At 42.2% G+C, this 72,089-nt stretch overlaps 2 long non-coding RNA genes across 2 annotated transcripts; one reads left to right on the top strand and one right to left on the bottom strand.

The window, feature by feature from the left end:
* Positions 1 to 27,587: 27,587 nt before the first annotated feature.
* LOC129644571 (uncharacterized) lies at positions 27,588 to 41,716 on the top strand. The gene is made up of 3 exons (XR_008710831.1): positions 27,588 to 28,009; positions 32,264 to 32,482; positions 40,229 to 41,716. It is a non-coding gene; the product is annotated as an uncharacterized LOC129644571 (long non-coding RNA).
* A 7,572-nt stretch (positions 41,717 to 49,288) lies between these two features.
* LOC129644570 (uncharacterized) lies at positions 49,289 to 52,076 on the bottom strand. Its single transcript, XR_008710830.1, has 3 exons — positions 51,971 to 52,076; positions 50,050 to 50,076; positions 49,289 to 49,765 (listed from the first exon to the last, which is right to left on the bottom strand). It is a non-coding gene; the product is annotated as an uncharacterized LOC129644570 (long non-coding RNA).
* Between the last annotated feature and the right edge of the window lie 20,013 nt (positions 52,077 to 72,089).

Raw genomic sequence — 72,089 nt, 5'->3', positions numbered from 1 at the left:
AGTGGATCCACTCCAGTTCAAAGCCATGTTATCCAAGGGTCAACTTGTACACACACCCACACACGCCGCATCTTCTTTATCCACTCATATGTGCACACCTAAGATGCTTCCATGTCTCACTTATCATGAATAACGATGCAGTGAACACAGGAGTGTAGATGTTTGTTTGAAACGCTGATTTCATTTCCTCTGGATCTACGCCCGGAAGTGAAATTGCTGGATCGTAGGATTGTTGTTGTTTAGTCACTGTGTCATGTTCAACTCCTTTAACCCCATGGACTGTAGCCCTCCAGGCTCCTCTGTCCTTGGGATTTCCCAGGCAAGAATGCTGAGGTGGGTTGCCATTTCCTTCTCCAGGGGATCTTCCTGACTCAGGGATTGAGCCTCAGTCTCCTGCACTACATGTGGATTCTTTACCACTGACACCTGGGAAGCCCAGATCATAGAGTCGATGATGGAGACGATGATGGAGACCCGACCTCCATGGAGGCCTGACCTCCATGGAGGCCCATTATAATCAAATCATTAAGAGTTAAAGAGACAATTTTGAAAGCAGCAAAATAACTTGTTACATACAAGGTTCAGCAGAAACCTTGAAGGCAAGAACGGTGTGAGATGATATATTCAAAATGCTTAAAGGGAAAAAAACACTGCCAGCCAAGCCAGTAAACCTGGAAAGAGTAGCCTTTAAAAATGGAGAGGAGACAAAGGTCTCAGACAAATAAAAGCTGAGGGAGCTCATCACCTCTAGACTTGCCTGACATGAAATGCTAAATATAGCTCTTCAAGTTGGAGCAAAGGATGCTAACTCAGCAAGACAAGAGCATAAGCAAGTATGAAACTCATCACATATAGGCAAAGCCAGGTTACACTCTACTACCTTAATAGGGGTGGGTAATCATTTTTAATCCTCATTTAAAGGTTGGAAGACAAAAGTGTAAAAAATAACTGTAGCTAAATATTGTTAGTGAATGCACAACATAAACCGATGTAAACTTCAAATGCCTCTTTCCCCTCAGTGCTCCCAGAGGTTTGGCTTTAGACCCCAGGGGATAAACCTTTCCAAGAGGCTCCATGTTCAGTCAGGTTGTCTCCCGAGGGACCAGCCCCAGATCACTTCGCACATGATCACATTAGTGCTGTTTAGAGGAAGCCTACTCTAGTTCTACTTATTTACATTTTATTCTGGATGCCCCACTTAGCATATTAAATATATTTTAACAACTAATATGTGGGTTCAGAACAAGCTTAGTAAGTCATATCTTCACTGCAGTCCCTATCCCTCTGTAATTAAATGCGTTATCAGATTAAATGGGTTGGTGGCTTGAAGGAAGACATTAACAATATTTATATTTTACTTAATAATCAATGTTGAATACTACAAGGTTTGTCTTCTATGGGAAGATTTCTTATTCAGAACGTAGAGAGAAGAGAATTGGAGAGAATTCTCTTCAAAGAGAATTCATTGTTGACTTAAGAAAAAAATCCTTTGCCCAATTCATACTTCCAGGGAGGCTATTCCAAGAATCTACCACTTAATTTCTGTAAGTAAAATCTGGCATGAACATACTCTTTTTTACTGAGTAATATTTATGTAAATAAAGCAATAAAACTAAGTATGCATATGTGTGTCTATAATATACATACTCAAACACAAATAAGTAACAATTACTATATAGCTTGGAGACGTGTGTAAGGCCCTGTTTGAACTTGTAAGGAAAGATAGAAATATGGCTGTTTTATAAGGAGGATATTCATAAACTAAGACTTATTTTGCTGTTTATACTCTTTCCAGTTCCTTCTAATTATTTATGGCATTATTTTGTTTACTTTGCCTGTTCAATAAGCTTCTGGAAAGAAGGAAATGAGATGTTGTAGGTGGAAGTATTCCAATAATATAGGCTTCCCTGGTAGCTCAGACAGTAAAGAATCTGTCTGCAGTGCAAGAGACCTGGGATGAACCCCTGAGTGGGGAAGATCTCCTAGAGAAGGGAATGGCAACCCACTCCAGTATTTGTGCCTGGAGCATTCCATGGACAGAGGAGTTTGGTGAGCTACAGTCCATGAGGTCTCAAAGAGTTGGACACAACTGAGCAACTTTCACTTTTTCACTTTCATTCGAATAATCTCTTTTTCATCCAAAGATGTGAATTTTAATTCACATTTTTTTTCCTCCAAAGTGACTCTGAATTATTTGAACTTAAGGGCTCCAAGAATTTAATAGGAATTTAATTCCATATTAAACCTAGACTAAAATTCGACGGGATACACTGTGAGGATGTGAGATTTCTGGAACGTTTCTTACATACAGATTACCTGACACTGCTGTGCTTTGCTCTGATACCATCAAAACCAAAAGCTATAAGACTTAGGGACAGGAAGAGGAGAAGTGGGGCAAGTAAGCTGTTTTTTATATGTGTCCTTAGATGGGAGGAGAAAGTGGGCAGTGGTCACTGTGAGGAGGAGAGGGACACAGACAGAACCCTAGAACTGGCCAGTAAAAGGTGTAAAAAAGGGTGAAGAATTTGCCTGCATCTGTGATCCCAGCTCAAGTGGCCAAATTGACAGATACTTGTATTTGGGGGCTCTCAGTGCGTCCAGTTAGAGTCACCTGACTTGGGTGAAGTGTGGTTCTTTGCAGCCTCCCCCAAAGTTCTTGAACCAGAAATACTGAGGGTAGCCAAGGAATCTGTGTCTTAAAGACTTCTTTAGGTGCTTCTGTTACAGGCTGTTTGAGAATCACTGCCCCGTGTAATACATATCATCTCAGAAGCAATAGTTTTAAAATTCAATAGTAATGTATGTCGTGTATTTAGTACAAACGGGCAGTAAATTTTCAGTGTGGCTGAAATGAAATTAAGCTGTGGCTATAATGATGGTTAATTCTTGTTAAACACTATAATCTGCTGGGAGAAAAGTCCAGGTTGGGAAACTAACATGTATAATCATAGATTTTAGTGTTTATAGTGTCCTTAGAAAAATGGCCCAGGGACCCCCTCAGGTGACCTGTTCACAGATCTCATGGGAAGTGAGAAGGGCTTGTGTGTGTGTGTGATCAAGTCCTGTCCAACTATTTGCGACCCCATGGACTGTAGCCCACCAGGCTTCTCTGTCCATGGGATTCTCCAGGGAATACTGGAGTGGGTTGCCATTTTCTTCTCTAGGGGATCATCCTGACCCAGGAATAAAATCAGTGTCTCCTGCATTGGCAGGGGGATTCTTTACCATCGAGCCACTAGGGAAGCCCTTGAAGGGTCTGAGTTTCAAAAATTAAAATCAGCACTTAGGTAGTGATGTTGCAATTGGTCCTGTGACCACAGTGTGAATAGCAAAGATCTGGCCCACGGCCCCTTTTACTTATACTTGGCAGTCCTGTGCAGCCCCTGAAGCCATCTGAAACAGGAGTTTGAGTGTTTGTGGAAAAGCCAAAGACAGAAAGTAGGAGCAAGTTGGGGCTATCTGAGTTCATGGTTTCGCCTCCCTTGAATTGTGGGATTTGTCCATCTGTCTTTAGGAAGCCATTCAATGCTTCTCAGAGAATTTGGAAAGCAACCATACATTGCTAAAATTTTTATGGTCACTTTCTATTAATTTCACACCTTCAGAGGGAGACAAATATAACTTTAGATTAGATAAAAGGAAGACCATTGCACAGGACAAGCCATGCATAACTCCTACCACGTAGATTGTACTGTGCAGGGCCATCCAGAAGAGTCCACACTCCTGCTCTGCTTAGTAAAGCTTTCACTTTAGTTTTATTTTGAACATTAAAGCACTTTCTTTTTTGAAACTAAATTTAGTTTTAATCACTGACTCATATACATGGATCTTGGTGTATAACTACAGGATGCTACCAAGGGAGATTTTTCGGTAACCTCCATTGTTTCACTGGGCTTCCCAGGTGGTGCTAGTGGTAAGGAGCCTGCCTGCTCGTACAGGAGACATAAGAGATGCAGGTTTGATCCCTGTGTTGGGAAGATCCCCTAGAGAAGGGAACAGCTACACACTTTAGTATTCTCCCCGGAGAATCTCATGGACAGAGGAGCCTGGAGGGCTATATAGTCCATAGGGTCACAGAGTCAGACGTGACTGAAGCAACTTAGCATGCACACATCCTTCTGCAGTTTGGAGAGTTTTCCAATAAATGATTGAAAATATGGTCTCCACTTTAATAAAGGAAGCTGGGTGGTGTTGAGTAAGTGGTTCTGTCCTTTAAGCAACACAGTTAAGGGCTTAAATACGCGGTGTGATGGAGCAGTAATAGTGCGACTTGTTTAAGTGGAGCCCATTTAAACGGAAGGCTTTTTACTGCATCTGACTCAGCTCTTTTAGGGCTGGTGAACTTGTCCTTAATTGGATTTGATCCCTCCATCATGCATGGCTGAAGACAAATTTAAAAAGCACACATTTTAACTCAGTAGAGTTTCCTTGAATTATGCAGTTTTATATTAAGGTCGTTAGACAAATTTTACACAACTTGAATTCTATGCCTGCACCTCAGTCTAAAACGTTATTGAATCAAAAGAATAAGCTATAGTAAAGCTATATTTTTATGATTAACAGTCCTAAAAACAGTAATTGCAGAGATGAAATATTTACCCTGTGTTGGCCTCAGAAACCTTGTTTTAAATACCCATTCCTGGAGTCAGCTTCTTCTGAGTTGAAGCTGGCATTGCCTACAGCTCTGGGCTTCCATTTTCCCAATCCTAAGCTCAGTAAAAGAGAACACCTCTTTTTTAGTTACTACAGAAGAAAGCCTCACTTCTCACCGAATTCTATGGTAAATGCAGGGAAAGTGGGTAGGAGGTTTTAGAGTCAGCCCTGACTCTCTTATGGAGGAAGAAATATTTTCTGGATGGAGGTACATGGAAAATAGCAAAGTCCTTCTAAGGTATTACAGAAATTTCAAAGGTAATAAATATTAACCAAGTTCTTGTATAGACCAAGAATGAAATCTTTTTTTTTTCCAAAAATTTTCTATGGAAAATCACATAATCTTTGCGAACGCAAAAAGGGCACTTTGGCCTGTAATAGATTTTAAAAGTGCTTCTAAGAAAAATTGGGTCATAGCTTCAGTTTTATATATTTACCTTGTGGGCAGGATTTGACTGATTATTGGGGTTTCAAAATAATTTGAACTTACTCTAAGAAAATTTTTGAACTTGGAAACATTTTATTGCCTGTTGTTGTTTTATGAGTTTGTATCTTAATATTTAGCACTTAAAGTGATTTTTTTAGTTATTAACAAACACTTTACTGGTGGATAGACTTGGTTTTCAATTTCATATTATTCTTTAAAAAAGAAAACATTATTTTATCAAGATCTATTTCATCTTTGAAAATTCCATCCAAAGCTGTTTTTTTTTTAATATTTAATTGGGGGACAGTCGCTTTACAATGTTGTTTTGGTTCTGCCATTTGTGTTACAGCAGCAGGAATCAGCACAGGCATCATATTTCCCCTCTCCCCTGAGCCTCCGTCTCACCCACCCACCCCGCCAGGGTGTCACAGAGCACAGGTTGAGCTCTTCGGTCATAAAGCAAATGCCCAGGTGGCACTAGTGGTAAAGAATCTGCCTGCCAATGCAGGAGAGGCAAGAGATATGGGTTCGATCCCTGGAGGAGGAAAAAGGCAACCCACTCCAGTATTCTTGCCTGAAAATTTCCACGGACAAAAGGAGCCTAGCAGGCTACAGTCCATGGGATCACAAATGGCTGGACACAACTGAGTGCACGTGTGCATATGCACGTGGACACACACACAGACACACACAGACACACACACAGACACACACAGATACACACAGACACACAGACATGCACACAGACACACACAGACACACACAGACATGCACACAGACACACACACACACACACACACAGACACACACCCACAGACACACACACACACAGACACACACAGACACCCACAGACACCCACAGACACACACACACAAACACACACAGACACCCACAGACACACACAGACACGCACACACACAGACACACACACACACACAGACACACACAGACACACACACACACACAGACACAGACACACAGAGACACACACATGCACATAGACACACGGACACAGACACACATGGATACACACAGAGACACACGTGCACACAGACACACAGACATGCACACACAGACACACACAAACACACACACAGACACACACAAACACACAGACACACACAGACACATACACAGACACACGGACACAGACACACACGGATACACACAGATACACACACATGCACACAGACACACAGACATGCACACATAGACACACACAAACACACACACAGACACACACACAAACACACACAGACACACACACACAGACACACACACACAGACACACACAGACATGCACACATACACACGGACACAGACACACACGTGCACACAGACACACAGACATGCACACACACACACACATCTGTTTTACGTATGGTCATGTATATATTTGCATGCTACTTTCTCGCTTCCTCCCACCCTCTCCTTCCCCCACTGTGTCAGCAAGTCTATTCTCTATGTCTGCCTCTCTGTAGTTGTACTGAAAATAGGCTTATCAGTATCATTTTTCTAGATTTCATAAATATGCATTAATGGACAGCTATGTGTAAAAGAATGAAATTAGAGCACTTCCTAATACCAAACACAAAAATAAACTAAAAAATAAACTAAAAACTTAAAGACCTAAATGTAAGGCCAGAAACTATGTATATATACAATTCTTAGAGAAAATCATAGACAGAACACTCTTTGACATAAATTGCAGCAAGATCCTCTATGACCCACCTCTTAGAGTAATGGAAATGAAAAAAAAAAATAAATGGGACCAATTAAACTTAAAAGCTTTTGCACAGCAAATGAAACCATAAACAAGATGAAAAGACAACCCTCAGAAAGGGAGAAAATAATTACAAATGAATCAACTGACAAAGGATTAATCCCCCAAATATACAAGCAGCTTGTGCAGCTCAATATCAGAAAAGCAAACAACCCAATCAAAAAATGAACAGAAGACCTAGACATTTCTCCAAAGAAGCCATTGTGGTTGTTGTTCAGTTGGCCAGATGTGTTCGGCTCTTTGCAAACCCACGGACTGCAGCACGCCAGGCCTCCCTGTCTCTCACCATCTCCTGAAGTTTGCCCAAGTTCATGTCCATCACATCGGTGATGCCGTCCAGCCATCTCATCATCTGACACCCTCTTCTCCTTCTGCCCTCAATCTTTCCCAGCATCAGGGACTTTTCCAATGAGTCAGTTCTTCACATCCGATGACCAAAATACTGGACTTCCTGCTTCAGCATCAGTGCTTCCAATGAGTATTCAGGGTTAATTTCCCTTAAGATTATCTGGTTTGATCTCCTTGCTATCCAAGACACTCTCAGGAGTCTTCTCCAGCACCACAGTTTGAAGACATCAGTTCTTTGGCGCTCTGCCTTCTTTACGGTCCAGCATGCACAACCAGAACGTGACGACTGTTAAGACCACACCCTTGACTATATGGGCCTCTGTCAGCAGAGAAGTGTCTCTGCTTCTCAACACACTGCTAGGTTTGTCATAGCTTTCCTGCTAAAAGGCAAACATCTTCTGATTTCACGGCTGCCGTCACCATCTGCAGTGATTCTGAGCCCAAGGAGAGAAGCTCTTTCACTGCTTCCACCTCTTCCTCTTCTATTGCCATGAAGTGATGGGGCCGATGCCATGATCTTCTTTTTTTTTTTAATATTTAGTTTGAAGTTGGCTCTTTCACTCTCCTCCTTCACCCTCATCAAGAGGCTCTTTAGTTCCTCTTTGCTTTCTGTCATTAGAGTGGTATCACCCTCATATCTGAGGTTGTTGATGTTTCTCCTGCCTATCTTGGTTCTGGCTTGTAACTCACCCAGCCCGGCATTTCTCATGATGTGCTTAGTGTATAAATTAAACAGACAGGGTGACAGCAGACAGCCCTGTCATACTCCTTTATCTATCCTGCACCAGTCAGTTGTCGCATACAGGGTTCTAATTGTTTCTTGCCTTGCATACAGGTTTTTCTGGAGGCAGGTAAGATGCTCTGGTATTCCCATCTCTCTAAGAGGTTTTCACAATTTGTCATGATCCACACACTAAAAGGCTTTGCCATAGTCAATGAAACAGAGATAGATGTTTTTTTGAAATTCCCTAGCTTTCTCTATGACCCAGTGAATGTTGGCAATTTGATCTCTGGTTCCTCTTCCTTATCTAAATCCAGCTTGGACATCTGGAAGTTCTTGATTTGCATAATGCTGAAGCCTAGCATGCAAGATTTTAAGCATGACCTTTCTAGCATGGGAGATGAGTGCAATTATCCCATGTTCAGCACATTCTTTAGTACTACCCTGCTTGGGAATTGGGATGAGGATTGACCTTTCCTAGTCCTGTGGCCACTGCTGGGTCTTCCAGATTTGCTGACATATCAAATGCAACACTTTTATGGCATCATCCTTTAGGGTTTTGAATAGTTCTACTGGAATTCCATCACATTCAGTAGCTTTATTCACAGCAGTACTTCCTAAGGCCCACTTGACTTTGCACTCCAGAATGTTTGGTTCTGTGTGGCCCCCCATCATAGTCATCTGGCTCATCTGGATCTTTTTTATGCAGTTCTTCTGTGTATTCTTTCCATCTGTTCTTGATCTCTTCTACGTCTACTAGGTCTCTCGTGTTTATATCCTTTATTGTGCCCATCTTTGGGCAATATGTTCCCTTGATATCTCCAATTTTCCTGAAGAGATCTCTAGTCTTTCCCCTTCTATTGTTTTCTTCTAGTTGTATACACTGCTCATTAAAGAAGACCTTATTGTCTCTGCATGCTGTTTTTGGAAATCTGCATTTAGTTGGATATACATTTCCCTTGACACACAGACGACCAATAAACACAGGAAAAAATGCTCAACATCACTCATTATTAGAAAAATGAAAATTAAACCTACAACGAGATGTCACCTCATACCAGTCCGAATGGATATCATCAAAAAATCTACAAACAATAAATCCTGGAGAGGGTGTGGAGAAGAGAGAACCCTCTTGCAGGGTTTGTGGGAATGTGAACTGACCCAGCCACTATGGAGAACAACATGGAGATAAAAAAAAAAACAAAACTAGATATAAAACTACCATACAATCCAGCACACCCACGATGGGGCATAGACCCTGAGAAAATCAGAATTGAAAAAGACACATGTACCCCGGTGTTCATTGCAGGACTATTTACAGTAGCTAGGACATGGAAGCAACCTAGATGTTCATCAACAGAAGAATGGATAAAGAAGCTGTGATACAAAGGAACGGATTGGAGTCAGTTCTAATGAGGTAGATGAACCTGTTATACAGAGTTAAGTGAGTCAGAAAGAGAAAAATAAAACTTTTGTTCAGAGTACTTGAAAAACAAATTTGTTTGCTATTATTAATAGTATAAAACACTTTACTCTCAATAACAGCATTTTTATTTGCCTTGTTATCAACCTGAGTTTCTCTTAGAATGGGAGCTTTTAAAAACCATGTATTTTAAGATACTGTTAATTTTATGATCTATCCTAACAGTGGCATGGTAGCATTTTAAAGAAGGTCTGTGTGTTCAGCTGCTCATTTGCTTCTGACTCCCGGGGACCCCGTGGACTATAGCCTGCCAGTCTCGTCTGTCCATGGAATTACCCAGGCAAGAAAACTGGAGTGGGTTGCCTTTTCCTTCTCCAGGGGGATCTTCCCAGCTCAGGGACTGAACATGTGTCTCTTGAGTCTCTTGCACTGGCTGGCAGATTTTTTTTTTTTACCACTGTGCCACCTGGGAAGCCCAATGTAAAATGTAATTACATATAAAAAATAATTTTTTAAAGACTTGGGAATGTGTATACCAAATAAAGTCACATTTCCCACGAGAGCAATCATTTTCTTTTTATTAACACAGAAACACACACATACACACAAAACACAAACACATACATAGCCTCTGTTGACTCTGGGGAGAGGAGGAAGGAGGGACATTTATGTAGTAGCCTGCTTCCACCGCAGCGTGCTTCTCATTGTTCTTAATATGGTTCTGTGTTATCAGAAATTTTAGTGGCAAATGTCAAAAAAAAAACCCTCAAACTGACAACTTAAAAATTGAGTTTCTTGACTCACTAATGAAAAGTTGTGAGTGGAGGTCAGAGAGGAGACTATGCCTAGGCTGAAGCCTGGCCTCTGCCGTCGGGCTGTCCTGGTTCCACTGCTCACTAACTCCATGCAGTTTTGCTCACTTAGTGCTGAATATTGTGAGAAGTATTTAGCAACAAGTATTGCTAAGTAAGCAATACTTATTCAGCCTCCATCTCACTCTGTGAAGTGTGCCAAGTGTTGTATGAGCAGAATGAGACGTGACACCTAGACAGCCCACAGCATTACCATACACTTTTCTTTTCTAAGTCCTTTCTCTGCCCTTTAACCAACATTTCACCGTTTCCCCCAAATCCCAGCTGCTGGCAAACGTCACTCGACTCTCTGTTTCTGTGAATGACTTTTTTAGGTTCTGCATGTAAGTGAGATAACACATACAGTGTTTGTCTATCTCTGACTTATTTCACTTGGCAGAATGCCTTCCCTGTCCACTCATACTTTCACAAAAGGCAGAGTTCCCTTCCTTTTATGACTGAATAATATTCCACTGGGTATAAATACAGTTGATCCTTGAACAGCATAGGAGTCAGGTGTGCCAATCTTCCATGTGATTGAAAATCCATAATTTCTTATAGATTGTAATTAATTGAGTCAATTTTTCAATCTGTTCTGATACTCTGTCTTTATTGGTTTGTTTCAGCTATTTACACTTAATGAAATTATTGCTATGTTAGCACTGAAAAATTTATCATTGGATTCAGTTCAGTTCAGTCGCTCAGTCGTGTCTGACTCTTTGCGACCCCATGAATCGCAGCATGCCAGGCCTCCCTGTCCATCACCATCTCCCGGAGTTCACTCAGACTCACGTTCATCGAGTCAGTGATGCCATCCAGCCATCTCATCCTCTGTCGTCCCCTTCTCCTCCTGCCCCCAATCCCTCCCAGCATCAGAGTCTTTTCCAATGAGTCAACTCTTCGCATGAAGTGGCCAAAGTACTGGAGTTTCAGCTTTAGCATCATTCCTTCCAAAGAAATCCCAGGGCTGATATCCTTTAGAATGGACTGGTTGGATCTCCTTGCAGTCCAAGACACTCTCAAGAGTCTTCTCCAACACCACAGTTCAAAAGCATCAATTCTTAAGCGCTCAGCTTTCTTCACAGTCCAACTCTCACATCCATACATGACCACAGGAAAAACCATAGCCTCAATATGCCAGCAAATTTGGAAAACTCAACAGTGGCCACAGGACTGGAAAGGTCAGTTTTCATTCCGATCCCAAAGAAAGGCAATGCCAAAGAATGCTCAAACTACTGCACAATTGCACTCATCTCACATGCTAGTAAAGTAACGCTCAAAATTCTCCAAGCCAGGCTTCAGCAATATGTGAACCATGAACTTCCTGATGTTCAAGCTGGTTTTAGAAAAGGCAGAGGAACCAGAGATCAAATTGCGAAGATCCACTGGATCATGGAAAAAGCAAGAGAGTTCCAGAAAAACATCTATTTATGCTTTATTGACTATGCCAAAGCCTTTGACTGTGTGGATCACAATAAACTGTGGGAAATTCTGAAAGAGATGGGAATAGCAGACCACCTGACCTGCCTCTTGAGAAATCTGTATGCAGGTCAGGAAGCAACAGTTAGAACTGGACATGGAACAATGGACTGGTTCCAAATAGGAAAAGGAGTACGTCAAGGCTGTATATTGTCACCCTGCTTATTTAACTTATATGCACAGTACATCATGAGAAACTCTGGACTGGAAGAAACACAAGCTGGAATCGATTGCTGGGAGAAATATCAATAACCTCAGATATGCAGATGACACCACCCTTATGGCAGAAAGTGAAGAGGAACTCAAAAGCCTCTTTTTTTTTATTTTATTTTATTTTTAAATTTTACATAATTGTATTAGTTTTGCCAAACATCAAAATGAATCCACCACAGGTATACATGTGTTCCCCATCCTGAACCCTCCTCCCCCCTCCCTCCCCATACCATCCCTCTGGGTCGTCCCAGTGCACCAGCCCCAAGCATCCAGTATCATGCATCGAACCTGGACTGGCAACTCGTTTCATACATGATATTTTACATGTTTCAATGCCATTCTCCCAAATCTTCCCACCCTCTCCCTCTCCCACAGAGTCCATAAGACTGTTCTATACATCAGTGTCTCTTTTGCTGTCTCGTACACAGGGTTATTGTTACCATCTTTCTAAATTCCATATATATGCGTTAGTATACTGTATTGGTGTTTTTCTTTCTGGCTTACTTCACTCTGTATGATAGGCTCCAGTTTCATCCACCTCATTAGAACTGATTCAAATGTATTCTTTTTAATGGCTGAGTAATACTCCATTGTGTATATGTACCATAGCTTTCTTATCCATTCATCTGCTGATGGGCATCTAGGTTGCTTCCATGTCCTGGCTATTATAAACAGTGCTGCGATGAACATTGGGGTACACGTGTCTCTTTCCCTTCTGGTTTCCTCAGTGTGTATGCCCAGCAGTGGGATTGCTGGATCATAAGGCAGTTCTATTTCCAGTTTTTTAAGGAATCTCCATACTGTTCTCCATAGTGGCTGTACTAGTTTGCATTCCCACCAACAGTGTAAGAGGGTTCCCTTTTCTCCACACCCTCTCCAGCATTTATTACTTGTAGACTTTTGGATCACAGCCATTCTGACTGGTGTGAAATGGTACCTCATAGTGGTTTTGATTTGATTTCTCTGATAATGAGTGATGTTGAGCATCTTTTCATGTGTTTGTTAGCCATCTGTATGTCTTCTTTGGAGAAATGTCTATTTAGTTCTTTGGCCCACTTTTTGATTGGGTCATTTTCAAAAGCCTCTTGATGAAAGTGAAAGTGGAGAGTGAAAAAATTGGCTTAAAGCTCAACATTCAGAAAACGAAGATCATGGCATCCAGTCCCATCACTTTATGGGAAATAGATGGGGAAACAGTGGAAACAGTGTCAGACTTTATTTTGGGGGGCTCCAAAATCACTGTAGATGGTGATTGCAGCCATGAAATTAAAAGACGCTTACTCCTTGGAAGGAAAGTTATGACCAACCTAGATAGCATATTCAAAAGCAGAGACATTACTTTGCCAACGAAGGTTCGTCTAGTCAAGGCTATGGTTTTTTCCTGTGGTCATGTATGGATGTGAGAGTTGGACTGTGAAGAAGGCTGAGCGCTGAAGAATTGATCATTGGATTACATGTTTTCTATTTGTTCTCTCTGATTTTTCTTTCAATGTTTTCCCTGTCCTGCTTTCCTATAGATTATTGAATGTTCTGTTCATTTTCTTGTATGGGTCACTCATGGGTCTGCTCAGAAGTTTATACCCAGAGTGAGGAATCCTTTCCACCAGCAGTTTCATCTCACATCCTCCTCCTTTTATTCTGCAGTTGGATGGGGAGAGTTGCTTTTTGCTCTCCTTTATTTACTTCATGGTTGTGGTGAGGTTGATCACTTACTCTCCACCCCACCATCTCTGCAGCCAAGAATGCTGACTCGGCAGCGTTACTGAAAGGTAGGGAGGGCCACAAGGACCTTTCATTGAGTACTGAGGTCTCCAACCAGCCTGCCTTCTTTTCTCCTTCAGTCTTCTGATGCTTGCTCTATATCTTTCATCAGGGGTTTTACTTGTACTTAGCAGAAGCAATGGGGTAAAATGTGCCTCTTCTTGCCTCAAACTGGAAATGTGATCTGTAGCAAATTTCTTAATCATTTGTATTATTTTAATATGGCCATTGTACTGTGCATAAAATAAAATCACACCATTTGGGGATTGTTGTTTTGTATACAACCTTCCCTTCTCTTTCTCTCTCTCTCTTTCTGTACACACACACACACACACACATACACACAGCCTGTGGTGAGTATTCAGCTTCACAGTCTGGTTGAACTGCTTTCGTAAATCTCTGTCTCCATGTTATCGAGTAGGATATTAAGGAAACTTTATTTGTGGGGATGAAGAAAAGACGATGTGGATGATATGAATTATGTCCCAAAGCCAAAATACTATTTAAAAATACCAACCTTTGTTTATTCCTGCCAGGAAAGGAGTATTTGAGGGCTTTTTATTTTTTAAAATGATGTATGTAAAACTAGCTAGTGTTTTATTAAAAGAGATGAGCTAACTGCACTTTCAGCTAATAAGCCATTTAGGAGGTTTTATAAAAATTTAGAATTTTATTCCTTGCAGGGACAGTGGTGGTTTTCTACTCTACTTCTTCATTTTAAAAAGGAATAATTTAAGACAACTTCACAGTATTTACACAGTCTGAATCTATTGTGTTATATTTTGGTAAGATAACAGAATTTTCAGGGAATGACTTGGACTAGTTAATCTCTTCTTTATGTGTTGAAATATTTTTAATATTTTATACAAAGTACATTTTCTGGAATTACAGAGTAGGAAGAAATCACTACTAATATACTATTTTACTGACTTTTAGATCAGTTACTGTTAAAGACCTATGGCTACAGTATTGTATTTTTTAGGTATTAATATTTCCAGGGTGCTCAATCCTTAGGCAATAAGTTTCTGCAATGTCAATAAGTCAAAGACCATTCATTCCACTCCTGTTCAGTGATGTCTCTGCAACTCAACGGCAGAAATGCATTGTTTTGTTTGTTTGTTTTTTAATTTTTAAAATTCCCTTGTCTGTGCCCCTCAGCATGCAGGGCGCTTAGTTCCCTGACTAGGGACCAGAGATTCAACCAGGACCCCCTTCAGTGGCCGCCTGGAGTCCTAACCACTGGACCGGCAGTACCACAGACCTGTTTTTACAGCATGTGTTTGATTGGACACTGGCTGCATGCATATTGAGGTGCATTTTGAAATACCTTTGGGTTAAACAACCTCTTGCATTGATCTACCATCTACCCAGTGAAGCTTTCCTTCTCTTGTTCTTAGTTCTTTCCTTGTCTAGCTTAAATCACAGTATTCCCTTTACTGTCACCCCCTTGCATGTTCCCTGGAGCATGCCCCCGGTGCCCCTCCCCCACCCCTGCTCCCCCTCCTACCCCCACCTTCCCCTTTCTGCTGCAGCCCTGCACCCAGGCAGGTGAGTACCCCAGACACAGAGACCCGGGCTGGCTTGCTTCCTGCTGAAGTCAGCATTGTTGACTTGCCGTGAGCTCTGCAAGCTGCCAGGAGTCCAACAGTGTTGCCCTGGTGTATTTCTTCTCTCCATCCACTCGATGATTCTCATACTTCCCCTCACTCCCCAGACCTGCCCAGTTTTCTCCCCGTTTGGTTCTCCGTCCATGAACTCGCTTCCTCTTTCGCTGTGAAAACAGAAGCCACCTGCTGGGGCCCCCACGAGCTCCCCTCCTTCCCCCTTCTCTGGACAAACATCCTCTCTCTTGTCCCCTCCATCCCCCGCCCCGCTCATGCCGTAGGTCCTATTTTTCCTGGTCCGGGTCCATCCTGCAGTGGTTTACCCCAGTGTCTCCTGACATGACCTTTTTCCTTCTCAGCTGGATGTTCCGCATCACGATCCCAACATCCCATTTTTCTTTCATCTTAAAATTCTTCTTGTCACCTCATTTTCCCCTCTACCTTACACCCCTCTTCCCCTTTGTAGAAACCTCCTTGGAAGAGCTGTGTGCGTTAGCGACCTCCAATTTCTCTCCCACTTTTTTCTTTCCTTCACCTTGTCCCTAAACTGTGCTCTTGGAGGTCGCCAGCGACGCCATGCTGGTGGACAGGTCAGCTCAGCCCTCGTCCCATCTGACAGACTGGGGTCAGACCACTCCCTTCTAGCAAGGGGTGACCAGCACTAGGCCTCTGCTCCTCTGCTTCTTCTCCCACCTTCCTGGACACTCTGCTCTGCCTGTCTGCCGGCTCCTCTCCTCCCTGACCTCGGGATGTCAGAGGACCTATCGTTGTAACCATTTTATTTCCTTGGTGATTTCATCCAGTGTCCTGACTTTAGGTTTTCTCTAAACATTGGTAACTCCCAACTTGTATTTCGTCGCCTGGGTTTCTCTCCTAAGCTCGCATCGCTGTGTGAGACCCGTCGGGATGATTGCTGCTTAATGCCTGTGTCAGCATGTGATCAGCCCGCCCATCCGTCAGCCTCCCACTCGGAGCGTGGCCAGACAAGCCCCTGTCGTTCCCCTTGAAGATCTGCTCCCCTCAGCTTCACAGCAGTTTGCTGCTAGCTTTTATCCTCACTATCCTCCTCTTCTATCTTGTCTCATCCCATCATAGCCATTTGATACCATTCTAATAATTCTCAGCAGTCTACCCTCAACCAATCAGGCGGAGGCTTGCTATCCAAACAATTCAGATCGTGTTCCTCCTCTGCTCAGAATCCTCCAGTGTCTTTTAGTTGGGCTTGGGATAAAAGCAAAGTCCATATGGGGACCTTCAACATCCGTCTAACCTGACGCCCTCTTTCTTACGCGTCTCTTGTTCATTTCCCTTTGGTTACAGCGCAGCACCTGCTTCTCTGTCTGATCGCAGACTAAGCTGGATTTCACCCCAGGGTCTTTGGACTCCCTGTTCCCTATGTCTGAACTACTCTTACCTGGAAGAGCGCATGACTCACATCCTTCCCAAATTAGCTCTTTACTGAAACGTGCTCATTTCACGGGACCTTTCTTCACGCTTTCTGGGTCCACATTGTGACACCTCCATACACAAACCTTCGTTTCCCTTCCCTCCATGTGACCTATTATTCAAAAAAGCATGGATTGTACTTGTTGATTTTATCTGTTTTCTATCTTCCCCACTTGAACCTAAGTTCCATGAAAGCAAGGGATTTTCTCAGTGTAGTTTACTGTTGTAACTTCAATACCTAGAAAAGACTCTGGCCTATACTGGATACTCAAGAATGTTTATAGAATGGTTAGAGTGAATGAGAATGTTTATAGAATGGTTAGAGTGAATGAGAATGTTTATAGAATGGTTAGAATGAATTAATTTTTCAGGCTGGAAAAGAATCCATGTAATATAATTGTTATGACTTTATTTGAGAGAATATTGTTTGGGAAATGAGATATACAACTAGTTACTCCATAAAATCCAGAATCAATCATTGTAGAAAAAAATATTTCTCTAGGGTAACAATCAAGTCCTGTAAGTCTTTAGGAATTATGTTTTGCAGGTCATTGATCTCTTCTTTCTTTATAAGTGCAGGTCACACCATTCAACAACTTTCTCTAAGTTTTTAAGTCCGTGGACAGGTTGAACAGAGGTGTCAGTGGCTGGCTCTGCATCTGTGCACTGGAAACCCTCTGTGCATCATTCACGCACCTCCTCTTATCAGGCGGGCTCACCAGCTCAAAGCATTTTCCTTTCTCATCTGAGCAGGTTCCCATTTTAAGATTCGTTAATCAATACCTTTTTCCATTTACATCGTATTAAGAAGCAATTTAAAAGTTTAATCAAAGACTTCAGCAATTGGGGCTGATTATGCATGCTGAATTAAATCTGGGGGCTGCAGACTGCAGATTGATTCATGGATGAGGTCCTCAGCGCTGGGAAGTGAAGGGAAGCAGGGCTTCTCTCTGTGCTGTGAACGCGGCGGGTGGGGGAGTATTGATCTATTTCCCTTTGTGCTTCAGTGCTCCTCTGGTCAATTATTTACAGATCACCCAGACGGGGATTCTCAGGAGCCTCTGAAAGAGGCAGGGTGATTTCCTGTGCTTAGAGGCTGGCGTTAATGATGAGGTTATAATATGAAAGCACGTGGTTGAAAAGAAACAGATTCGACCCAGTGGGTGATGACCAGGGGGCTTAATCAGGGTTTCTCTATTTTATTTGTAATTAATTTTTATTGGAGTGTAGTTGATTTACAATGGCGTGTTAGTTTCTGCTACACAGCAAAGTGAATCAGGTATGCATATACATATATCCACTCTTAGATTCTTTTCCCTTATAGGTCATTACAGCCTACTGAGTAGAATTCCCTGCGCTATGCAGTAGACCCCTGTTAGCTATCTATTATATATATAGTGGTATGTATATGTCAATCCCAATCTCCCAAATTATCTCTCCCCCACCCCATACCCGTGGTCACCATAAGTTTGTTTTCTACGTCTGTAGTCGACTCTACCTCTGTTTTATAAATAAGTTCGTTTGTATCATTTTTTTAGGTTCCACATATGAGTGATATTATATGGGATTTGTTCCTCTCTGTCATGACTTATTTCACTCAATATGACAGTCTCTAGTTTCATCCAATTTTTAATTTATTTTATATAGTTCCCTGTGATATACAAAAAAGGTCACTTTAAATAAAAACTATTGATATAAAGCAGCTCTGCATCTCTATGTTCTGAGTGGCCTTCCAAATGTTGAACATGGCCCCATCAGAAGGAAAACACAAAGCTGGTGATTCATTTTGCTGTATGGGTGTAAAAATAGATGGTCACAAAGCTCCCTGCTACTTTTAAGACTCAGTGCTGCTAATATGGCACTCATTTTGTAATAAATATTTTTCAAGAGCCTGTTTGTTTCAAGTCCTATGTAATGTCCTGGGAATATAAAAAGTGAATAAGAAAGCATTTTAAAACTTCTTTTTCTAAGGAATTAATTATGAGTATTTTATGAGATAAATAATAGTGCTGTGAACTAGATTATATTAATATTCACAAAATGTAGATGAAGAAGTTGACAGTTTAGCTTTCCTTTGAATGATGTATGCAGTATCACACTGCTGGAAAGCTGTGGAAATAGAATTCAAGCTATGCTGGCCTGCATTCAGAAACAGAACACCTGTGAGCTGTGCTATACTAGGAACCGGGACGTAGCCCACCGAATCCATTTGCTGACACCCTACCCCACCAGTGTGACTGTATGTGGAGACTTGGCCTGTAAAGAGGTGATTGAGGTTAAACGAGGTCATTGCAGGGCAGGGCCCTCACCTAGCATGACCGATGCCTTTATAAGAGAAGGAAGAGACAGCAGAGACATGGCACACGAAGCCAAGGCCGTCTGAGGGCACGGTGAGGACGCGGCTGCCTGCCACGGAGGAGCCAGCCCTCTTCTTGGACGTCCAGCCTCCAGACCTGGGAGAAATGCTGTTGAAGTCAAGCCGTCTGTGATCATTAGCTACAGCAGCCCGAGTGACTAAGGTGTCATACCTTGTCCCAGGGGTCCGAAGTCTCTTTTGAAACTTGCCACAGGACTCTGTGTACAAGTAGATTAGATGTGGAATAAATATTGACTAATACAGACCCATCAAAGACACCCTAAACCAATTCAGCAGAGATCCCAGCCAATCCTGTGACAGCAAACCCACTGGACTGATGGTAAGCAGCCTATTGTCGAATCTACTGCGGCAAGAGAAGCCCCATCACCCAGACCTGCTTGGTGGCTGAAGGACTTCTAAGAGGTCTCTGGAAGCAGAGCGAATGACTGGAAGCTGTTGAAGGAGAAGCAGTGGCTCAAAGGTGAGAAACGACTCTGTGTATATAGAAGATAGGGAGCCTGCTGTGGAAGCAGAACTCTTTTTAAAACAAGAGAGAGATCGGTAAAATGTGATGAATACAAAATTTTTGAGTGTGTACATTCACAAGCATACTCCACACCCCTGAATAATTTCTAAATGAGACATATTTCCCGGCTCCCCTGGTGGCTCAGTGGGTAAGAATCTGCCTGCCAATTCAGGAGACACAGGTTCGATCCCTGGTCTGGGAAGATCCCACGTGCCGCGGAGCAACCAAGCCGGAGCCCCGCAACGCCCGAGCCTGCGCTTTAGAACCTGGGACCCACGGCTCCGGAGCCCGCCTGCTCTAGAGCCTGCGCTCTGCCCCAGGAGAAGCCTGCGCAGAGAGAAGCCTGCACACGGCATCTAGAGTAGCCCCTGCCCCTCACCACGACTGGAGAAAGCCCACAATCGGCGATAAGTAAATAAATGAAAATTTAAAAATATTAAAGAAAAATGTTTTCAGATGAAAATGGAGGTCAGCTACTCTAGGATAAGCTCCAGTTCAGATGCCAGGAAGTATGATTTTTAGTGCAGATTTATTCAAACTGGTGAAAGGCCAGTGCCTTCATTTTCTGTTTGTTTAGTATTTTCCCTGACAGTTTTACAGCAATGAAGATGTTGACTTGCTTCCGTAATCCATGTTGAGTAGCTGACTAGGTATTTATCTTATATTTCATTCCAACCAAATCCTTTCTGAAGGCAGAGCCAGTGGCAGCCTTCATCTGACAGGTGGTGTTCTTGGCAGCCCACATGGACAGCTCATTGGTGGGCTCTGAGGCGCCTCTAGAACAGTTAATCTGGACTTGATTCTTCTCTTATATAAGAGAATTAATGTTCCAGGTTTTTTTTAGAATTAGATTATCTGTGAAGAAGTAATGCAAATAACAGGTGACAGTTTCCTGTACACGATGAGCAACTAAAAGCATTTTCCATTTGCTTGATGGTGTTGTAAGACTTAAACTGTCCAGAAACTTTTATCCAAAGAACAGCAGTGGAAAGTGCACGTGGAATGCTCATATTTCTCCGTTTGGAATGAACCAAGAAACTGTGTTAAGAGAGTGCTTACAGCATGTTCTTAGGCCTGTGAAATTCTAAACCGGGAACTGCTCCTATTAGCTGAGAATGTGCTAAGTCAGGTCAAGGATCTCAGGCTTCAGAGATACTCTACCTGTCGGATCTTTGCTTGCCCTAACAGTCAGAGGCTGCACTTCTACTCCAGTACCTATGAATGTTTTACCCTCCCAATGACATCCTTGGAAACAATGTTTCATTTGTTAATTCAAAATACCAGAAGCTCCAATGGCATCATTTACATGTGTGCTGTCATTTAGGAAAACGTTATGTGTAAGACACCGTTTGGAGATGCACACTCTGCAACCTGTGCAACTGTATGCAGCCACCTTCCCCTCCTCCCTCCACCTTCGTAGCCACAGTCCTTTACTCTGAGCACCACATTTGTATTTCTTCTTGTATTTCCTTTTCCTAAGATTTGTTACCTCTTGATCCACAAAGGAATTTATCAGTTATAGCAAAACAATTTATTATTTGGAGGGATTACCTACCTGAGGTCCTTTGCTCTCTGCTAGTCGTTTGAGATTACTAAACTCAGGGAAAGAATAGCATACTTTAGAATTATAGTTTAAAAACCATAGTTCATAATACCATAGGTAAAGTGTACCACATTTATTTTGCTTTAAAATGATTGAAAGTGTGTGTCTACATCTCTGGTGACATTTACTATAAATTTAATATTCATGAAGAAAACAACATTGCTTTTAATTTCATGGCGGTACTGTTACTTGTCACAGCCCTCATTTAAACAAAATTCTTTTTCAGTTCAGTTCAGTCGCTCAGTCATGTCCGACTCTTGCGACCCCATGGACTGCAGCATGCCAGGCCTCCCTGTCCATCACAGGCTTCATTTAAGCAAAATTCATTTTGCTGATCTTTATAAGGTGGTGTATTTATTCTTCATGCTATTTATGTAATATCCATGAGAGGGCAGTAGAGGACCTGGTTCTGATGGTAAGAAATTGTGCCACATGAAATTTATTTTTAAAAAGTGCCAGCCTTTGAGTTACTATTTAGATTGTACTAATGCAGCTGCCACCATTGTCAGCTGCTATGGGGAAAGGTGAAGCTTTTTTAAATGTATTCTTTTATTGGCAGTAGTAGACATCATTTCAGGTAAATTTTATTCATTAATAATACTCGATGGTTTTATTACTATGTTGATCAAGTTAGAGGTTTGTGGCCATTAAATTCATTTATGAATAAATATCTAAACTATTCAATTTGGGTCTTTTTTTTTTAATTGAGAAAGCATCAAGCGTTTGTAGAAAAAAAAAAACAATTGGATAAATTAGTGTGAATTCAGATGACTGTTCTATTTGCTCTGGTACTCTGTTTGATACGAATTTTGGATGCGTGAGAAGCCTGTGCCTGCTGCCTTCCTCCTGAAGCCAGCAAGATAAGCATTTTATTAATTTCAGAATCATCATTTGTATAACCATCCCCCACATTTAAGTTGGCTCGTAGCTAATATTCCCACATATCAAGTTAACTTTGTCACAAGAAACCCCTTCTGCAAGCTGCTTATCTTGGCAGGACCATTATGAAGCCGTATGACTCAAAGGATGGGTTATGAATGGTAACAGAGTTCCTGTTTAATCTCCGGGAGAGCACAGACCTCATGGCATCAGAAGCATGTTTCTACTTCTAATAATTAAGCCATTATAAGCTCCGTATGGTAGAGTTTTCTGTTCATAACTGCTTAGATATCATGACGTTGGACCTAGCCAATGGGAGTGCCTAAAGCATCACAGACCCTGGGTTTGGAGTCATCAGCTTGGATTTTGTCCATGCCAGAGATGGAGAGGGCTTCCCTGGTGGCTCAGACGGTAAAGAACCTGTCCACAATGCGGGAGACCTGGGTTTGATCCCTGGATTGGGAAGATCCCCTGGAGGAGGGCATGGCAACGCACTCCAGTGTTCTTGCTTGGAGAGTCCCCCTGGACAGAGGAGCCTGGAGGGCTGCAGTCCATGGAGTCACAGAGTCAGATAGGACTGAGTCATGGAGAAGTGATTTGGGGCAATTTATGTCACTTTCCTGAGACATTTTCCTGAACTGTTTAAAAAGAATAATAATTTTGCCTATTATATAGGGATGGGTATGATGGGTAATGGAGAAGGCAATGGCACCCCATTCCAGTACTGTTGCTTGGAAAATCCCATGGACGGAGGAGCCTATTAGGCTGCAATCCATGGGGTCGCTAAGAGTCGGACACGACTGAGCGAATTCTCTTTCACTTTTCACTTTCATGCATTGGAGAAGGAAATGGCAACCCACTCCAGTGTTCTTGCCTGGAGAATCCCAGGGACGGGGAAGCCCGGTGGGCTGCCGTCTATGGGGTCGCACAGAGTCGGACACGACTGAAGTGACTTAGCATAGCATGATGGGTAAATGGCCTAGCACTTAGTAATGTGACCAGCACTTAGGAACAACTCAGTAAATGCTTATATTTATTAGTTTTAGTATTTCATATAGTTTATGTAAAAAGGCTATTAGAAATAGCTTTATTTTTGAAGGCAATAGTCACTATGTTACGAGGCCCCATGGAAGGAATGTGTTTCTAATTTTAGCACTATCATGCCTTATGTTATACTGACAATTAATTGGCTTTACCAATGATCACTTTGAACCTACTTGCTGTCATGGTTTTGACTTTGCATTAGTTGTTAGAAAGCTTACATTCAAAAAATTGCCTTGTTTCTAGCAAATTTGATTTTATACTCCTACTTTTTTTATATCTATTCCTTTCTATACATTTCCCCCTATTTTCTGTTTTCTTAATACACTTTTATTACTTTTTATTATGAATATTTTTTTGCAAGAGGCTTTAAATTTCTTCTTGGACTAGTTTTGAAGTGCAATCATCCATGCAGACAAATGAACAAAATGGATTTGAGTGGTTCTTGAGGATAAAGAGGTCCTTGAGGAGGTCCATCTAGTCAAAGCAGTGGTTTTTCTAGTAGTCATGTATGGATGTGAGAGTTGGACCATAAAGAAAGCTGAGCACTGAAAGATTGATGCTTTTGAACTGTGGTGCTAGACAAGATTCTTGAGAGTCCCTTGGACTGCAAGGAGATAGGAAATAAGCCCCTAATATTCATTGGAAGGACTGATGCTGAAACTCCAATACTTTGGCCACCTGATGTGGAGAGCTGACTCATTTGAAAAGACCCTGATGCTGGGAAAGATTGAGGGCAGGAGGAGAAGGGGACGACAGAGGATGAAATGGTTGGATGGCATCACCGACTCGATAGACATGAGTTTGAGTAAACTCCGGGAGTTGGTGATAGACAGGGAGGTCTGGCGTGCTGCAGTCCATGAGATCTCAAAGAGTCAGAAACAACTAAGCAACTGAACTGACTGACTGAGGAGCAAACTATAATTTATTGAAAGGAAGGTGGTGTGCATCAGTGCTAATCATTAGATATTTCACTTCATGGGTTCTACTAACTTTGACCTCAATAAAAGTATTATTTGACATTAAACACCAAACGTAGATATGAAAGAAGCCTATGTGTATATAACTCATGGAGGAGAAAACGCAAAGGAAAGTTTATAATTTGAGAGAGTGATGCTCCCAGCTCTCTCACTCTGAGTATGTATTTATGATACAAACTCACTAGTTCACAAGGATCATCATTCTATCCTGGTGTGGTTGAAATCATATTTATGTGTAGTTGCTAAATTCTTAATGCCCATCCTCTATATGGACACAGGAAAATACAGAAATTAATCCTGCTTCTGAGATGGGAAAGTTTACCCCAAAGAGACTCTTTTTTTTCCCCCGGTGTTAGTCTGGAAGCGGTCAGGACTACAACCTTGGAAAGCTTTAGGCACAGACATCAGCTTGCTTTTCAGTGCTGTGAAGATTATATGTTGTCAAACCTCTGAGTTTTATAATTAGAAAAATAAATAAATATTAAGTTTTCTTGTCTAAGCCAGTCTATAAAAGTATGTGTGGTCTATAGGATTTTAATTATATTTTAAACATATAGAAATAGCACCAATAAAACAAATACCAACAGTGGGGGAAAAAAGACTCTATGTTGTGAAGATCATTTTATTTTGAAAAAACTAAAGCCTTTTGCCTTCGGAGATTGTATCCCTGCCCCTGATGGTTTTTGCTTATAATCACTCAAATCACTCGAGTGCTTCACAGGTGGTATGACTCACGCTGCAGAGCACCTGTTTTCCCTTCGATTAGGAAACCTGTGACCAGAGTACACTCCAGGCTTTGCAGCAAAGCTAATTAAGCTCTCCCAGTTCTCACTGTGGTTCACTGGGAGCTTATGTTTCCAGAACGGGCCGAAGCTCCTTAACATTCTTGGAAGTTGTTGGCAACCAACCCTCCATTCTCTTTGTCCTTGTTAATGTGGCTGCCGTGGAGCGGCGGCGTCTCGTCCTTTGAAATACGTTGGCCATGGTTATTCTTCCTCCATTCATAGTAGAGTGAAAGATGAGAGGCAGCAACCATGTGATACAGAATATCGTGGGCTCAGGTGTCAGAGAGGATGTTTCAGGACATCTGAGGACACCTAGGCTCTGCTTTTGCTCTGTGCAGAAACATTTCTTCTTCGTTTTTTACTACATTGTAAATCACTTGGTTTCCAAGTTTACCCATTTTACTAGACGCTCCATGAGGGTGGAGTCTGTGCTTCCCTTTCATCTCTGCAGTGTTTAGCGTTCTCCCCTAGATGTTACAAATATCGCTGATGCCCTGAACAGACCCGTGAGTTCTCACCTTCCACCAGTGACTTCCTGATAGTGGCTTGTCTGATGGATTCCTCTGGCCGTGGGAGAATACACCCTAAGCGGTCTAGAGGGGCCAGCGAGTTAACACCCCCGGGTAACTGATGGGCATTGGTAGGAAAATACCCCAGGTTCTCAGCCCTGAGCTGGGAGAACTCAGATACGTTCTGCACACTGACTTCAGGGCCCCCGGGGACTGAGCCCGGTGTCCTCACATGGGTGATCCACTCACATATGCACCTTCTGGGGGCTTCCTTTCTTTACTTCTTCTCTTCCCCAGCCTCCTAGAGTTCCCTTACATCAAATAAATCACTTGCACTCAAGGCTCTCTTTCAGAATCTGTGTTTGGGGAAACTCAAAGTAACACATTGTGTATGCCAGGATCACCATATGTACCTGGTGAATGATGGTTGGATGGGTTGGTGCTTGGAGAAGGGTGAACGGATGCCTGGGTGGGTGGGTAGATGTGCATAGCTTTTGCCTTTGTTTTGGTTATCAAGTATTCTTACCTTAAAGAAAAATTTAGCTAGGTAGTAGCCAATTAGCTAAGGTACCAATCTAAAGGTTTTCTCTCTCTTTCCTCAAAGTTATCTGTTTGTTTCATATGATATCAGCATAAGATAACTTGATAGGTAGGTAAAATGTCGTCACAGTAACTGAGGTCAAACAAGCATTGTCCTCCATATGTAGTCAAGCCGATGTTGCTATTTTGCACGGATGTCTGTTGAGAACTGATACTGAACTTTGAGTTGAATTCAGTGCAAAGTATCAATCCGTCAAGATGTCAGGTTCAGCTTTAAGCATAAAACCTGCAATGTAATTGCTGTAGTGAGCAGGTATTGATGAAGAAAAGAAGGTGTCACTGTTATTTCCATTCATACTGTGTTTTATTTTTAAACTTGAATGGCATTATTTCTGCAAGTGTTTTCTAATGAAAAATTGCAGTGTCATTATATTGCAGACTTATTATATAAGTCATATGCTCTGTGATCTATGAATCTTGGAAAGTACTACTATTACTGAGTTAACGTTTTCAGAAAACCCTATACAATAATTTTATATGTGGAAAAACTCCAATTGTTATATGTCACCATGAGTAAAAATGAAACATAACATTTCAGTGTAAAGTATACAATGCATGGCTTGTTATACGTTAAAATAACTTTTAGCATTAAATTCTTGATCACCCTAGCTGCTGAAAGGACTTGAACTTCAAAAACAACAATATAAAATTGAAAAATGTGAGTTATTTTTCAGTGTTATAACAATACTAGCTGTATTTCTAGATGAGCTTATCACAAAACATTTTTTGCAGAAACTCTTTCTTAGTCTCTCCAATACTATGTCATAACTAGAATATAGCCTTGCAACTTGATTCCAGAAATGTTATAACTTTTATGATTTTATATTACTTAACAATAGTGAAAGTGAAGTTGTTCAGTCATGTCCGTCTCTTTGCAACCCCATGGACTGTAGCCCACCAGGCTCCTCTGTCCATGGGATTTTCCAGGCAAGAATACTGGACTGGGTTGCCATTTCCTTCTCCAGGGGATCTTCCCGACCCGGGGACTGAACCCGGGTCTTTGCATTGCGGGCGGACGCTTTACTGTCTGAGCCACTCTAACTATTCTGAGAGTTACTACTGAAGTTTTTATTTCCTTAGATAGTTTTTTAATTCCCTTATGCTTTCATTTCTCTTTTTCACTTGTTATTGGAGGGTAACTGCTTTACAATGTTGTATTCGTCTCTGCTGTACAGCAGAGTGAACCAGCCACGCGTGTGCAGGTGTCCCTCCCTCGTGGGCCCCGCCCTCCCCTCCAGGCCCCCCATCCCCCCCAGGCCCCTCCCTCCTCTCCAGGCCCCGCCCTCCCCTCCAGGCCCCTCCCTCCCTTCCAGGCCCCTCCCCTCCAGGCCCCTCCCTCCCCTCCAGGCCCCGCCCTCCCATCCAGGCCCCTCCCCTACAGGCCCCTCCCTCCCATCCAGGCCCCTCCCCTCCAGGCCCCGCCCTCCCCTCCAGGCCCCTCCCTCCCCTCCAGGCCCCTCCCTCCCCTCCAGGCCCCTCCCTCCCTTCCAGGCCCCTCCCCTCCAGGCCCCTCCCTCCCCTCCAGGCCCCTCCCTCCCTTCCAGGCCCCTCCCTCCCCTCCAGGCCATCTCAGAGCCCGAGCTGGGCTCCTTGTGCTAAACAGCAGCTTCACACGTGCTGTCTGTTTCACACATGCAGGATATACATGTCAGTGTTACTGGTAGTGACGTGGATGAAACTAGAGTCTGTCATACAGAATGAAGCATTCCTTCGTATTTTTTACACTTTCTCAACTGACCATTTTTCACTCCTCCTGGATCCAAGCATTAAAATATAATTTGAAAAATTGAAAATGTTTTTTCAGTCATGGTTATCCTGTACCTTAGTGCACAGAATGGGAATGTCAGACACATGACGTGTTCACACGGCGCTGCTCTTCCTGCTATTGATATGTCTATTATTGATGGCAGACGTCAATAACCAATCAGGAGTGTTCATTCCTGCTAAGAGAACATTCTTCAAATCCTTCTCAGTTTATACCTCCTGAAAGCAGCTACAAGGAGACCAGTTCACAAAACAGGTTAGTTATATTTGCTCTTTCAAATACACAGAGAATATAATTTATTACAACTCCATATTTATATGCAACTTTGGAAATTGGATATTCACATACATGCACATACATACATATATGGCCTGTGTACCACATACAACTACTGGCATTTTATATTTGCAAATACTCATTTGAATTCATAAATATTTGTATTTCTATCACTATAAGTATTTAATGTATATAAATTTTTATCTATGGATAATGTTTTCTAGGGAGAAATAAATATGCAGCACACAGTTACTCACTTGGCCTTTAGCCGGAATTTGAAATTTACACCATTTACTTTCACTCAATTGCTAGCGAATTTAATTTTAAATGCTTGTAAAGAATGCGAGTCCTGTTTTCTCACTTCCCTTATTACATATGTATTAATACTGTTAATGATTACAACAGTGATATCATCATATTTATCACTTCTCAGTTGGAGCCTATGAAAGGCACATGAACCGACTAACCAATGCCTTGCCTAGGATTGGTCACTCTTGATGTGAGGCGTGGACTCTAGTACTTCCATTTAATTCTTTTGACCTAGATTAGTTGAGTGGAACTACGCACGTTAATCCTGGGTAGTAGATATGATCTCTGTGGATATACTCGTTCTTGATTAGCAGCCCGTTTTTTTACCTTGTGTTAGTGGGCTGCTGCCTATGGGGTCGCACAGAGTCGGACACAACTGAAGCAACTTAGCAGCAGCAGCAGCAGAGCAGACTCCGGGTGACCCTGCAGCAACAGGCACCCTTCCCTTTGTCTCTGGCATCACGCACTCAGCCTCTGTCATCCACATCCCTGGCCTGGAGACTCACGCCTCATATCTGGCAGTAAGAGCAGACCTCTGAGCCCCTGGTTCTTGGGTTGCTCACTGTCTAAGTCTCCCCACCCTTACTGACAGTAACGTCCCACACATTAGACCCCTTTTTCTTTTTTTCTTTTTTCACTTATATAGACATTTATCATAGACTTCATTTTCTCCAAGGTCTTCTATCATCATAAGTTAGCTATGTCCATCAATTTATTTGAACCAAGGTGTTAATACAATAAGTCCCCTACCTAAGAAACTCCAAGTTGAAAACTTTCAAAGACGTGAAAACGTGTCACGAGTCCAGCCATGTAAGTTTGTTCACGCGTCTGGGGTACATGGTCACGTGCATGCATCCTCTGTAAGCTGGCTGTGCTTCTGTGTGCTTTACCTATGGCACTGTACATAGCACAGCAGTGTTCTTTATTTCAAGCCCAGGATGTCCAGAAGCAAGTGTAAAAGCCGCAGTGATGCAGCTACTACTGCGTTTTTTAAGGCACTGTACTGTAAGATGAGAAATGTTATCTTTTTCGTTGTATTTGTTTTCATATATTGTTTGCCTGGCATTTTGGAAAGTATTATAAAACCATCATGGTGCGATAAACGCCGTTGTCTTAGTTGGGCACCTAGGCTAACTTTGTGGAACTTATGAACAATTTGGACTTAGAAACATGCTCTCAGAATGGAACTCGTTTGTATGTAGGGGACTTTCTGTATTTCACTCTAAATAGCTGCCTTCCTCACCTTAACCCAAGAGATCAACAACCAGGGAAATTTGACCAGCTGCATATAAAGGAATGCAAGTGAAAGTGATATTTTAAAACAGGGGTCCCCAACCCAGGACGTGGTCACGCTGCAGGAGGTGAGTCGCAGGCCAGCGAGTAAGGTGTCCTCTGACTTGCAGCTGCTCCCCGTCACTCGCATCCCCTTGGTCTGTGGAAAAGCTGTCTTCCACGAAACCTGTCCCTGGTGCCAAAACAGTTGGGGACTGCTGTTCTAAAATACTAGGACCTTCCCTAAAGTCTGTCAAAAGATTGGCTGCTTTCCTCTGTGCTACAGCATTATCACTGATCTCGATGCTGAATTATAAATTCAGAGGTTTAGAAATAGAAATCACGCAGGGATAAACCGATTAGGCAGTAGCAAATAGGCAGCACCGGTAATGCCAAAAGCCTGCCCCCACCCCCTTCTTCCTTGCTGAGCGGTGACGGAGGCTCGCCGTCTGTTTAAGTTCAGAGCACCACGTGGCCTCCTCCAGCCCAGTGTTACTGGCACTGATGACTTGTCACTCTGGCCCTAATGCTCCCGCATTCTTATATGAGACAGAAATTAATGGGGCTGGCCGAGCCCACACTGTGGCTTAGTTGAAGAAGAGAATGTAATTCCGCACTTCCTGGGCATCTTCTCTCACTGCCGAGGGTGCTGGAGCCCTCCATCAGTGATTCATCTCTGGATGCACTCAGAAGGACCTGAACTTGGTAGAAAATTGCTTCTATATGTTTTCCCCATGGGAAAAGTGACAGTCCAGCCCCTGAGTGAAACAAAGCCTTAACCCAGAATGGAGCCTACATTTCTTAATATTGCATCAAAGCTGTTGCCCTTTTTTGACAATGGAATTCATATCTCTTGATTCTCTCTGCCTAGCTTTCTCAAAATACCACCTAGGTTCATTGTTCCAAACTGCATCTATGGAATATCCAACACTCGTTATAAAGAGTGAAAATAAAGCTAAATCTGAAAGCACAGTGTATTAATAAAGTAAAATATATTCATAGATGATTTATGTAAACTGATAACATTGAAAAATATAGTTTTTTATCAGCAGGAAATAAAGAAATGAGTATTACAGCCAGTCCTCAGTCACCACTGTCATTCTATTCGTGCTCTGTAAAACTTGTGTGCTCTATAATGTTTTTTTGCATTATTTCTTCTGGTTCCTGATGGTTAGAGGAATGTGATCGGTCTAACATTATTAATTGCTGAAAAGATTTCTTATGGCTATCCATTAATTATTTTAATTTCCCAGACAATACAATTCAGAAATCATTCTTATAACTCTGGAGAAGGCAATGGCACCCACTCCAGTACTCTTGCCTGGAAAATCCCATGGACGGAGGAGACTGGTGGGCTGCAGTCCACGGGGTCGCTAAGAGTCAGACACGACTGAGCGACTTCACTTTCACTTTTCACTTTCATGCATTGGAGAAGGAAATGGCACCCTACTCCAGTGTTCTTGCCTGGAGAATCCCAGGGACAGGGGAGCCTGGTGGGCTGCCGTCTATGGGGTTGCACAGAGTTGGACACGACTGAAGTGACTTAGCAGCAGCAGCAGCTTCTTATAACTTATACAAAAAGAGAGACTTCATTTTGTAGCTGAAGCTAATCCGATGCATGGGTAATAAATAATACCCTATGAAGCGACTTAGCAGCAGCAGCAGCAGCAGCAAACACTACTAACCCTTGTTCTTGTTTTCTTGTTGTTAGTCACTCAGTGGTGTCTAACTCTGTGCGACCCCATGGATGGTAGCCCACCAGGCTCCTCTGTACATGGAATTCTCCAGACAATACTGGAGTGGGTAGCCATTCCCTTCTCCAAGGGACCTTTTCAACCTAGGCAGGGATTGAACTCAGGTCTCCCACATTACAGGCAGATTCTTAACTGTCTGAGTCACCAGGGAAAACCTAATAATACCCTATCATTACGGTGTAATAAATAATATGCTTCCCAGTGGCACAGTGGTAAAGATTCCGCCTACAATGCAGAAGGCATGGCAGGAGCTGTGGGTTCGATCCCTGGGTGGAGAAGGTCCCCTGGAGAAGGAAATGGCAACCTACCCCAGTATTCTTGCCTGGAGAATTCCATGGACAGAGGAGCCTAGTGGGCTGCAGTCCATGGGGTCACAAAAGAGTTGGTCGTGACTGAGTGATGAGCACGCTTGCAAATAAGGCAGAAGGTCCTCACACGCAGCCCGCCCAGGTCCTCCCTGATGGGCTGGGCTGAGCCTGGGATGTGCAGGCGTTCATTCCCTGCAGCTGCACCCTGGACCAGGTCTCAGTTTCCTTGTCTGTCAAGTGGGAACAATGATCGCCCCTACCTCACACGAGTGTTGTGTGCAAGACATAATGTGCTGAGTGCTGGGTTTGTTATTTGGAAAACTTGGTTCCTTTTGATGATTAGTTCCCTAATAAGCCAATGCTTTTACCAGTGGTTTTCAACTCAGATAGCAAGGGAGACTAGCTCATGGAGTATTTTGTAGCTGCAAAGACCTGGATCTTATTCCAGTCCTATTAAATTAGGATTTCTTGGAACAAAATATGAGGATCTTTAATTTCCATAGAACTCCAGGGGTAGTTTATCCTGTAAAGAACAACTAAGCATATGATAGAGACACTGTTTCATTTGCTAAAATTTATTTGATTATTAGACTGCAAGGATATCAAACCAGTCAATCCTAAAAGAAATCAATGCTGAATACTCATTGGAACGGCTGAAGCTGAAGCTCCAATACCTTGGCCACCTGATGCAAAGAGCCGACTCATTAGAAAAGGCCCTGATGCTGGCAAAGATTGAAGGCAGGAGGAGAAGGGGATACAGAGGATGAGATGGTTGGATGGCATCACCAACTCAATGGACATGAGTTTGAGTAAGCTCTGGGAAATGGTGAAGGACAGGGAGGCCTGGTGTGCTGCAGTCCATGGGGTTGCAAAGAGTTGGACATGAGTGAGCAACTGACCAACAAATTTGATTATGTACAGTAGCACAGACATTATTGATGATTACTTGAAGCAACATAATAGCAACAGATTCATGTTGTTAGATTCAGTTCTCATGTTTAGAACTGAAATAACTACTAGTCTCTGAGGAAACAAAAGAAGTAATACATAGTAATCACTGAGTTTGATCATTTAATATGTGCTAAAATGCACTGTTTGGTCCTAGTATTCACAACAGAAAGAGCGTTGTTCTAATGATGCTGTTCCATGATTCTGATGTACAGAAGATCCTAATTTCTTCTGTCCACCTTTCCCTAGCCCTGCCAGATGCAAATGAATGAATGAATGAGCATTTTCTAAGAGTAGATAGTAAAACTGAATCCCTACCCTAGTTAGCAAATCTCTTTATAAAGAGGATTTCATTTCTTTTTACTGTGCAGAGTTCAGTGTTAACCAGGTCAGCAACTGTAATTTTCTGGATCCCTTTGCGTCTGATCGCACTAGGTTGGTTAACAGGTGTCATGGCAAGTGTCAGCAGACAGTAGGAGAACATGGGCCATCCTTCAGAACTCTCTTTCAGGTACCGCAGCCCTCACTGGGTTCCCTGGAGAAAATCTTTTAGTTAATTCACTCAAGTTCATAGACCCTCTGCCTTTGATTTCAGACTCTATGCTTTCGGGCAGTGTGGCTTGTGGCACAGAATATGATTCATACTTGCTAGAGGGTACAGTTTATCTCCCGTAACAATTCTTTATTTTCTAGTGCTTTTGATTGGAACCATTTTTCTTTCTAGTGTGGGCAGAAAGAGACTAACAACTTTGGGATCATTTTTATGCCGCTGTTTCATGTTGTAGATTTTATGTAGCGTGCCCTAGAAATTCATAATTCTAAAAAATGAAGCAAGGGAAACACCGCTAAGAAATGCACATCCCAACAGGAACCGCCTGCCAAACTCAGGGGGTTGTAAAGTACTGAATGAAACATTTACAGTCAGGGAAATAGAAGAAATCGCTGCGTTAAAAAAAAATGAGTCTGAGCATCATAATACTACCTGCAGAAGAACCGCATTATTCTTCCCCTAAAGGAGGGCAATGACAAGAATCAACAAAGTAGATTATAGTGAACAAGTAATAAAACATCTTCTTTTCTCAGGCGGTCTTCCATGGCAGCAGGCATGCTTGGTGAATTTCAGTGCACGTGGAAGCCGAGGGTGACAACCCACTACAGAGCATGCCGTATGTAGGCAGGGGGACCGTTTCTGCCGTGCAGTCACGGGAATCCGTCCTGGTAGTGATGGCAATTGCCTTGGCAGAAATGCATTTTCCATAAGAGCTGGACAAGTTGGTTTCCAACTTGAAAAATTTATGGATACCTTTCAGACCAGAAAAAGAAAGACTCTCACAGGCTTCCACCCCTCCCCAAGGTAGGCAGATTATTTTTATAGTGTGATTTTTATATATCACATATTCTTATATTTTTACATATTTTTATGTATACATATATATATCTTTTATCATATTATATATATATATCTTAATATATAATTATTAATAAAGAACACATTCCTAATGCTGCTAGATTTTATATACTTAAAGTAAAAATTGACTTACTGTTAAATTCAAATAAAATTTGAAAGCTGTACAATTCAGGTTAATCATGCTCCTTTAATAGGATGGATGCTAGTGGTTTCTCAAAACAAGATTACCCCTTCCAGTGTGAAATTACCCCTCACAACTGCTCTAAGTCACAGCTTGCTGTTCTGACACGAACCACACAAGGGTGCAATCCTGTTCTTGGTTCCTGGCTGGACTGCCATGAGATTTTTATCTCATCAGTGGTGTTGCTTGATCTTACATAGTACCAGCATGACCATAGGCACCGACCCAAACGTGGGCACTGAAGTTGCAGAACAGCATCAGTTTTAATTTCCTGGGTCACTCAGATGATTCAAAATGCTGTGTTGGTCTCCCAGATCATCAAAATGAAAAAGTAAATTGTTGAAGAGAGTGTCTCCGAACCCTGAGATCACGTCCTCAGACTCACTTTGGGAAACAAAGAAGTGAACTGAAAACGCAAGCTATGAAAATCTCCGAGTTGTCAACATCTCCTCTAGGGCAGCCTTGAGGGGTATGTGGGACACATGTGTATTTTGTAACAATATGATTTAATTCTTACTTTCCCCAAAATATTTATCAAACATTTCCTGTCCTATGCCAGGCAAAAGGGTAGACACTGGTGAGCTAATGATACTTTAGATGGGGCCCTTGTCCTCAGAAATCTCAGAGTTTATCAGGATGGACAAACAAATATTTTGAAAAATGGCCCCAGTGCGATTCATCAGTCCTGTCAAAATGACCCTAGAAACATCGCTATGTACAAAGTGCTGTGAGCAAATGTAGAGAAGCACCTGATTGCTTTTTTTGTTTGCTTTTTGTTTTTTAAATCGTAGAACTAGCGGGGGATTGGAGAGCAGTCAAAACACCCTCTTAGTTTAAAGATGAGGTAATCTCGTTTTCCTTTTATCTCAGTTTTCCTTTCATCGGTGTATATTTTTCTCATCTCTGCCTGTAGCTCGATGGCCAGTGATACCCAAGAAGTCACCTACTTTCCTGGGAGGTTCTCAGTGTTCAAGAGCCATCCCCTTTCGTTTTAAAATACATTTTAAGTAAACGTGTTGAAGCTCAGTAACATAGGAGATGAAGAGTTGGCTAAGCACAACCATTAAATAGAGGACTCTGACTCAAACGGCCATGATTTGGCTCTAACTCTTATATCTGGGCAGACTTGGACACACAGCTTCATTCTGTTTTGGTGTCTGCACCTTTCCAATAGGAATAAAAATACCCGGAGGACATATAGCAACTAGAAGAAAGAAATGCAATTGTAAATGTAAAGCACTTAGCCTAGTATCTGGCAAATACCAGGTGCTTCAGGAAACAGTGGTGAGGAATCTGCCCGCCAATGCAGGAGACACGGGATGAGGGTCTATCCCTCCATTGGGAAGATCCCCTGGAGCAGGAAAGGCAACCCACCCCAGCATTCTTGCTGGGAAACCCCATGGGTAGAGGAGCCTGGTGGGCTACAATCCATGGGGTCACAAAAGAATTGGACATGCCTGAGCGACTAAACAGCACAAAGTGCTGGCAGCCCTCAGCAGATGAAGGTGTCCCCTGGGCAAGAATGCAGACCTGGTCGTCTTGACCACCCACCCTGGGATGTTTTAAGTTCCAAAGGAGAACTTAACGGTGGGTGATGCTTTTCTTTCATAGCAGGACTACACCTTCCCATATAAACACTTTGTAAATTTTATTCTATTTAGGGGAAAAAACTGACATCGTACATTAAAAATAGGATACTAAATCCCATGAAACTTGATTTCTATAGAAGCTCAGCACATCCACTAACTCATTCCGCTCCTTAGAGTAAATCATTTTGCCTCTCTAGGCTTTAGCTCACTCATTTGTAAAATTTAGAGGTCTACAGTCACCAGACGATTTAAAATGTGTCCTTGGGTTCTTTCTAAGATTTCCAAGAAATGGGCTTTTTTTTCTTTTTTGATAATTGATTTCATCTTCTTTTGGAGCCACAATTTATGGGCATAGGGACACTGCTGACTTGGTATTATTTGCCAGAGAATCCTTTCTGTGGTTTGTAGTTGAACTGAAACTTTGCAAAACTTACATATCTGGTTGTTTTTCTTCTTTTTTTTTTTTATAGAAGCTATAGTTGGAAAAATCAAATGTGTCAGTTTCTATTCTGAGGTTGCCAGTCTTTTCACATTATAAATAGAACTTATAGGAAAATGGTTTTGTGTAGGAGCAGTAATGTGCTATTTTTCTGTCGTTCAGATTAGATTTTAAACCCTGTCTCTGCTGCTTACTACCGGGCTGACAGCAGACATGTTATTTCACCTCTTTGAGGACACTTCACACATAGACTGGCACATGGAGCCTGCTCAGGGAACGGACATGTTTCTACTTTGCTTTTTTTTACCAGCATCTTACATCCACACTCTGGAGAAGGCAATGGCACCCCACTCCAGTACTCTTGCCTGGAAAATCCCATGGGTGGAGGAGCCTGGTGGGCTGCAGTCCATGGGGTCTCGAAGAGTCAGAGTCGGGCACGACTGAGCGACTTCACTTTCACTTTTCACTTTCCTGCATTGGAGAAGGAAATGGCAACCCGCTCCAGTGTTCTTGCCTGGAGAATCCCAGGGATGGGGGAGCCTGGTGGGCTGCCGTCTATGGGGTCGCACAGCGTCAGACACGACGGAAGCGACTTGGCAGTACATATACACTCACAGAAGTCTCTTCATATATCTTATTGTTTTGTGTATTGCTATAAATTAAGCTTCTTTATTCATTTACCAGCATCTTATATACACACTCACAGAAGTCCAGATAGATCTCTTCATATATCTTATTGTTTTGTACATTGCTATAAATTAAGCCTTTTTTATTCATTTACTTTACTTTTTAACTCCTAAATGTATTTTGAGTACTGCTAAAAGAGACAGCTGTTGTTGTTTAGTCTCTCAGTCGGGTCTGACTCTGTGACCCCATGGATTACAGCACTCCAGGCTTCCCTGTCCATCACCAACTCTCAGAGCTTGCTTAAACCATGTCCACTGAGTCAGTGATGCCATCCAACCGTCTCATCTTCTGTCGTCCCCTTCTCCTCCTGCCTTCAATCTTTCCCAGCATCAGGGTCTTTTATAATGAGTCAGCTCTTCCCATCAGGTGGCCAAAGTATTGGAGTTTCAGTTTCAACATCAGTCCTTCCAAGGAATATTCAGATCTGATTTCCTTCAGGATGAACTGGTTGGATCTCCATGCACTTCAAGGGACTCTTAAGAGTCTTCTCCAACACCGCAGTTCAAAAGCATCAATCAAAAAAGACAGTAGATTATTTATGTTTCTACAAATTTTAGTTCAAATGAAACCTGACTATTTATGAGCAATAGGATTCAACAAAAATCTCATTTTCTCTAAGTTTCTATTAACATCAAGCTAATGCACCTCAGAAACCATAGCATTAACAGCTTTTGGGGTGGCCCACTTATAACAGGCCCCATGAATTGCACTGCAGACTGGAGTATTTGAATTCAATACAAGGTTGTCTGACTTCACACTTAACATTTTATTTATTCCTAAATGTCTAGTTCAACACTCAGAGTCTTATCATTCCTGAAAATATCTTAAAAACGGACATTTCATATTGGAACTCTTTGATAAAGGGCACTCTAGATTCTTTGACTTAGCATTTTGAGAATTCTACAACCAGACCCCAATCTTTTTATTCTTTTGTAGAATTTACTTATTTATATGTTGGTGGTGCTGGGGATTTGTCTCTGGGCAGGCATTTCTCTGGTTGCTGTGAGTGAGGACTCTGTAGTTGCCGTGTGCCAGCTTCTCATTGCAGTGGCTTCTCTTGTTGCAGAACAAGGGCTCCAGGGTGCGGGCTGCAGTTTGTACAGAGGTTTAATTGCCCTGCAGCATGTGGGGTCTTCCCAGATCAGGAATCGAACCCACATTTCCTGCATGGGCAGGCAACTTCTTTGCCACTGAGCCATGTTTATTCCAGTCCTTCCACTCATTGTGAGGTAAACACTGGACCTCTGGCCTTTCCATGGCCCCCTTCAGGACACACCAACCTTCACTGGTGTGTGGTCCTGGGTGTCCTTCCCATTCATCCATCAGTTGGCATCCCGCCTGTGCTTCAAGGTGCGTTACACGTTCAGTGTTTTCCATGCAGCCCAGGATCCCCGCTCACCTTGCCATCTGCTCCGTGGGCACACCTGAAAGATGATGGCCATTTCTGCTCTGTTAGGTTTATCACTGAAATTATTTTGTCAGTCTTTTTAAGCACTTGTCCTCTACTCATACTTTTCCTATAAATCCCACTCTCTGGAAAAAATCCACTCATTGCAAGGGAGTAAGAGCATGAGACCTGCCTCTCAAAGGCAGGGGCCCCAGAGAATTGTGGACCTACGTGTGAAACTCCACAGATCTCAGCGTCAGTTTTTTCTTCTTCCAGGTCTCCCTCCTGTTCTGTGTCCCAGACAGCACTGGGGAGCTAGAAAATTCCCTTCATGGTGAAGAGATCGTGCCGCACAGGATGTCTTTTTTTTTTTAATTAAGTATTTTTATTTTATATTGAAGTATAGTTGAGTAACAGTAACCGTGTTACCGTCACTGTGGTACAGTTGAGGAGTACAGCAAAGTACTCAGTTATACGTTCCCATGTGCCTATTCTTTTCCATTATTTTCCCATTTAAGTGACGACAGGATGTCTTCTCAGTTTTGCTTTAGGCAAAAAGCCCGTGGCTTTAATCTGAAGGGGGCAGGATACTAAGGAGAAACAAAATTCCTCCTCGGCATTTTTGAGTAGTTAAATTCATCATCTGTGTAGTTAGCCCTGGTCAGCGTTATTCTCTGGCGGGAAGAGTGTTTTTTTGTTGTTGTTGTTGTTATTGTTTTTAAGAATCCTGTAGGTCTCTCTCTCTCTTTTTTTCCCCATCAGATTTTGGTTATAATTGATCAGTTTTTGTTTTTCTATTTTTCTAAGAAATCCTATGATAATTCAAGAAGCCCATGTTTCTTCCATCATAAGACTCAAACATCCCTCAAATGTGTATTTTTTGGCTCTATATTAATTACCAGTTCTCAATTGATTCCTCCTTGAGGGATGGTTGAATTTCTGCATAAATCTTCTACCATCCAGTCTATTTCCAGTTCTCCACTTTCAAAACCAACTTCAAACTTTCAGCTTTTATTATTAAAGTCATATTCTTTAATCACATAGGGAAGCAGCCTCAAAATGAATTCCACACAGAAAGTCCAATGTGGCATTAGTAGATATAATATGGTGAATACCAGCTCTATGACTCAAGAATTTTGAAATACAGTATGCAATATTTGTTAAATCAACAATTGCCTATTTCCTAATTAGTTTTTAAAATTTATTTATACTGAATTAATTTTTTGAATAGTAAAGATGTTTAATAATGCCAAGTAATAGAATCTTTTTTTCTTTCCAAACCAAATAAGATGAAGAATAGTTTTGTGTGTGTGTCTGATTTGTTTGTTTTAAAATTTTTGGCCACACCACACGGCAAATGGGATTTCAGTCCACTGACCAGGGGTTCAAGCTGTGCCCTTCAGTGGAAGTGTGGAGTCTTAACCGCTGTACCACCAGGGAAACTCCAACGGTTTTGTTTTCTAAAACAGTTATTCAGCAATAGCAACAAAACTAAAATAAAGATATTTCATTTCGTGCCATAGCTTTTCATATGCTGCACTCTGAAAAAGGCAGAGAGAGTAGAAAATGCTGTGTATTAGAGCAGCATTTCTAAAGAGAGGAATTTTATCCCAGGCTCACAGCATGCTGAATTCCATACTAGTCAGGAGGCAGATGAATAACTCGAGAGCTTCACCCCATAGAAGTGGAATATACTACAGGGTATACTTGCCAGAATCAAACTAGGTAGAAAATATTTAAGAAAATTCTCAAAGAAAAGCTCAGTACCCATGCCATCTGATGGAAGAGGAAAAAAAAAAAAAATGATGGCACGCAAAAAAATCTGTTGAATTAAGATTCAAATGGATGTGGAGAATTAAGACATGGAGTGGTCCAGAAAAAAATAAAGCAATAATATAAAATCATTTAATTTCAAGGTTGATTTCAAGGTTAAAGAAAGACTTTCCAAGCATCTGGAAAGAGATGATGCCTTGGCAGACTTGAAGGTGTGCCTTCAAGAAGACACGTGTGCGTCAGCCGTGAGGAGTGTAGGAGCTGAGAACCTGCAGTTACACTGCCTTCAAGATCTGCCGCACCGTTTGATCCAAAGCCCGCATTTCCTGGTGTGGAAACGGAGGCTCCTGAGCCTCCTAACCATTTCTCCCCAGCCCAGGACTCCTGGATGGGCGGTTGTAGGACCAGGGCTCCCTGCTGGATGGCTGAGATTTCTGGGAATCTCACCTTATCTGAAGCTCTTCCATCCTTTCCTCAATGTTCACGGGTGTCAGAATCTGTGTCTTTGTCTGGAATTTTTCCTTGCCATACTTCTCTTTCTCTCTCATAAGAGTTACCTCCAATAAATGTCTGGCACTTCTAAGTCTGTCTTCTTTTCCTTTTTTTGGAGGATTCATTGATGCAGGGCCTTTATATTTTTATTGAGCAAAATTATAATACAGAGACAGTAGTGCAATGTCTACAGATTTATGAATTTTTTAAAATGTGAAGCTTAAGGACAAAATACCTAGCCAAATTATCGTTCAAGTGTAAAAGCAAGACGCATGCGTATCAGATATTCCACAGCACAAAGAACCATGAGACTTTGGAAGAGCAATACGACTTGACAAAGCAGTACAAACAATCAAAATGTGAAGGAGATAATTAATTGTTTAAAAGATAATTGTTTATTGATCAATAGAATCTTTGATGTCATGACTTTATAGTAATCACTTCATATATAAAGGAAAGAGATACATATTTAAATACGAAGGAAGTTGGGTAATATAAGAGCAATAAACAGTTTATTTAAAAAGAACTGTTAACAAAATGCTCTCCTGTGATTCCCAAATACTATACATCCAGGATTCAAAGATTTCTTCCAGTTTTATCACTAGCTACTGAAATCCCCCACGTCCAAGGTAAGAGAAACCCAAGTAAGATGGTAGGTGTTGAGAGAGGGCATCAGAGGGCAGACACACTGAAACCATAATCACAGAAAACTAGTCAATCTAATTACATGAACCATAGCCTTGTCTAACTCAATGAAACTAAGCCATGCCCGTGGGGCAACCCAAGACGGGCGGGTCATGGTGGAGAGGTCTGACAGAATGTGGTCCACTGGAGAAGGGAATGGCAAACCACTTCAGTATTCTTGCCTTGAGAACCCCATGAACAGTATGAAAAGGCAAAATGATAGGATACTGAAAGAGGAACTCCCCAGGTTGGTAGGTGCCCAATATGCTACTGGCGATCAGTGGAGAAATAACTCCAGAAAGAATGAAGGGATGGAGCCCAAGCAAAAACAATACAAAAGACTCTGATGCTGGGAGGGATTGGGGGCAGGAGGAGAAGGGGACAACAGAGGATGAGATGGCTGGATGGCATCACCGACTTGATGGACGAATTTGAGTGAACTCCAGGAGTTGGTGATGGACAGGGAGGCCTGGCGTGCTGCAGTTCATGGGGTCGCAAAGAGTTGGACATGACTGAGGGACTGAACTGAACTGAACTGAAATCCTACTTGTTCTTTAGGAGTTAGTACAAATAGAACCTGTTTTAAACCTTTTAAAAAGCAATCTCTAGTTAATATTAGATATAATGATATTTGGAGAAAGAGGCAAATAGCAAAGTGCTTTGCCTTCATGCTTCTCTAGCTGGGCAGCAATCAAAGAACAAAGAGTACTATTATGTACTTTAATTCATATGTTTTATGTGCCTACAGATACAGATTTTCTCTAAGTTTCTAATATTTGGCTTCTACAGAACAAAGCCTCTGACAAATGTCCTTAAAAATCTATAATCATGGTTTTACTTCATTATTTTAGGCTAAGAATAAGGACAAACATAGCTAATAGGATTTTGCAAATCCCTTATTTTCTGGAGATTAAACGTTGAGATGCCTGACAGAGTAGTCTTTGTGCTTTTTATCTCTTCTTTCTCCCTGAAGAATACATTTTAATAAACAGAAAACTTCAAGCTAATTGAAAACAAAATAAAAACACAAAAACAGAAATCATGGAGTAGTTAAATCTCTTCCTTTAAAAAATATGTAGATTTTCTTTTTTCTTTTTCATGAGCAGATGTTAAGTTGGTAAGTTGGTTTTCATGTGAAAATGTTCTCGCTAAACTGTAAGCATTTTGAATACCAGGATTCTAAGATCATCTACTGAATTCTTGGACCTAGAGTAGAATGGACCCTTGATAACTCCTGGGTGACTGTTTACGAGTGATTGAGCTTCCCCTAAGGTTTAAGAGGCAAAGCCAAAATTGTATTTCTGTTATGTAACATCTGTTATGTTCATTCATATTAATCTTTCCTAAAGAATTGCATATATAAAATATTTGCTCTTAATTTTAAGGAAACTTTCCAAGATTTTGGCTTCACTAAACCCAACATACTCAGTATTTTTATCAATAAGAGGACCAAATTGTGTCTTCACATTTTTCTTACAGTAGGTTTTTTGTAATGCTAAATTTTAATATGTTTAATAATTTTAACTTTACTTAAGCATTTGTAACATTCCAAATAATTATTTAATTACATGTAATTTTCTTTAGGTAATTTCAAGAATTGATGAATGATAAGGAACTTAATTATCGTGACAAAGAACTTAAAAACAACTGATTCCTGGGAGTTTTTGTGCTTTCTTGTTTTCTCCCAGCTAATGCCTCTTATATCATCCTTCAGGAGAAGATGAAAACACACAGAAACCTGAACATCAGAAATTATTAGGTATGACAGGGGACCAGCATGCAGTAAGTAAGCAGAACTGTGGAAAGAGTAGTAAAAACAGGTATACGAATAGGATCATGGGGACGTACATACAGTAAGTCCCCTACATACAAACCGTGAACTTTCAAAGATGTGAGCATGTACACATCTAGTCGTGTAAGTTAGCTCACGTGTCGGGCACATGTTGTTGTGTGCGTGCACCCTCTACAAGTGACTGAGCCGTGTAAGTTAGCTCATGTGTCGGGCACATGTTGTTGCATGCATGCACGCGTGCACCCTCTACAGGTGACTGAGCTTTTGTGTGCCTTCCTGTGCAGTCCTGTGTAGAGCGCAGTAGTGCAATAATTTTGCTTCAAGCCCTTGATGTCTAGAAGCAAGTGTAAAGGCTGCAGTGATGTAGCTGGTACTGCTAACAAGTGCCAGCTGTTGGACTGTACTACTGCACATTTCAGGGTAATACACTGTAAGATTAAAATGTTTTCTGTGTTTTTATGTGTTTTTTTTTATGTATTATTTGTGCAAAAGGCATTATAAATCTAGTACAGTACAGTATTATAGCCGGTCATTAGTTGGGTGTGCATGCATGCTCAGTCGCGTCTGACTCTGTAACCCCATGGACTGTAGTCCACCAGGCTCCTCTGTCCGTGAATATTCCAGGCAAGGACACTGCAATGGGTTGCCATTTCCTCCTGTTGGACTTATGAACAGATTGGACTCAGGAACATGCTCTTGGAATGGAACTCCTGGCTGTGTAGGGGACTTACTGTGGTGCATGATGGATGGAAAAGGATCTAGAAGATTCCCACACACCATAGACTAAGATGCACGCTTCCCTGGGGGGCACGGCCACGACTGTCTGGATGGCAGTCTTCTGAGACTGTGGGACTGCTTTAGGGGGTGCCAGCAGAAGCCAGCCACAGGAGGTGCCCTGCCAATGCTAGTCTGCGCTGAGCTAGACTGGCCCTGAGCAGCCGTGTGGTGGCTGGAATTGGACACTACATCAGTGAGAGAAGCTTCTGGGCTCCTCCTGAAGGAGCATAGCAGGACCCAGAAGAGAAACCCATCCCTCCTCTAGTGCTGGGAAAGCTGAACACTGCGTGAGCTAGTGAAGGAGATATGTTTACAGGGCCCGGCTCCGTTGCAGGGAGAAGGCAATGAATTCTGGATTTGCAACAGTTGCTGGCATTTAGCAACACCCACAATTAAATATTTTGGTTTTTAGCAACATCAGCCATCAGGTTACAGAAAAGCAAATAACGTTTCCTGGTCCCCACTAGCTCCCTGCTCCTCAGGCTGTGACTTGAGCTGAGGGCTTGTTATTTTTATTCTGTAAGTGCTCAAGGGCTCCTAGAAACATCTGTCCTCCACCGCAGTCCCCGCAGTCCTCCTCACTGCCACCGTGGTCAGGCGCAGCAGCACGTGGGCTCTCCAGGCACTCGCGGCAGTTGACACTGTGTCACAATCCCCGACAGGTACCGCTTTGATTAACTGTGATGTCACCGCCTGCTCCAGCCTCCTAGAACTCCATGTGCCTTTAGAGGGGAGCTCAGCTCTGGAATAAAGCCCAAGGTGCCACCAAACTCCCGAAGCCCATCTGTGAAGATCTATTACCTGGGACCACTCCCAGGGCTGAAAATCACATACTGATTTGAGCAGGAAAGGTATCACTTAGTAATGATTAATGAGGGCTCTAAAAGTAGAGGAAGAACATGTACAGGGAACATCCCTTTCCCCTCGGGGACAAAGAATCATCAGGAAGGGGAAGGACCCCTTTCCCAGGGCTGAAATCGAGACCTCATTGGAGACACGGTGCCTGAGATGCCCTGGAGAGCGAACGTTCCCGAGGTTGTGAGCCCCTTGGCAGAGTGGGGAGGGGAGCTGGCCGCAGACCTCTCCTACATGCCCAGGACCTTGGAGGAGCTGCTAGGAGCGGAAGCGGATGTTGTAATCAGCGTCTTGTCCTGCAAGGGCCTCCCCCGCAGCGCACCAGACCCAGACTTCCACTTCCGGGTCCCTTTCTCGCCCTCTGCTGACAAAGCCTAACTTCATGCCAGGGACAAAGGAGAGCAGGCCTGGGGATTCAGATGGTAAAGCATCCGCCTGCAATGCAGGAGACCTGGGTTCAGCCCCTGGGAGGACCCTAGGAGGAGGGCATGGCCACCCAGTCCAGTGTTCTCTCCTGGAGAATCCCATGGACAGAGGAGCCTGGCGGGCTACAGTCCATGGGGTCACACAGAGTCAGACACTGAGCGACTAACACTTTCACTGACAAATGAGAAATAGTTAATGGGTCCATCAACAGTATTACAGAGTAGGCAATGAAGGGTGGATTTAAAGTAGAAAGATAAAAACTATAGGCTATCACAGAACACTATGTGATTATAGGCTATCCTATAGCCATTAGGATTATATTTGTAGAAAACTTTATGGAGGAAGTTTGAACACATCCTCTAATATGATATGGAGAATGGAGAAGAGTCAGCCTTTTTTTTTCTTTTTTTTTCTTTTCTTAAATTAGTGAAGAAATCTGTATGTTAGGATTGAAGCCATAGAGGAGCAATATAGTAGTAATAATAACAGCAATAACTATAATAGAAACAAAAAAGAGAATCTTTGAGGAAAACTGAGCCTATGTAATGCACTGGTGGTCCACCCAACATGACGTTATAACAGATATATACAGAATAGAAGGAAAACACGGATAATTCTAGAACTGATAAATTTGCCTCCAAAGTTACATAAAGGAAGTTTCCATTAATTTATTCAGTGTCATTCTCATGCTACATTTTCATATAACTGTTTTATTCTTTCCCACGTCTCAGAAATAGTAAGAAATATACAAATAAATTGTTTTAATCTTTTAAGAAAATCTGTTCAGACGTTCTTTGCTACAATTAAAAGAAAGTTGTTTAGCATGGCTTCTCGTTGAAAGTTGTAAATATAGTGATCTAGAAAATTAACTGATACCACAGTTGTGTAAAAAGAATATACATCTTTGTAGGTTCTTTTTACTAATCCAGTCTTTCTTATGATCACTATCCACTGCAAAATAGTACAATGTAAACTTTAAAATTTCACATTATAATTTATTACAAGATATGGAACAGAGTTCCCTATGTTTTGCATTATGACTTTGTGGTTTTATTTATTTTATACATAGTACTATGTATCCCAAACTCCTAATTTATGCCCCCCCCCACTTCCTCTTTGGTAACCATAAGTTTGTTTTCTTTGTGAGTCTTTTTTTGTTTTGTTTTGTAAATAAGTTATTTTTGTCATTTTTTAATATTTCACGTGTAAGTGATATCATATGATACCTTTTTCTGTCTGACTTACTTCATCTCTAGGTCCACCTATGTTGCTGCAAATAGCATTATTTCATTCTTTTCATGGCTGAGTAATAGTCCACTATATATATATCTTCTGTATCCACATCTTCTTTATCCGTTCCTCTGCACATTTAGGTTGCTTTCATGCCTTTATTGTGACTTGGAGTGCTATGAATACTGGGGAGCATGTGTCTTTACAAGTAAGAGGTTTTCCCCAGATATATGCCAGGAGTGGGATTGCTGGATCATATGGTAACTCTATTTTTTTAGTTTTTTGAAGAACCTCCATACTGTTTTCCATAGTGGCTACACCAATTTACATTCCCACCAACAATGTAGGAAGGTTCCCGTTTGTCCACCACCTCTCCAGGATTTATTATTTGTAGACTTTTTGATAACCAACCCAATACATTATTTCATTATTGCATTCCTGCTGTAAGACCTTTTCAGTCAAATCCATGTTACTGGCAGACTAGCAGGGATATTGAGTAAAGGAAATAGGAGAGACAAGGGCTATTCATATAGTTCAAAAATAGCATTCTTCTTAAAGGTTTTTGGCTAATCATTCCTGTACTGTGTTATTTAGTTTTTCTTGTTTTAAAATTGTCTCACCAGTCTAATTTCTTTTCTCATTATCAGTAAATCATTAACTTCTGTTATAGCAGAATAAATCATAACAGCACTCTGTTATCTATTTTATCAGATAGGATTAAGTGTGGCCTAAGTGACAAGACTCAAAATTAAAAGTTTTTTAAATTGATGTTTATTTCCTACTCATGTGAATAGGAGGACCTCATGCAGGAGGTCCTTGGTTGGTATAATGGCTCAAAAATCACCAGGGATTCTCTCTTGTTGAGCCATCATCCTCAGTAACTAAATTCTTCCTTGATGTCCAAGAACAACTCCCTAGCTCCAGCCATCATGTTATCTTTCAGCAAATAGAACAGAAGCCAAGGAAGGAGAAAGCATCCTCCTTTCTTCATACACTGAACTTTCTCTTACTTCCTTGGGCCAGAGTGTAGACAGGTAGCATGGCTATTTGCAAGGGAGACCAGGTCACGTGATCTTTTTAGTTTCTTCTGAGCAGCCATATGTTTAGCTAAAAAGATGAGGGGATTGAAAGAAATGGGTATTGGCAAACATTTAGCAGTCTCTGTCACATATATATTTTACAGATGGTGGCCATAGCAAGTGAGAAAATAGTACATTGTTTAATTTTATTATCTAACTTGAAATACAGAGACATCATTTTCAAGAGTAATCTGTGATATTCAAATAACCATTGCTGTCCAAAGAATATCTCACAAGCATAGGTTCTGTTGATAAACATCCTCCTAACCCTATGAATGTGAAGAGCTGACTCATTTGAAAAGACTGATGCTGCAAAAGATTGAGGGCAGGAGGAGAAGGGGACGACAGAGGGTGAGATGGTTGGATGGCATCACCGACTCGATGGACATGGGTTTGGGTGAACTCCGGGAGTTGGTAATGGACAGGGAGGCCTGGTGTGCTGTGGTTCATGGGGTCACAAGGAGTCGGACACAACTGAGTGACTGAACTGAACTGAATACTATCGTTCCAAAACATTAATTTGGCTGGTTACATTAAAAATATGAAAGGAAGTGAAAAAGTAACCATAAAGCAAGTCACCATCTTTGGGAGAACTACTAGGGCAAGAAGCAGACAGTACCTTGACGAGAATGCAAGGTCCTTGTCTTAGCTGTGGTAATACTATATGATGTAATAAGCAAATCTAACAAGGTCAATGTATCTGTAGAGTGATAGTTTGTGCTAAAGTAGTGGATGGCAACTTTTCTGCAAAGGGCCAGATAGTAAAATATATTAGGGTCTTCTGACCACATAGTCTATGTCATAACTACTCAGCTTTGCTATTTTAGTTTGAAAGCAACCAAGGATAATTCACGCATGTTTATGGTCCAGTAAAGTTTTACTCACTAAGGCAGATAGCTGTCAGGATTTGGCCCTGACTTAATGTGGGTGTTTCCAGCCAACGAGAAGCTAAGACACTCAGCCTTCTAGATCATTGGTCCGCTAGGAGCACACAGGCTGGCTCTGTGCCTAGGGGCAAGAGAAACTGGTCTGGTGAATGGCTAGCTCATCTCTGCCTCAGTCATTATTATAATAATTCTTAACTTTTATGTTATTTCACAGTTTTAAAAGCACGTGTACCTCTCTATATATTCCACTATAAAGCTGTGAATTATGTAGTTTGGATATTAGATCAGTAGTTTTTAGGAGGTGGGAGGTTAAGTACCTTGATCAAAGGAATGAGCTATGAACTGTGAGAATAAGGAGTTAAAGGCATGTTACCAAACCGGTTCCGTAGCATCTTAAATTAGAGAATGCACTTGAAATAAAGGAAGATAGGTTAATTTGCAGACATTTTTTGGACCCACTTTTTAAGAAACAATATAATTGTATTCAAATCTTTAGTCTCGAGGTTTTCTAGATTCAGCTTTGTGGATCTCATCCTTGCCTGTCTGTCCATATTATTTTGAAACTGTACCCTACATAGAAAAGTTATTTCCTAAATCCTTCTTCCAATTTATTACATGTAGTCCCACAACCTGCCACTATTTACGATGAGGGTTCCTGACAGCTGTGCCTGAGACGAAGCTTGAAACACTGATTGCCCTCTGCTGGCACCATGAGAGAGCTCTGTCTTGAAGATAATGTCAGCAAGGTGACCAGGCATTACTGCTTTTGCTGCATACTCCCTTGCCTTGCTAAACACTGTGCCTTCTGTGATTTCCTTTTCAAAGTGCTGCAATCGCCCCCATCTGTGAATGTGGAGACAAAACATCTCAATACCATATCCACACATCTTTTGACAGGAGCAAAAGTAATAAATAAGCATGCATGTGTGCTTGATGGTAGCACTCAAAGTCGGAGCATTTTCTCAGGTTTTTATTCTTGTCAACATCATCTGTTATGATCACCAAATGATGACCCCCTCACAGTCATGTTGCCAAATGTGTCTCATTATTCAGGTTTTTGATTTGCCAACATTCTCCTAAAAATATAGACACCAAACTTCTGGAAACTCTTCCTATGACATAACAGCCATATCATTTACAACTTTTGATAGAGACATGATTTCTTTGAAAGGGGGTTTGCTAAACATTCTGGGCCTCATATAGCCAGCTGGATGTCTCAGATAATGAGCCTAGAAAATTCTCCTTTGATTGAAGCGTTCATGAACAGGAATCCAGGGAACCTATAAACGAATGTTCTTAAACTTGAGTATTTCTAATAAAAGGACTTGGTCTTACCTGGTCTCATTCTTTGTCATCCTCTCTGTGTGCACGTCCATCCCTGCCCACCGCCACTCGCTGCCAGGATTCAGGCATCATAACTGGGGTCAGTGGACATTTTCTGTGGAGAAAGGTATCTCACTAGGAAAATGAAGAAATAGCAACTTATTACTAATGCCTCTTTGAACTGAGTTGATGCGTTGTATGGCATTTGATTCCCTGTTTCTTTTATTGTTTTTGTTTTTAGAATTGGCTCCTTAGACATTCTGTAGATAGTTAGAACTGCTCTTTGGAATATCTGCTGAGAATTTATGAAAGGATTGCTCATGGTAAACAAGAGCAGGTGTGTGTCAGAAAACATAAAAAGTACATTTTATTCTTTGCATGGGGGGAGGGAGGGGTAAGCAGAAAGTTTTGTGGTTTACCTGTGGGACCTTCAGTGAGTCTTCGCTCTACAAAAGACAGACAACTTTTGGAGTAGTCTATTGACAAGGAAGCTTCCTTATTTCAGTTGTGGCTGAACAGGACAAATTCACTTTTAGCATAGATGGTGTATTCAGGTGAATACCAATATTGAACAATTTTATCTTCTCTGTTGAGTCTCTGATTGTTTGAAAATTGTTCCACTTCTAATACCAAATATGCTCTTTTGAGGGTAGTCAGGGGAAAAGGCAAACTTAAAAAAAAAAAAGGGTTAATGGGAAGGGAATCTACTCCAGGTGAACTTAAATTTCCTCAGTGCCACATATAATGATGAAGCAGAGCAACAGAAGTCTCATACAATTTTCACAGAAAGCAGACCCTCATTCTGAACTATTGCACGTGAAGATGGCGATGTCGGTGAGAATTACAAGAGAAAATGGGAAATACAGTTTGAATCTACGCTCAGATAAAAAAATATGGGGTAGATAAGAGGTGTCTATGTAGATGATATTCAGATCCAAGGGAAGGGATCAAAACGTCTTTGGAAAGAGTGTGCCTGAAAGAAAGAGAACCCAGGATTAAGCCCTGGGGATGTCCAAGCTACTGCAGTCTGAAAGAGAAAGACAGACTCACGAAAGAGCAGTCATTCTGGAGGAGGAAACACAAGGGCATGCAGCATTGCAACAACAACAAAAAGATTTGTTCAAGAGAGCGAGGAAGAGTGAAACGGGGATGAGGAGGGCAGAGGAGCAGCAGTTCAGTGGCAGCACCTGAAAGAGCGCTTTGAATGGCGGTGAGAACAGAGTTCAAGGACTTCCCTGGTGGTCCAGTGGTTAAGACTCTGAGCTCCCACTGCAGAGCACAGGGGTTCAATCCCTGCTCTAGGAACAAAGCTCCCACATGCTGCGTGGAGTGGCCAAAAAAAAAAAAAAAAGTAGAGTTCAGATTGGAGTGCACAGATGACTGAGTGGGGGTAAGGAAACCGTGATGATCCTGTGTGGTTTCAAACATATAGAATCTGGAGGGGATTGTGAAGGAAACTGGAAAAGAGAAAAGGTGTAAGTGATTAGGGTGTGCATATATGTTGATGGGTATAATCCAGTGGTGGGCATGAGACTGACCAGCTAGGAGAGAGAGCCTTCAATCTCCAGTGGTTTCAACTCTAGTGTCATGCTAGAATCACTTTGGAATTTTTAAAAATTTCAATGGCTGGGCCAATCCCAGGTCATGTTAATCAAAATCTCTGGGAGTGGGTTTTTAGAGTTGGTGTTTTACAAATTCCCCACATAATTCAATGCGTAGTTGGTGTTGAGGACCACTAGATTCATTCAGTGGTTCCTCAGACTTGACCAGACTTCAGAAGGACCCTCAGCACTTCTGATTCAGGTTCCTGAGTAATGCTGATGCTGTGGGTCTGAGGACCATGTTTTGAGACCAGTGAAGCAACAGGATTCATGTACCACATATAAAGAGGTGAAAGGGACATGGTCCAGAGGACAAGTGGGAGGATGCAGCCTCGATGATCAGAGGCTCCCTCCTCCATCATCACAGGAGAGGGCATTGATGGTGGGGAAAAGAAGGCTGATCTGGGATGGGAAGGCAAGGGCACAGTGGTCTTCATGGAGTGTGTGTAAAGTAATCAGATGAGAATTGGGTGGAGGGTGGAAGCATACATTTTGAAGAAAGGAAAAGATTGTTTTCTTATGTGGTGAATGTTAAACTACAGAAATATATAGTTGTTGTTCAGTTGCTAAGTTGTGTCTGACTCTTTTGTGACCCCGTGGACTATAGCCCACCAGATTCCTCTGTCCATGGGATTTTCTAGGGAAGAATACTGGAGGGGGTTGCCATTTCCTTCTCAAGGGGTCTTTCCAGCCCAGGGATAGAATTCACATCTCCTGAATCGGCAGGTGAATCATTTACCACTGAGCCATCTAATGTTGCCGAAACTTGGCCTCTCTTCACCAGTGCCTAATATGAAAAAGAATAGTTATTTTCCTCTGCCAGGCAAAGGGGACCACAGCAGACTAATGCCGTCAAGACCCTGTGTCCCGTCCTGGAGCGGGTGGGGAGGAGCCATAGAGCTCCAGGAGCAGGGCGTGGTCAGCTTGCGGACATCCTTCTGATTGGTTGGTAATGAGGTCATGGGCATTAGCGTCATCAACCTTCCGGTTCTAACTGGTCTCCAGACTTCCTGCTTGGGGGCAGCACACAGTTTCTCCCACCTGGTGGAGGCTTCAGGATCTGCAAAACAGCTTCAAGGACATAGCTCAGAATATTACCCATAGTCCTTGAAGAGCAGCTAAAGGTCCTTGACTTTGTTCAACACCTAAAATATTATTTTGTCTTGCTTGACTGTTTTCCTTTCTGCATTTTTCTCAATTCTCTCATTAAATTTTTTCTTTGACTAACGTTGTTCTACAGACAAAAGGCAGGCGGAGGACATAGGGGTGGTCCCTCCTGGGGAGGGTCCTGCTCAATTACAGTAGTGATACCAGGCAGTCCCAGTGTAGGTTTGAATCGGGAATCTTCAAAGGGAAAAGAGCCTGCTTGTATAATTTTCACTTACAGCAGTCAGAAGTGACTGATATGTAAGACTCCTGTTCATCTACCCTTTATTAGTAATCTTCTAGTATTAGGTAGTGGACCAAATCCTTTTTGTGTAGATCCATCCATAGAAAACTGGAGAGCTGGCTTCTCTGTTAAGAGCTAGATGATAGCAATGGACGAGATTACAGCTATTGAAACATTTCAAAGGCTGTTTATGGTGACGATGTATCTAATTATTCTTGCATTGACGTAGTCAATGCCTTCACTCCATCTGATCATTTTGGGATCAGCTTGTCTTTGCCTTTTCTCTTCAGAGCAAACGAGCTGGTGCAGGCAGGCAAATCACACAGCTGTTGACACTTGTTTTGTTATAGCCACGCGTTCCGGGAAACAAACTCACTCAGAAGGACAGTGCAGATAGTGGAGTGCAGTTTATTACACCGGTGGGCCCAAGGCAGAGTCTCCTCTTAGCCAAGGACCCCGACCAGCATTTGTGAAAATCTTTTATACCCCATGTGTATGTGTCTGAACCCACCACCCCTGAGACTTACATAAAACAAAGGAAGGGTGAATACAATCACAGTAACCCCATCATTCAAGTGTTAGGTGATCAAGCAGTTGATAATCAATAAGCCTGCAGTTACACTCCAATAGATAACAGAAAGAATTTATGACCTGTCCAGAGGCAGGGGTGATTAGAGTATGTTTTCTCTTGCTGCTGCTGCTAAGTCGCTTCAGTCGTGTCTGACCCTGTGCGACCCCATAGACGGCAGCCCACCAGGCCTCCCCGTCCCTGGGATTCTCCAGGCAAGAACACTGGAGTGGGTTGCCATTTCCTTCTCCAGTGCATGAAAGTGAAAAGTGAAAGTGAAGTCGCTCAGACATGTCCGACTCTTAGCGACCCCATGGACTGAAGCCCACCAGGCTCCTCTGTCCATGGATTTTCCAGGCAAGAGTACTGGAGTGGGGTGCCATTGCCTTCTCCAATGTTTTCTCTTGGGTGATGAGTAACCTGGATGTGATCTTCAAGATTCCCCTGTCCAGAGCGGGGTATTATCCTTCTATTGTAGTTTCCACAGGCACTAAGCACAGACTTCAGAGCACCATTGGAAAGGCGGCCGAGCGTGATCAGCATGAACAGGCCTAAGATGGGGTCCAGGCCCTATGAATTCCTTCTTCAGTTTCTGTAAACCCTTTGGGAATTTCACTCTCGATGTCTTCATCTTCATCTGTGTACCTTCATCTAGGTACACAGAAACAGAAAACTATTCTAGGGGAATATTAATGTCTACCCAGGGTCACTTAGGGCACCAGAATACTCAGGAACTAGATTTGAAGATCCCTGGAAATGTATGTGTGTGTGTGCTGAGTCACTTCAATCATGTCTGACTCTCTGTGACCCCATGGACTGTCCTCTGTCCATAGAATTTCCCAGGCAAGAATATTGGAGTGGGTTGCCATGCCCTCCTCCATGGGATCTTCCCTATCAGGGATCGAGCTCACATCTCCTGTGTCTCCTGCATTAGCAGGTGGATTCTTTACCACAAAGCCACTTGGGAAGCCTTGGAAACATGCTGGGATCATTAAAATATCAATGTCTAGGATAAGCAGAAAAACACTAAGGTAATAGGTTTTTAATAAGTACGTTTCTTTCAACATAGAATGATAAGCTGCCCTTTTAAAGGATGCAAAGCCATTTGTTAATTATATGAAATAATCTAGCTTATAAAAAGTTGCTTTCTGAAAAGATTTAAATGCTTCTCCTGCTAGAAAGGAGTGTATTGCCTTGGAGAAGTCTATGGGATTGGCATTTAACCTCTTTCTGCACTTTTTAATGACACTAAAATGTGTATTTCGGCCTGTTCAGGGAACTTCCAGATGTATCCCTTAATTCAGCGAGCAGTTCCATATCCCTACCTTGCAAGCTCTTCCTCCTGTAATTCCTGCTACAAACTTGAAAGGGAGGGAAGTTAATACAGGCATCCCCCGCTTTTCAAAATTTGGCTGTTTTATACAACTTTGTTTTTAGGAAGGCTTACATTATTAGTTGGTTTTGCTAACTGAAAGAAATTTGAAAAGGACTTTTGCTTTTACAAAAAAAAAAAAAAAAAAAAAAAAGAGCAAAAACAGCATTCAGCATTTGTTTTGCCACAGCTGTGATAGATGCAGCACCCCCGAGTCCAAGCTGGCTCTGCTCAGCAAGAGCTAGGCCAGTGAATCCCAGAGGCAAGGTGTTAAAAGAAGGAATGCGGCTTTACTCAGAATGCCAGCTGCCCAAGAAGATGGCAGACTAACATCTCAAAGTAACCCTCTTGTTGGGGTCTGGATGCCAGGTTCTTTTATGGATCAGAGATGTGGGAAGTGAGGAGACAAAGGAAAAAGGCCATTTAATATTGCAAGCACCTCCTAGAATGGCAAGCCTCAGGCGGAGGGGAAGGGGGCTGTGTTAGTTTCTTCCTTCCTGCCATCCACAGGTGGACAGGGTTCTGAACAAGGCCCCGCCCCTCAGAGTGGCACCACCTCCGAATCTTTCCCAGTCCTCCAGAACTACACAGCCTCGCAGCATCAGGCTACCTTGGCTGCGAACTGTGCCTGTGGGCATCTCTGCTTGACCTCAGTTTATTTCCTAGATTTGTTAGCCAATGTGTCCTAAGGTCGTGCTTATTCAGTTTATCCCAATTTTCCACTTAGGAAAGCTTCCACGGGAACATTCTTCACTCAGATAGCAGGGAAAGCTGTACTATGCTCCTTTTACAGGTGAAGAAAAGTTAAAAGCCCAAACTCTTTAAGTCTAATCATAGGAGCCACACATGGGACAAGGGGTCATGCTTTTTATTCTTTACCAGTTTTTCTCCTCAAGAAAGGCCGTTGAGTGTGGCTTTTTATACTTCTTAAAAATAAGAGCATTATTACGTTTCAGGAAAGACTGAGTTTCTGGAAAGTGAAACTCCTATGTCCTGAGGAGTGAAGCGTTGACAAGGGGGAAGTCAGGATGGTTTGCTCCTCTCCCCTCAGCCTCCTTCAGAGGAGACGGGCTCCTTTCCCTCCCCTCACCCCCAGTCTCCTCTTTATATGAAACTAACTTCAAACTGAGGTCATTTAGAGGATGAGACGCAGGGACCTGAAAGGGGATGTGATTGGGTTTGTCTCCAAACTGATTTTAATGAATAACTTGGGACTTGAAGATGACCAAAGGTCTGGATTTTGACCAGAACCTGGCTTTGTTTCCAGCAGCTATATTCCTAGGGTGCTCAGCTTACCAAGCCCACTGTCTCTACCCTGAGGGAAGCTGCTGTTTTTAATGACTGGAGAGCCTTGTAGTTCAATAGTGATTTGAGGTGCTAGGAGCTAGAAGTCTGTACTTTTGAAAAGAAGGAAAGTGCCTGGAAACCAGAGAGGTGAACCGGCTTCTCTGTGGACTGAGAGCAGAAGTGTTTAACTTGGCCCGAGTCTTCCAGGGAACCTCAGTTAGAGGCAAACAGCAGGGCCTTAGGCGGCTTCCTTATTCCAGGGCACTCAGAATCAAATCTGGACCTTCCCTTCAGACTCACTTTCCTTGCTTCCTCCATCCCACCCTTCCACAGTCTTTAGTATATCCTCTGTATTTTTATCACCACGTCCAAGCTCATACTGCTTGCTGCACAACAGGCCCATAAACCTAGAGACAGGTGTTGGGCAAGGAAGAGAGACAGTTCGAAAAGCCCGCAGACCAGGAGAATGGTGGCCTGGTATCCCACCACAGAGGCATCTCGCCTGGGTTTGGCTGTAGTTTCTTTTACAGAATTAAGAAGGGGAGGTAAAGAGGTAAAGGTTTTTAAAAAGCCAAGGTGTTGAAGATTTTTCCGGGTTCAGGCCAGACTCCAGAGGGAATGTGTTAAATTCCTCTTCGTGGTAACTATTCACAGGAGGGCCTGTTCAGGATGTTTCCTGTGAGCTAAACTAAGGTATTTTAGCTTCATGCTTATTACCTGGGAGGCAGGGTTGCCAGAGATGGGCCATTATGTGTACTTTAAGCTATAGGCAACACGCCTTTAGTGATTAACCCATAGCAAATGCAATAGATTACAAAGATTAAAATAACAGAAGTGGATCTAATATGGAGTCAGATTTGTTCTTCCCTGTTACACTTTCTACTTGTCTGACTTTTCTCATGTGTTTCTGTTTCCTTCCTTCCTTCTTTCATTCTAACGTCCATTCCTTTCCTTATTTTGTTCAATTTTGCACACTTTATATAACAATATATCATAGATTTAAAAAGCATTTACTTAAAAATTTTTTACTCTGCAACTGAACTATAGAGGGCCATTTGAGAACTACAAAGCTTAAGTACCAACTCCTCAGCGAGGAGCCGGGCTTCTTGAGTGCTAGTGATCTTTCAGGTGTTCTTTAGAGGATACTTGATTCTGCTGGAAGGGACAGAGGAAGCCTCTTATTTGAACAAAATCTTGAGTAGTTTATTAAAGTAGTCATGTTCCTTTTTATTTTTCAATCCAGAAATAACTTCTGGGGAATATATATAGTTGGTCCTCTGTATCCATGGTTTCACCTTCAGCCAGCCACCAGTGTGCAATTTGTGAACACAGAGGACTGACCGTACTGGACCATTCCATATACAGGACTCGAGCATGTGTGGGTTTTGATATCTGGGGTCAGGGTGGCGGCGGCGGTGTGGGGTGGGGTGGAGTGGGGGTGGAACTGGGATTGCTCCTCTGTAGATAATAAGCAATACATGTAATGTCAAAGTATAGTCACTGTATTCTGTAATACATGGTTTTTCCCCATGTTAAGTTAAGGAATTTCTTTGAGCAATTAAGAAATCCTACCCTTTTTCAGACCCCTTACCACAGGTAGCTTCGATTACTGTCTGTAACACTAAATTGAGATAAAAGTCTGATTTACATGCTCATGATTCAGTTTTCCCAATGTTTCAATTCATCATCAACACTAAGATGTAGAAATGAAAATAATAATATGACAACTTACCACTGGTGTGTGTTGCTGCTGCTGCTAAGTTGCTCCAGTTGTGTCTGACTCTGTGCAACCCCATGGACTGCAGCCCACCAGGCTCCCCCATCCATGGGATTCTCCAGGCAAGAACACTGGAGTGGGTTGCCATTTCCTTCTCCAATGCATGAAAGTAGAAAGTGAAAGTGAAGTTGCTCAGTCGTGTCCGACTCTTAGCAACCCCATGGACTGCAGCCTACCAGGCTCCTCCATCCATGGGATTTTCCAGGCAACAGTACTGGAGTGGGGTGCCATTGCCTTCTCCATAAATTATTATCCTTCTCAAGAAAAAAATTCTACATCATATTTTTCCTCTGAATTTGATAGCTTCCTACAGCTACCTTGATAAACAGAATCAGCTCCTGAAGGAAGTCTTTGCAGGTTCCTTCTAAGGGGTCTGAGATACGTCCGTTGTTAAACATGCCACCTGGAAACAAGAATGGCAGAGTGAAGACAGCACGAGGATGTGCACTCGGCATTTAACTGCCCAGCCAGAGGGAACACTGAGATCTGGAGATTCACTGACCTTCCTTGATTCCCTGGATAAAAGATACGTTCCACGCTTCCGCTTCTGCATCTGCCAACCAAAGAGAATGTGAGCTAACTCAGAAATAACCAGGGATTTTTTTTTAATACATTGAAATATTAAGCTAGTGTTTATTCTCTGGAAAGTGAGAGACATATAGAGGAACAAGTGAAATTAACCTCAAAGGTTGCTCCAGAGTAAGGTGGGAGAACCATGATGGCAGGTTTGCAATAGGATTTAATAATTAAAGTTATGATTGGGAGACTAACTAAAAAGCCTCTTGATGAAAGTGAAAGAGAAGAGTGAAAAAGTTGGCTTAAAACTCAACATTCAGAAAACTAAGATCATGGCATCCGGTTCCATCACTTCATGGCAAATAGATGGGGAAACAATGGAAACAGTGACAGACTTTATTTTCTGGGGGCTCCAAAATCACTGCAGATGGTGACTGCAGCCATGAAATTAAAAGACGCTTGCTCCTTGGAAGAAAAGTTTGACCAACCTAGACAGCATATTAAAAAACAGAGACATTCAGTTCAGTTCAGTTCAGTCACTCAGTTGTGTCCAACTCTTTGCAACCCCATGAATTGCAGCACGCCAGGCCTCCCTGTCCATCACCAACTCCTGGAGTTTACTCAAACTCATGTCCATCGAGTCGGTGATGCCATCCAGCCATCTCATCCTCTGTCGTCCCCTTCTCCTCCTGACCCCAATCCCTCCCAGCATCAGAGTCTTTTCCAATGAGTCAACTCTTCGCATGAGGTGGCCAAAGTACTGGAGTTTCAGCTTCAAAATCAGTCCTACCAATGAACCCCCAGGACTGATCTCCTTTAGGATGGACTGGTTGGATCTCCTTGCAGTCCAAGGGACTCTCAAGAGTTTTTTCCAACACCACAAGTCAAAAGCATCAATTCTTCAGTGCTCAGCTTTCTTCACAGTCCAACTCTCACATCCATACATGACCACTGGAAAAACCGTAGCCTTGACTAGACGGACTTTTGTTGGCAAACTAATGTCTCTGCTTTTAATATGCTGTCTCGGTTGGTCATAACTTTTCTTCCAAGGAGTAAGCATCTTAATTTCATGGCTGCAGTCACCATCTGCAGTGATTTACTTTGCCAAAAAAGGTCCATCTAGTCAAAGCTATGGTTTTTCCAGTAGTCATGTATGGATTTGAGAGTTGGACTATAAAGAAAGCTGAGCACTGAAGAATTGATGCTTTTGAGCTGTGGTGTTGGAGAAGACTCTTGAGAGTCCCTTGGACTGCAAGGAGATCCAACCAGTCCATCCTAAAGGAAATCAGTCCTTCCAAATATTCATTGGAAGGATGGATGCTGAAGCTGAAACTCCAATATTTTGGCCACATGATGCAAAAAACTGACTCATTGGAAAAGACCCTGATGCTGGGAGGGACTGGGGGCAGGAGGAAAGGGGGACGACAGAGGATGGGATGGCTGGATGGCATCACCGACTCAATGGACGTAAGTCTGAGTGAACTCTGGGAGTTGGTGATGGACAGGGAGGCCTGGTGTGCTGCGATTCATGGGGTCGCAAAGAGTCAGACACGACTGAGGGACTGAACTAAACTGAACTGGGAGCCTGATGCCAAAGGTCTCCCTCAGCCACTCAGTCTCCTCTAATGTGATGCTGGATGAACTCTTTCTCAGGTTTGTATCTAAACTACTGTTTCTTACTTTGAGAAAAGAATGTGGCTGCCTACTGTTTAGGTAGGTTGCCATCTGCCTCAAATATTTCTGACATTCTCCATTGGATAGGAGTTTGATTAAGCTGATGTAGAAATATGAAGAATGGCTTGGAAACTGGAATATTATTTACCTGTCAAATATCATAGATTGAGTTATTTTGGTAAAAGAGGAAGGAAAGTTGCACTGCAGAAATATGTGTTCTTTAACCCTGTGTGAGGCCAACATTTACCATCCAGATTTGAGCTACTTTATCAATGTCATGCTCCCTTTCTCTTTCAGAGGGTTCATTCTGTGGACATTTGTTACTCTGTTAATAGATTTGGTAAATAGGTGGAATATTCTAAATTTTGCCCAACTATAAGGAATGCTGAATTCATTTTTTTTTCTAAAATAGGATAATACCTATACTACTCATGAAACTATCTCCTAAGTGTTTCAATATACTAAATGCTTTCTGAAGACTTATGAAAAGAGAACTTAAAATGATTGAATTGAATCTAGTTGGAATTGTTGTTACAACATAATAGCTTTTTATTAATTACTTTAGTTTATATATATTTTATTGAAGTAGAGTCATTTTGCAATATTATATTAGTTCCAGGTATGCAGCATGATGTTGCTTGAATATTATACTCCATTTATTTATTTTTCTTTTTATTTATTATTATTATTTTTTTTATATTTTATTTTATTTTAACTTTACAATATGAATGGGTAAGAAAGCTATGGTACATATACTCCATTTACAGTCATTAGAAACAGTGGCTGTGTCTTCCTGTGCTGCACCATGTAGCCTTGTGGCTTGCTTATTTCATCCACACTAGCTGTAGCTCTTCATCACTCATCGCTGTCTTGCCTCTTCTCCTTCCTTCCCCGCTGCTTCCCACCAGTTTGTTTTCTGGATCTGTGAGTCTGTTTCCATTTTGTTATTTACATTCGTTTCTTTTATTCTTTAGATTTTACATATAAGTGTATAGAGTATTTGTCTTTCTTCATCTGGCCAAGCATCAGTTCAGTTCAGTCTCTCAGTCATGTCTGACTCTTTGTGACCCCATGAATCGCAGCACGCCAGGCCTCCCTGTCCATCACCAACTCCCAGAGTTCACTCAGACTCACATCCATTGAGTCGGTGATGCCATCCAGCCATCCCATCCTCTGTCGTCCCCCTTTCCTCCTGCCCCCAATCCCTCCCAGCATAATTTCCTCTAATTCCATCCACATTGTTTCAAGTCAAAGAATTTCAATCTTTTTATGACCAAGTAATACTCCATTGTATGTGTATGTGAGATATATCATATCTATATCCATTTATCTCTTGATAGACAGTTGGGTTGCTTCCATATCTTGGCTGTAGTAAATGATACTTCTATGAATATTGGGTGCATATATCATTTCAAGTTAATGTTTTCTGTTTTCTCTTTCTTTTTGAATATATACCCAGGAGTGGAATCACTGGATCATATGGTAGTTTTATTTTTAGTTTCTCCATAGGATGTATTGCTTGTCCTTTTTTTTAAAAAAAAAAATTCATTTAAAAATAAGTGAACCCCTTTCTTTATCCAGGATGTAAATTGTGCTTTAAATAGGTAAAACCACAGATTTTTTTTCTCAAAAAAATATGAATAGATAATGTTTATAAAATGTAAGCTTACTTATCTTTAAAGTTCTAAGTGAGACATTTGGAAAATTTACCATATCAAGAATGAAATATCTGTTTTCAATTCTAGGGAAATACCATTATCAACATGAGGACACAATACAGAACTCAGGCAATTTGTGACACACAAATGAAGCCATGAGACAAGCAGAGCAGTAGAAGTTTCACTTGCCCAAGCTTATTCTTCTGCCTAAGTGCAGCAGAGAGCTTAGCACTCAGCTATACCAGACAGCAGCAACAGGAACCTATGGGGGACACAGGGGCAAAGGAAGGTGCCTGCCTTTAGTCGGGGTTGCCTCGATTGCTGGCTTGATCCAGGCGGTTTAGGGGACATCTGCAGGAGTCCCAGTTTATCAACTTTGTGGCAAATCTACTACCATTACACCTAAAAATCTGGTCTGGAATCCTGGGGTTTCAATTTCGTGCCTCCTTAAGGGAAGATTATGGAAAGAAGGAGTCCTTGTGGAAACATTACATTTCTCCTTGCTAAGTCACTTCAGTCGTGTCCAACTCTGCATGACCCCATAGATGGCAGCCCACTAGGCTCCCCCATCCCTGGGATTCTCCAGGCAAGAACACTGGAGTGGGTTGCCATTTCCTTCTCCAATGCATGAAAGTGAAAAGTGAAAGGCAATGGCACCCCACTCCAGTACTCTTGCCTGGAAAATCCCATAGATGGAGGAGCCTGATAGGCTGCAGTCCATGGGGTCGCTAAGAGTTGGACACAACTTCACTTTCACATTTCTCCTTAGAGACCAAAAATTCTAGTAGATCACCATTCTAAAACACTGCTTTGTTTGTGCCATTCTTTTGTTCCAAGCTCTTCAGTTTTCTAGACTCAAGACCACAATGTTTAGAATGCCGTCTTTGTTGTTTCCCTCACCTTTGCAGCACCTGAGTACTATATGACCTGGCCCCTTTGGGATCTCGTCATATGCTGAGCATGTTCTGTTATTCCTCCTCCACCCCAAAGCTGACACTGGGTCTTTCATACTCAATAATCATCCCTTCCCTTCATATATTCCTTTTCTACTATAGGAACCTTAATTTGTTGGCCAGTGGCTAGAGATCCCGTATTGTGAGCACATGTAGACCCTTATGCCATATGCAAATTATCCACATTAGCCTGAGCCAGTTATTGCAATCTCATTTTTCTTTTGATTTAATACTGACCAATGAGATATAAGGAGAGGTCAGCTTGGAAGAATTTACTAAAACATTGCATTTTCTAACACAGGAGACACCAGCCTCTGATCTTGCACTTTATACCTTCTTACTAGCTGAACACAGATGTAATTTCTGGAGACATGGCAGCCCTCTTGTGAATGAAACACCAAACATAAAAACAAAATATTAAATTGAGGTTAATGGAGAGTAAATTAGAGCCTGGGTATGTAATGATACAGGTACCAATTCCAAGATACCTTCTTTCTATATTTATTAAGTTAGCTTTCCATGCCATTTTGATCTAAGCTACTATTGATAGACTCTGTTACTTGCAGCTGGAAGCATTCCTTCACATTATGCATTTGCCATCACTTCTTTAGTACCCTTCCTCACACACCAGCTTTAGAAATTCAATCATCTTTAGTATGAGTTCAGTTGAAGTTCAACCAGGAGTACGTAGAATGAAAACTTTATTATACAGATTAGATCTTAACCATATATGGGATGCAATGAGGAAAAGATTATGCAAAAAGAATCAAAGAAAAATCACCGCACAGAACTGGTAGGAAAGTAGGTGCACCCAGGGCTTCCCAGGTGGCGTGAGTGGTAAAGAATCCTCCTGCGGAGTCGATCCCTGGTAGGGAAGATCCCCTGGAGGAGGAAATGGCAATCTGCTCCAGTATTCTTGCCTGGAGAATCCCACGGACAGTGGAGCTTGGTGGGCTACAGTCCATGGGGTTGCAAAAGAGTCGGACGTGACTGAAGAGACTTAGTATGCACACAGGTGCATCCATCTGGTGGAGCAGATCTTCCAAACGATATAATGAAGGTCAGAGTTCAAGAGTGAGTAAGGAATGGGAAGGGGGGAGGAAACAGAGAAATAGCTCTTAGACTACTACACACAGATATCTGGTGAAGGATGCATTCTGAGTTTGTTTTGTTTTGCTTTTTTGCCATTCTGTGCAGCTAACAGGAGTTTAGTTCCCTGACCAGGAATCAGACCTGTGCCCTTGTCAGTTAAAGGGCAGAATCCTGACCGCTGGGCCACCAAGTGCCAAAGAGGGGCAGGGTCTGGAGCACTGCTGAAGTGTAGAGCTGGAACTAAGCTGCCAAAGAACACTGTACTTCCTGGGAACACACAGTGTCACTCGATGCAAAAAATGAGTGGAATTAGCACCAAGATATCTAGAAATTATAAAACTGTGTGAAAGACCCTCTAAACCAGCTATGTTCAAACTGTTAAAGTAGAGAAAAGGAAGATAAGCCACAAAGAATATAACCTTTTAAAATCAATGGATTTTGTATTTTATTGCTTTTCAGTTAATTGTTATTTTTATTTCTCAATAGTCATAGGTGGCCAGTGGTTGTTACTATATTAGAGATGTCTTGGATGATTTTGTATTCCTAAATAGTTGCAGAATAATCACTTCTTTGCTTCTTTCACTTTTGTCATTTGAAGTTCTGGGAGAAAGACATCTTTTCCCATTAAAAAGTTGATTTGTTTACATAATAATAGCCATCGTTTTGAAAATTGAAGTGCAGCATCTCTGATATTGACTCTGGTATTATGAGTCATTAGAAAGAGAGAAAATGCAACCTGCCCTTCTGTTTTGATATCACTCAGAAGAAGATTTTCTAAGGCTTTTCCAAAGCTGTTGCCAACTCAGAAACTGCATTATACAAATCTGTACTGACTTCATTATCTGTTACCTGTTATTGCCCTGTTGAACTAAAATAAACTGTTGTGTTATGTGACCTATAAAACAGTATTAAGCATTTTATTACTTGCTTGCTGTCAACTTGAACATAAGACAGTTATTAAAGATTACGTGGAGAAGATTTAGAGGACTACAAATGTTATTTTACAGAGCTGACAGGTTGTTCTTAATGTTTCCAGTCATAAAAGACAAGAAACTGGATAAATCTGAAGCCAGTGATATAAACTCAACAGGCAATGTGATGAACAGATCACAGACAGTGGCAATCTTCTTTTCCATATTCTCTTTTATTTTTCTAATGCCTATGCATTACTTTAACAGCTTCTAACTGATGTAAATTGGAAAGCAAGAACATTAAAAGAGTAATTTCACTGAGAAGAGAGGACGCCTCTTTATAGTTGCATTAGATATCTAAGTGTGATCTAGACTTTCATCATCCACTGCTGAATTTATGGATGTTAGAAAGTAGAGAAACTAAACAGAAACATGGTGCTTCTGACTATAGGCATCATTGATTCTGTGAAGCATCCAGGAGAGCTGAAACTTATTTAGCAACTGGCTTAGGTTTCCAAAGAGATGTTTGCTCAGTTTCCTGTTCCTCAAACTCAGGTCCTGTACAACCAATAGAGGATGTGAGCTAAACATAAATAAGCCAAGTGCACGCCACTTACCTCCTTAGGCGTCTCTAACTGAATTTCTTCTCCTGATCTAGTTACTACTTGCAGCAAAGCTGTCCCACCTTTCAGCACCAGCTGATGCACAGGTACAAGATTTTTTATTGTACCCAGCATTTTTTCACCTCCCCCCCTCTCCCTTGGAAGTAGCGAAGACTATGTCATTTTAGTCTTCTTTCATCTTTGATTTGTTCAAAACTACAGTCATCTAATAAATGGTCCATTTTTTCTCCTGCCTGGAAATATTTAACCCTATCCCAGTTTCTTGAATGGGCAGAGGGTCATACACCAGGAAAACAGATGTTATTTGCCCCCATCACTCCTTTCAACCTTCCTCTGTTGGCGCTCCCTTCCCTGCACTGAAGGTGTCTCAGCAAGATAGAACAGCTCTCTCGTTACTTTCAATTATAAGGACAATCTTATTTTTTGAAAATCCTCACATTCAGGGATAAACAATCCTTAGGTGATCTGATTTAGCAATGGAGCCTCAGATACTATTCACATTCCTCTGGTCCACTTAGCTTTGGCATTTTTGGCAAGACTGTGATCTGTCTTTTACTCTTTATCCCTTTCCCTTCTGACTTTTCCAGAATCAATGCACCAAGTATAGAGATTCGAAGCAAAAGGCCCAACACCTTTTACTCCTGTGCAGTTTGTGGCTACTGGTGCCCTTCTGTCTCGATAGGTGTTTCTGTGCTTGTTCTCCACTGCAGTGTGTTTCATGGTCTCTGGTAACGCACCCGCTTTGCCCGGCAGCACATGCCCAGGCTTCCGGTCTCGTGTACGTGCCTCACTGGAGCAATACATGCACCAGCTTACCATTTGGTTATGCTCACACCTGCTCTTTTCAGCAACAAACTGATCTGTTTCCTTGGCCCAAGCAAGCAGCCCTCCTGGGCTGGGTCCCATCACGTTGGCTGACACCTGCATGCTGTCATACACCCGCCTGGCACGGGGCAAACTCAGGTATCCCATCCACACCAACACGAGTGTGCAGCCCATGATCTCCTGTTGCCCCCACTCTTTGCCTTTGGGGGATGTTCCAGATGCTTTTCGCCTTCAGAACTTTCTGCAGGGCCAGGTTCATCTTTCAGTCTAGCAGAGACAAGCTCCCCCAAGCGCTGTGTAGACATCTGTAGGTGGATGTCAGTGTTACTGTTCCTGCAGCTTTGCAGGCATCTGTCTAGCTGGGGCCTGGGGTGTTTATTTTGCCTTCTGAAAGGTCCCCCTTTGCTTTTAGCACTTCTCCCGGCAGGTCTCTCAAAATCTTATGAGGAGGGCAAGAGAAAAGCCAAACAATTTCCTTACTTACTGACCCTAGAATGCTAAATAAGTTCCTTTTCTGTATATATTCATCTTAACATTTACATTTCTATTTACATCTTACTTTATATTCATATTATTCATGTTTGTATGATATTTGTACCAATTGAATAAAGATCAGATAAGGCCTGAAAGGCCAGTCTGCTCACCTCTTGGGGAACCTTGTGGGGTTTGTCTAGAGTAGGGAGGTACTTCTGTCTGTGGTTATCATGTTTGAGTGAGATACGGGGCAAAGCCACTGATCAATTATCGATTTATCAATTACATTTCTTCTTTGCCCTGCCTTTTAAGATGACCCATTGCAAACATCAGGAAAGCCCCTTTCAGTACTTTTGCTTTTTGTGTTTATAATAAACATAGAAACAAGCATGTAGTATTGAGGTTTTAAGACATGGAAAAAACAGTTAAATGTTTTACAGGTATTATCTCATTGTGATCACAATAATTTTAAGAGGTAGGTCTTAAGTTCCCTAGTATATGTATATGAAAATCAAAGCCGGAAAATGTGAACTAATTCATGTAAGGATTTATAGGCAGTATGTTGCTTAACTTGGATTTCAGCTCACATTTTTAAGATTCTAGAGGCCATGATCTTAATTCCAACACTATCCCATCAAAACACGATCGGTGCTTGCCTAGGAGAATTACCCTATTGATACGCTTGCATTAAGGATACATAACACTATTAAAGAAATTCACATGATAATCAACAACGGCTCTACTTTTTAATAGCTCTTGAAATGGTCCTTGAGTTACCATGCAAATTGCCACAGAATCTCTGCCCCTCTGTCCTCATCTAATTAAATCTCCTATTGCACTTGGCTTAGAGAAAAAATCTTTTTCCACTGCCCTCTGACAGGATTAACCCTGCCTTGTCTGAAGAGCCTGAAATGACCTCCTGTGAGACTCGGTGCTGAGTGTTCTCACCAGCCCTCTGTCCATCCAGACCCACAACTGGACTCCGATCCCCACAGACCCCTGAGCTGAGGTGCAGAGTGGGGCGCCCGGGAGGTGCACCGCCTGTAACATGTCACAGCTGGGGTCCCAGGAAGCCCATTCTGGGCTGGAGGTTTAGTTACAGGAGGCTTCTTGGGGCCTCTCCCGAGGATGGCTAACTCTTGGGCAGAGGAAACGCTCGGTGGGCCTGCAGTCACAGCAAAGGCCTCGGCCTCCCGTGGGGCGCGTGGGAGCCGGGGCGCTCTTCAGAGGTGTCCTGATCTGGAGCGAGGGAGCTGGACATCTAGGCGAAACATGAACCAGCGGCTGAGGCTGGCTGCCCCAGAAAGGGGGCGTGAGGTCGGGGAGGGCCGTTTTCTTCAGCTGAGCCTAATCCTGGGAGAAGGCCGAGCTCAGGGCTGTCAGCAGTGGCTGGCCCAGCAGCTGGACACAGTTCTTCAGCCTCGAAAGGGCGTCTGAACATAGACTCCCCTACAGATGCATGAGCCTTCTACTGCTATTTTCAGTCGGACTCCTTTGAGGGACTGTATACATTTTCATGGGCTTTAGTGGGCTTTCCAAGTATTATACGCTTTTTACCCAGAAGTAGAAAGAGCGTACATAGGATGCATTGTTTTTTTTCATCATTGTGTACGTATCATGTAAAATTTACATCATTGTGTACATATGATGGACTGTTTAATCCTCACAGTAAATTAGTGTGGGAAATAATATCATTCTCATTATGCAGGCGAAGAAACGGAGGTTCAGAGAGGTTACATAAATTATCCAGAATTGTGTATCAGTAACTGCTTCAAGAATACTATCTTTTAATGAAAAAAAAAGGTATGTTTTGAGTCTGTGTTAGTTATACCTTGTTGTGTAACAAGTCACCCCCAAACTATGGATAAATAAAGTTGTCTTCTCGTGTCATGTTTCTGTGGGTCGTGGGAGTGGCTTACTTGGGTGACCCTGGCTCAGGGCTCCTCACGGGTCTGGCGCTGAGATGGTCAAGGAACGATGTGGAGGCTATAAATAGCATTGTGCAAAGGCGGGAAAGGAGTGATGATAAACGAAGCTGCAGTCACTGGCAGGCTCGACCAGGGCTGGAGGGCCCGCTCTGACTGCTGGCTGGAGGCCTCGCTTACCCGCACGTGGACGTCCCTGGAGGGCACCGTGTGTCCTCACCACGTGGCAGCTGCGAGGAGCCGGAGGAGCTGCAGTGTTTCCAGTGACCTGGTCTCACGGGTCGCACACAGTCCGTTAGGGGCAGGGGAGATGGACTGCACTTTGGGGAGGGAGGCAGGTGAGTAATGAAAGAGCTTGTAGACATCTTTTAAAACCATCATGACGTTAAATATGTGAAAGTAAATGTATACTTTATTTTCAAAATTTTCACCACAAATTGGGCCCATTATAATTGAACCTATTTTCTTATTTTCTATTGAAGTATAGTTGAATTACAATGCTATGCTAGTTTCTGGTGTACAACAAAGTGATCCAGTTATACATAGAGTCTTTTCATGTTCTTTTCCATCATGGCTTATTATAGGATATTGAATACAGTTCTTTGTGCTATCCAGTAGGACCTTGTTGTTTATCTGTTTCATATACAGAGGTTTGTATCACCGACTCGATGGACATGAGTTTGGGTAAACTCCAGGAGTTGGTGATGGACAGGGAGGCCTGACGTGCTGCAGTTCATGGGGTCGCAAAGAGTCGGACACGACTGAGCAACTGAACTGAACTGAACTGTATCACCTAATCCCACACTCCTAATTTATCCCTCCTCCACCCCCTTCCCCCTTTGGTAACTATAAATTTATTCTTTATGTCCATTGGGTTACAAAGAGTCAGACATGATAGAAGCAACTTAGCACACGCACTGTATAAGCCAAGGGAGGCTTGAGAACAAGAGAATGATGTGGCCTAATGCAGCGATCCCCAACCTTTTTGGCACCAGGGACCAGTTTCATGGGAGGCCATTTTTCCATGAAACACGAGGTGGAAGTGGGATGGTTTCAGGATGATTCCCATAAGGAGTGCACAACCCAGATCTCTTGCATGCAGACTTCATAGTAGGGTTTGTGCTCCTCTGAGAGTCCTGTGGCACTCCTGACCTGACAGGTGGAGCTCGGGCAGTACCCTGAGTGACGGGGAACAGCTGTCAACGTGGATGGAATGTCATTCGCTTGCCCACCGCCTGCTGGGTCTCCCCTTCCTAACTGGTGACAAACCGGTACCAGTCTGTGGACCAGGGGTTGGAGACCCTGGTTTCATGTATATTGAAACCAGACTCTAGCTTCTCTTTGGAGAATGAACTTTAGTTGGTAGGAGGTAAGCAGGACTCCCAGCTGGAAGATGGCTGCAGGCTGCAGAGATGATGGTGTCTCAGATCCAGTGGGATCACAACAGGGGATGGAGTGGTCAGACTCAGGTTTGACCGGAGAGAGATAAAGGGTGAAGGGTAGCCTGAGGCGCTGACCTCGTGACATTATTCAGTTAATACAGAAACAACTCCTTTCCTCTCTAGTTTATGTTCACTGCTGAAATGTTTTCAGACATTGTAGTCTCCTTGAAGAAACTGCATAAAACAGCTTAGTTTGAGAAACCATTCTTTACAACTACCAAGTTATTAAATTAACTTTTCCCATTACCCAAGCCTTAGCCACATTAATACTGCACTCATTGAATGGAAATCAATAAAGCCATTAAATACTCATGATTTTTAGTTCATATACATTTATATAAAAGCTATTTAATAAATATATCACTACTTAATTCTAATTTGGTATGAAGTTTGTTATCAGTGTTAAATTTCTTTTGATAGCTTTTTCTGTACTTTAGGAGCCAAAATAATGAAGCAATTAGAAGTGGGCCTTAAAATGTTCTTCTTTAATTAATAGTCACTCTTTTTATAAAATTTCTCAAGTGGATAGCTTTTCTTACTGGATTCTCTCTTATTTTCTGATTGAGCAGTACTAACCAAATAATAATCGACTGTGTTATGTTACATATCTACCTTTAGTTTAAATATTCCAAACTTTATTTCTTCATGCTCTAAGATCAGTAGTTTCCATGAATGTTAAAATGTTTCAAATGAAAGTGAAATTCTTTGTTCAGATAAGTTTTCAAAATATAAATGAAGCTAAAACATAAATATTCTTAGAATTTCCTAGAACATGCAGCATATCACTGTGTGTTGCCTCTGTCCAAGAGGAAGTACAATTTACAAAATTAAAACTTATCAAGTAATGGTTTAATTTTCTCTTTAGTAAAAGGCTTGCCTACACTTTTCCCCTCAATAATATCACTGTTTACCTAGTTAAGGAAAATAGAGTATATGTTAATAATAGAGTGAAATTCTCTTTGAATTTATTCAGTACCATTCACTTTTCCAATAAATATTTGTTGAACACCTCTGTCCAAGAGGAAGTACAATTTACAAAATTAAAACTGATCAAGTAATGGTTTAATTTTCTCTTTAGTAAAAGGCTTGCCTACACTTTTCCCCTCAATAATATCACTGTTTACCTAGTTAAGGAAAATAGAGTATATGTTAATAATAGAGTGAAATTCTCTTTGAATTTATTCAGTACCATTCACTTTTCCAATAAATATTTGTTGAACACCTCTGTCCAAGAGGAAGTACAATTTACAAAATTAAAACTGATCAAGTAATGGTTTAATTTTCTCTTTAGTAAAAGGCTTGCCTACACTTTTCCCCTCAATAATATCACTGTTTACCTAGTTAAGGAAAATAGAGTATATGTTAATAATAGAGTGAAATTCTCTTTGAATTTATTCAGTACCATTCACTTTTCCAATAAATATTTGTTGAACACCTCTTATGGGTGCTTGTGGCCAGGGATATAACAGTGAGTGAACAGCATTTACAACATCTATGATCTTGAGAATTTATACATGGTCTTCAAATGGAGTCCCCATCCTTGTGGGAAGAGTAAAAGACCATCCCAAAAACTGATCGATGGTTTTTAGGGACTGCAGCCCCAGACTGTCAGCTCTGTGCAAAACCTTCTCTGAACTGACGTCCCTGAGAAAGCATTAGCAAAGGGCTCTTGCCCAGCCCGCCCCCACAATCCTCTCACAAAGGACATTTCTATAGCTTTGCACAAGAAATGGACGCCATTGCCCTTCTCTTATTTTACTTCAGTGCCTTGTTTCATGGAGGAAAATCTTCCCAGCACCAACCCCAGGTTAGTGTTGATGCTCAAAAAACAAGTCTTCCCTGGTGGCTCAGCTGGTAAAGAATCCGCCCGCAATATAGGAGACCTGGGTTCAATCCCTGGGTTGGGAAGATCCCGTAGAGGAGGGAAAGGCTACCCACTCCAGTATTCTGGCCTGGAGAATTCCCTAGACTGTATAGTCCATGGGGTCGCAAAGAGTCTGACACGACTGAGTGACTCCCACTTCACTTTCTTTTCAAAAAACAAGCAGCCCGCATCCCCTGGTTCCTGCTCACAGCCCGGCTCGCACCTACACACCCCGTGTCTGTCTTGTCTGCCTCTCTCTTTCCTTCCCTTCCTCCCGCCTTTCCCTTTCTCTTACGCACACACGCACACACACGTGCACACACATGCACACACACGCACTCCTGTTACTTAAGTGAGCCGTTGTGTTCATGAACCGTCAGTGCTGGCCGGCAGGGCGGTCACCCCCAGGAGCACAGAGCGCCCTTGGAGACTGACTTCTGCGGGGTTAGCTCCTGAGCCACAGCAGCGAGTGACGTCCCGGCGCTAGGCTGCCCCCTCAGTAGGTGT

Source organism: Bubalus kerabau, chromosome 2 (assembly GCF_029407905.1).
Source record: "Bubalus kerabau isolate K-KA32 ecotype Philippines breed swamp buffalo chromosome 2, PCC_UOA_SB_1v2, whole genome shotgun sequence".
Classification (NCBI taxonomy): domain Eukaryota; kingdom Metazoa; phylum Chordata; class Mammalia; order Artiodactyla; family Bovidae; genus Bubalus; species Bubalus kerabau.
The sequence above is the reverse complement of the archived record's forward strand: the minus strand, read 5'-3'. Positions and strand labels throughout refer to the sequence as shown.